The sequence below is a fragment of the Pelecanus crispus genome, chromosome 17, assembly GCF_030463565.1.
Source record: "Pelecanus crispus isolate bPelCri1 chromosome 17, bPelCri1.pri, whole genome shotgun sequence".
In the NCBI taxonomy this organism is placed as follows: Eukaryota; Metazoa; Chordata; class Aves; order Pelecaniformes; family Pelecanidae; genus Pelecanus; species Pelecanus crispus.
The window spans coordinates 3851084-3917296 of NC_134659.1; the positions used below are offsets into that span (position 1 = coordinate 3851084).

Genomic DNA, 66213 nt, shown 5'->3' on the forward strand with positions numbered 1-66213 from the left:
TCCTGGGTACCGTGGGGTGGGGGTGCGGGAGAGACGGGGAGTCCGCGTGCTGGTGGGGTGTGGGGGCTGAAGGGGTGGGGGATGAGGAGGGGGACGAAGGTGTTTGGAGGGGGATGAGGGTGTGACGATGGGGATGAGGAGGGGGACGAAGGTGTTTGGAGAGGATGAGGGTGTGAGGATGGGGATGAGGAGGGGCACGAAGGTGTCTGGAGGGGGATGGGGGTGTGAGGATGGGGATGAGGAGGGGGATGAAGGTGGGGAGACAAGACACGAGGGTGTGCGGAGGACAATGAAGGTGTGTGGAAGGGGACGAAGGTGTGCAGAGGGGGATGAAGGCATGCGGAGGGGGATGAAGGTGAGCACAGGGATGAAGGTGAGCACGGGGGGGATGAAGGTGAGCACAGGGATGAAGGTGAGCACAGTGGGGTGAAGGTGAGCACAAGGGGGATGAAGGTGAGCACAGTGGGGTGAAGGTGAGCACAGGGATGAAGGTGAGCACAGGGGGGTGAGGATGTGCAGAAGGGGGATGAAGGTGAGCACAGTGGGGTTAAGGTGAGCACGGGGGGGGTGAAGGTGAGCACAGGGATGAAGGTGAGCACAGTGGGGTGAAGGTGAGCACAAGGGGGATGAAGGTGAGCACAGTGGGGTGAAGGTGAGCACGGGGGGGGTGAAGGTGAGCACAGGGATGAAGGTGAGCACAGGGGGGTGAGGATGTGCAGAAGGGGATGAAGGTGAGCACGGGGGACCCTGGCTGGCTGGTGATGAGACGGGGCAGCAGCACCCTCATGCCCCGGCCCGGGGCTGCACCCCGGGGCTGCGGGCCGGGGGAGGAAGAGGAGGCGGGTGAGGAAGGCTCCCAGAGGCCGCTCCCAGAGCCCGGGCCGGGCCGAGCCGAGCTCCAGGGCCGCCCTTTCCACAAAAATCCTCCCGGCGGAGCGGGAACCCCGCGGCCCCGCCGCCCGGTGCCCGTCCGGGAGCGCGGCCGGTGCCGCCCCGGGGGCGCGGGCGGGGAGGGAGGCAGGGAGGGAGGGTCGGCGGGAGGGAGGGAGCAGGGAGGGAGGAAGGGCCGGAGGAGGGAGGAGGGCAGCGGGAGGAGGGAGGAGGGTCGGCCCGGCCCCGCCGCCTCCTGATTGACTCCCAACTTTCTGCTCCTCCCTTGCATAAACTTTCCCGTCCCTGCGCCTGGCTCCGTGCGCGGACCCGGGAGCCCGCCGCGCTCCCCGCATTCCTGCCGCCCTCCCCGGCCCGGCCCCGGCCCCGGCCCGGCCCCGGTCCGGTCCCGGTCCCGGTCCCGGTCCCGGCACCCGCGGCCGGCCCAGCCCCTCCGGAGCACGGAGCAGGTAAGTGCCCGCCGGGAAGAGACTCCCAACCCCCCTTCCTCCTCCTCCTCCTCCTCCTCCTCCTCCTCCTCCGGCGCCTCCTTCCTCCCGGCCCGCAGCCCTCCGGCTGCCCCGAGCCCCGGCGGATGGCGGGGGGCGGCGGGGTCGCACCCGCTCCCCACCCCCGGCAGCCCGGTGCGTCCCCCCGGGGCTCCCCCCGCCACGGCCCCCGACGTGTGGGGGCACAGCGGGGGTGTCCCCAGGCTGTCCCACCCCTCCCCCGGCGGGTCCCCAGGCTCCCCCCCACCCCGCCCCGTCGGGGCTGCACTGCCCCCCCCGGCCCCTGCGCTGGGTCCCCCCCGCTGCGGCCGCATCCCCGGGGTGCGCGGCGGGCGCGGGCTATAGGGTTACAAAGGGGCCTTGTGCACGGTATAGCCCATACGTTGGGAGCGCATAGGGCGCGGGCTCCGGGCGTTATATAAAGCCCCTAAAGCCTCCCGGCCGCCTCCCGGCCCCGGCTGAAGCCCCCACCCCCACCCCGGGAAACGGCGCGGGGGGTGGGGGTGTCCCGGGTGGGGTGTGGGGGCCACACGCGTGTCACGTTACATGTGTGTCACACGCATGTAGGGGATGACCATACGCTGACTGTATGCTAAACACTTTGTGCCTCGTCATAGGGGCGCATTGCTAACGAGGCAGCAATTAGATGTATAATTTTCAGCAGTGTGTCATCTTTATTATTATTATTATTTTATTTTTACACCCTCCTTGGGTTTGGGGTGGTTGTTTTGATTTTTTTTTTTCCCCCCTAACCCCCTTGGAAGGAAAATAAGGCCAAGTCCTCGCAGCGCCGCCCGCCTCCGCCCCCCGAAACCGCTCGGGCCCTATGCAACGCGTTTGGCCTGTACCGGCTGAGAAAAAAAAAAACTGTATTTTTGGGAGAAACCAGCTGGAAATGGTACCAGAGGCCCTGCCGGGGTGGTGGGCACCCCGCAGCCCCCCATCGCTGTTGGGTGGTTGGCACAGGGTGGCAGGGGAAACGGCGAGGGCAGAGGTTTTGGGGGTTTTTGGTGCTTTGCAGGGAGCCGGGGCGAGCCAGGCGACCGTCCCACCGGCGAAGCGATAATCTCCGGTGTCAGGCGCGCCGGGGTATTTTGGGCTCCGGCGTCCTCTCTCCCCTCCTATCACTTTACCCCGCGCGGGTACGTGCGCGCCGTGAGTCAGGGCTTTGGCACTGCCCGGCCACCCCGGGGGGCCCTGCCAGTGGGGCTGCGTCCCCCTCCTCCCCGCCGGTTTTGGGGTGCTCGCGATGACGGGTGGAGACTTGGGGGTCTTCCAGGCTGGTGACCTCCCCCCACGCACCCGCTGGCCCTTGGGGGCCTCTACGGCCCCAAAGCCTTTCCCTGCACCCAGCGTTCAGGGTGGGTCGTCGGGGTGGGTCGTTGCCCCGCGGGATGGCAGGAAGAGGGTCCCCAAAGCGGACGGGGGGCGAGGGCTCGCCAAGGTCACCCAACGGCGAAGCTGGGGGAGAAATGGGTGGGGGCGGTGGGGCTGGGACCCCGCTGGCAGGGCAGGTGACAGTCTCCATGGCACTGCCTGAGCGGCGTTCCCGGCACTTCCCCACCAGAGAGGATGGATGCGAGTGTCCCGTTGGGAGAAGGCGCTGGAATTGGCCCTGTTTGGGTTTGCAGGGCCGGCGTTCCCATGGGAAGGGGCTGCGGATGGGCGTGGGGTGGGCAGCCGCCCCCTCCCAGCCGGGTGACACGGGGGGACGTTCCCATCCCCAGGGGACCTGGGGCACCCAGATCCCTCCCTGGGGCGGGCGGGCGGCTGGCACCGCGCTGGCTTTTCTAACAAAAATAACCCTTCGAAAGCGGCGGGCTCCGCGGCGGGCTCCAGCCGCCTTGCGTAAGCGGCACCCGGGTATTTTGAGGACCCTTGTCCCGACTGAGGCGTCGGGGCTCAGCTCAGAGGGGGGGGGATGCTTCGACCGAGGCGTTTTGGGGGGCAAAGGGGCGCAGAGACGAACCCTCCAGCAGCCATCCCACCTCTTAACATCCCCCTCCTGGAAAGCAAAACCCCCTCCAGCCTCCACGTCCGTCAATAAAAGGGACTTGCCTCCATTTCCCATGACATACGGTCGCTATTTATCACGATACCAGAAATATCTCCTTTAAATCACCATTTAATCCCCGTCTTGCCACCACCAAGTCGGGAGGTGAGGCCCGGTGACCCCGGCACTGTGCCGAGGGAAGGAGCCTTTTCCCAGCGATGTGTGAGCAGGTTGTGGCTCTGGGGAGGTGGGGGTGGCAGTGGTAATCAGCTATAATTAATGTATTAAAAACCAAGTAACCGCGCAGCTCCCGTCAAACACACGGCGAGCACGAGGCCGGTGACAGGTGAGCTCGGCAGCGGGAGTGGTGTGGGCACACAGCGGCTGGAAAGGGGGGAAATGGGCAATTTTGGGCTGTTGGCAGGGAAAAAAATGCGTTTTCCTGCCTTAGTACCTCTTCTCCCGTCCGTGGGAGCGGAGGATGGAGGGGAAGAGAGGAGAAGGGGCTGCAAAGCCCTAGCAAAGGGTGCTGCCGGGATTTGCGTGGCAAGAGCCATCCCCGGGGCTCTTTGCGGGGTTGGGATTCCCTCTGTCCGTCAACAGATGGGACAGATGCTGTCCAAAAAATGTCCCATCTCTGGGAGCTTCTCTCTCTTATTAAAGCCTTGACGGCAATTGCAAGGGACTGGCGGGGCTGCCGTGGTGTTCGCGCCACCTTGGGCGCTGCTGGTGGATGGGATATAACCAAATACTTTTTGGGATTTTTGGGAGCTTCCAGCCCTGGGGGATTTGCCGAGTGGCCAGGCCATGCTCTGAGCTGCTCAGCCGTGCATCCGAGGTGTTATTTGGGGTCCGTGCCTGGGCCGGGAGCACAGCGGCTGAGCCCAGGCACCTGCGTGTTGCGGTCGGGGCAGGCACCTGAAGCACGTGGGCGTTCGCTGTTGCCACCGTCACGTGGCGGCTTATGAAATGTTTTTTTGGAGGGAGGGAGGGAGGGAAGGTAATGATGGGGTGAGCCGGCGGGGCCGTGCCCCGCGCCAGCCTGCAGCGGGCACGCGGCAGGAGCGGCCCCCCGCCTCTGTGATAACGTGCGGCCGGATCCTGCTGCGGGTCTGGACACGCTGCTACAACTCCCGGTGCTTCAGTTTTCCCCGCCCGTGAAACGGGAGCGAGGGGCCCCGGCAAAACCTCCTCATGGTGCCGGACGGCCGCTCGCCTGCCCGTGGCGGTGGGGAGCGGGGGGTCGCGCGGTGCCGGGCACCGTTTGGGGCTCCCCGTGCAGCTCCTTGCAGGGTTTCGTGGGGAGCACGCGTGGCTGAGCCCTTCGGGGGTGACAGGCCACGAACCCCGCGGTCTCATCCCTGGGGGTGGCAGCTGGTGGCCCTGTGGGGACAGCGTTCGCGTAGGGCTCTGCGTTGGCACAGCCGATGGGGTCCTGTGGGCAGAGGGTCTGGGGAAATGCGCGTGTCCGGTTGCAAGCACGTCCCGTCCCGGCGGTACAAATCCCGCCGGAGCGTGTCCCCTCACCTGGTCCCGAATGGGTGCAACGCTCCGATGTCCCTTGCGTCCCCCGTTACGTGCCACAACACAGCAGCGGCACCGAAACCCAGCGCGCCCACCGCCGCCTTCCAGCTGGGCGCTGGCTGTGTCACGAGGTGCGCTGGGGCTCAGCTGGCTGAAGCCGACCCGGAGCTCATCCTCGACCTTCCTCTCGGGAGCCAGAGGCACGGAAGGTGACTCCAGCGCACTTCAGGGCTGCGCTTCGCCCTGTAATAAATAACGCCAGGAAATGCTTGCTTGCAGGTGGCTCGCGGCCGGCGAGCGAGGTGCGAGCGATGGAGGAGGCTGGTTTATCCTCTTCCTGCTTGCCGTGCTGGCGACAGCGGCGGAGGGACCCGGTAGGGACCCGGAGCATGGGCTGGGAGAGCTCCCCTGGCTGCGGGGGGGTGGCCGGGGATGGGATGGCAGAGCCGGAGCTAATTTTAGGAGGTGGGCAGAGCCTCGCGGGAAGCGGCCGGCCAGAGAGACGTGTCGCACCGTGGTGCCCGCAAGCATGGAGAGCACGCGGCGGGGGTCCCCGGGTCTGAAGACGCTGCCGTGGGTCGAGGAGGTGGCCCTGCACCGGCAGCCCGGCGTTCCACCGCGGGCAAGAGCTGTGCCACCGCTGATGCCCCGGCTGCTGGAGGGGTGACGGGGCAGGGGACACGTGCAGGGACGATGGCCTGGGTGCCTGGGCTCCCCGTTCGCGTTACCCAGGCCGCGGTTGAGCCCCGCGTTGCTCCACGCCTCAGTTTCCCCGTGGCCGTCTCGCCGGCGCTCCCCCCCGGCGGGGTGCGGTGGAGGCAGGAGGGTTGGCCAGGCTCGGGGATCCTCGCCTGGGAGCGCCAAGCCTTATTATTTCCCCACGACTGTCTCCTCCTCGCTCCTCGTAAAATTAGATCCAGCTGTTCACAATAGCCACTAACTTCTCTCCGGAAGATGTTCAAAGTTTACAGACGCGGAGCGGCGCGGCGTGCGTGGAGGATGGGCTGCCGTTCCCATGCCAGCTCCTCGCCGCCCGCCCTTCCCCCAGAGGCAGCCAGATCCTGCCTCCCCCCCCACCCCGGCTTAGGCAATTCGGGTTTAGGAAAAATACACTCGCACGCGAGCCCCCGACCCGAACGAGCATCGAGGTTTTTTTTATTCGCGGGAAGATCTGGGCGCTTTGTAGTCCAGAAGCAAAGGTCTGGTGCAAGACCCTGCTTTTCCCCTGCCCGGCTTCTTTGCCCGCACGCTTGGCGGGCGAGTCGGCCAGGGCGCTCGCTTGGCGCTCGCTTGATGCTCACCAGCGCCTGTGCTTGTCTGCGGCACGCGTTTGGGCTCCGGCTCTCGCGTGGGGTGGCCCATGTGCCCCGCTTACGGCCTTGCCCGGGCGGCATCGCGGAACGGAGGGTCGGGGTCCGGCTCCGATGTTCGGGCATCAGCACGCCGGGTGGGGGGCTAGCGCCCCGTGCCAGGCTCTCTGGCGCTCTTGGGCCGCGCTTCTTGCTGGAGCTCCTTCTTTTACCAAGAATACCGCCTTCGTGTATTTTTAGCAACTTTCCTCCCCAAGGATTCCAGAGCAATTTTTCAATCTACGGGAGCGGGAGTCGCTGTGCCCGTTTCCAGCTCTCGGTTCAGGCAGCAGCAAGAGGTGCTGGGAGAAGGCGATGCTCGGCCACGGGCACGCGGTGCGCTCCTGGCACGCGCGAAGGCTTGCTCGCCGGGCCCGTCTGGGGTGAGGGCACGCAGTGAAATGGCGCTAAGCTGAAATATCCCTTTCTGGGAATAGATCGCCGACGCGGTTTGTGCGGGGCAGCGCGTACCTGCTCATGCGGCTCCTGCGTTAGACGCAGGACCTCAGCTCGGCGGCTGCCCCGAGCTTCGTGAACTCGTTGCAAGGCGGCAGGGAGCTTGCGTCCTCGCGGGGCTGACGGTGGCCAAGTGACGTTGCCGTGTCACGTTTTGCCCCAGGCTCTGGCAGCCAGGGACACGTCGCCGTGTCTCCGTGCCAGGGCGGTAACACCTGGCAGCGCGCCCCCCCCCCCCGCCTTGTGTCTCGGGTGCCTGGGGGGGATCGGCTCTTGCATCCCCCCCACCCCGCTGGGTTTCTCCTCCGGGTCGCGGCGGTGCTGGCCCTGGGAGCCGGCGGGTGCCGCGGCGCGGGCAGCGGGTGCAGCTGCTCCCCGGGCAGGGTTGGGTTTCGCGGGGGTGGAGGTGGCCGGGGGCGGGTGTGAAATGCATTGCAGCCTTCCTCCTCCTCCTCCTCCTCGCCTGGCAGCCGGCATGCCCTGGAAGACATTTTTCCCTGGCCTTGCTGCAATGGCATAAAATGGGGTCAGCGGCACCCGAAACTCCTCCGTGGAGGCATTTCTCCTCCCGGGAGCGGGTCCGAGGGCTGGCGGGGTAGCCAGGACGCCTGGCCCACCCGGGCGGTGGGACACCGACCCACCCATGGGGCTGCCTGGCCCGGGGCTCCCCCGGGGCTTCCCTGACCCCAGGCACCTTTGGCTTCCCCTTGGGACACGCAGTGCTGAGAGTCTTGGGACACGGTGGCTGCCCTGAACTCATCTACAGTGGGAGACATCCCGGGATGGGCGTATTTCGGCACAAGAGCAAAGCGAAGGCAACGGTCCCCAGCGGGTGCCATGCCCGGCACTGGCTGTGCCATGGGGCCCCCGACCCTGGGGGTGTCACGGGACGGCCGTGGCGGTGGCCCGTCCCTGGCAGGCAACTCCAACCCTGTTGTTTCCATCCAGCTCGTTTCATAACGCAGAGAGCAATTAATGCTGCAAAAGCTTTCTATTTATGCACTGCTGGGTGAAACGCCCCGTCCTGGCTGGGCAGGGCAGCCGTAATTGGGCCAGGGAGGGAAGCCGGGTTACGGTGTCCATCTGTCCCCTGCCCTCAGGTCTCGGGCCTGGAGGCTTGAGCAAAACCGGCTCAGGTCCTCCAGCAGCCGAAACCCAGCTCTTGCCGCCCTGCCGGGGCCAGAGGAAGAGGAGGAGATGGAGGGGTTGGTTTGCACGCAGCGGCTCTGCCGTTAGGAGGGAGCATCTTGGCGAGCGGGGCCGTCGGTGGGGCTCAGGGGGTTTGCGCGGGCCCCTCCGTCCTCCCTGCCCAAATTTTCTCCGGGCAAATCACTCAAGTTCTCCTCTTGTTCGCCCATGGCCCTTCGGGATGCGGGGGCTGAGCATCCCTCGGCCTCGTGCCGCTGGAGTGAGGACCAGCTGCATCCCTGCCGGGCGGGGGCTCGGGGCTTCGCGGGGAGCTGGGGGGACCCTTTGGCTGCGGGGGTCCGGCCGGAGCAGGGGGCACGTGCCCGGGGCAGCCCTGGCAGCGCCACGGACCCCGGTGGGATGCTGCCACGTGGCCTCCTGTGGTTTCCCCGCTCCGATTGCTTCCTGAGCCGCCCGCCAAGCCGGAAGGGACAGGAAGCGATAGAGGGGAGGAAATTAGTCGGGCTGTCTCATGGGGAGCCGGCCTGGCGCACGGGGGGCTCTGCCACCGCCCGGGTCCCCAGCCCACGCCGGGGGTCCCTTCGGGGAGGCGGTGGACGGTCCTCCCTGGCAGGGAGGTGCAAACCTGGGTGGGAGGGAGCAGGGCGGCCGCCCTTCCCGAGCCGGGGAATCCCTCACCGCAGCCCGAGAGCTGTTTGGAAGAGGAGCGTGATGTAAACAAACCTCCTTCCGCCGCCCTCCCTGCCGAGCTGGGTCTCGCTCGGCCGCTGCCGCTCGCCTCGATGGGTGCTGGTTGTCCCCGGGACGGCCGTGTGCCAACCGGGATGGTGTGCCCTGCGGGATCGGGGCAGGACATGGGGCAGGGTGTTCCCGAAGGGTCCTTGGGCGAGCTGCCAGGGATACGGGGTTCATGCGAAAAGCGCTTGGCTATTGCAAAAAAAAAAAAAAAAAAAAAAAAAAAAAAAAAAAAATTGCTGTAGGGTCGTGCTCGGCCAAGCCGAGAGCGTCCGAGCGCTGTGCACGGTGCTGGGGCTGGCAGCGGGCAGGGCGGCATCTTCCCTGGCAGGTTGTGGCCTTGCTGGGGTTCCCCCGGAGCCCCAAGGCTTTCGGGTTTGCTTCGAAGGGCTCTCCGGAGCCGGTGGCTGCGTCGACGGTGCGGGCAGCGTTTCTCCCGGCCGTGTTATGGGGTGGGCGGAGGCGGCAGCAGGGACGCTGCCCCCGGCCAGCGCTTCCCTGCCCGAAACGAGGAGCACGCCAATGACCCCTGCCCGAAACGAGGAGCACGCCAATGACCCCTGCCCGAAACGAGGAGCATGCTAATGACCCCTGCCCGAAATGAGGAGCACGTTAACGAAGGCCTCTGCCTGCCTACAAATTGATGCCTGCTGTCGGACCCCCAGCCACGTTCTCGCTGAGCCCCGATGTGCCGGGGGTGGGTGTGGGGAGGAGCTGAGGTGCCGGGGAAGCCCCAGCTTTGGGGTTTGCTCGCTTGGGGTCTTGCAGAGCCTGCTGCGTGACGGAGCAGCCCCTCTCGGCGTCCCCACGGGAGAGCTGTCCTCACACCTCACCGCGGTGGGGCCAGGGCAGCTTCCCGGCCCCCGTCCCGAGCCGGCCCCGGTGAGGGGCTGCACGCTCAGCACCGGGGAGGATGGGGGCTCCTGTCCCCCATTGCCCCCCGGGGTGTGGGTGCCACCAGCCACGGTGATGGGGAGGGGGTGACGGTGGCCTTGCACGTCCCCGCGCCGGGGCTGGGGCGGGCGGCGGGGCGGCAGCGCTTTGCCTGTGCCGGTGTGAGGCTGAGCGCCGCGCTGTGCCGCGCCTGCCCGGGCTTGTCGGTGAACTTTTATCCTTTTGCCGTGGGGTCTGGGTGCAGGGGGGTGGAGGGAGGAGGGCTGGATCGCCCTAGGTCCCACCGCACGGGAGGGTGGGACGGAGCCGGGATGCAACTGGCCACGTCCCCGCTTTGCAGGGTCTGCTGGCCCCCCCAGTGTCCCCAGCACAGCGGGGGATTGTCCCGTGGGGTCCTGGCGCTGCCCCACCGTGGGTTGGGGGAGCCCTGGGTAAGGAGGGGACCCTCGGGGCTGCTCTGCCCCGCACCTTGTCCCCCCGGATGGTGTCAGCTGGGTGCACGCTGTGCTGCAGCCCCCCTGGCGCAGCCGATGCCGGTGGCCGTGCCCCGCAGCCCGGGCGGTTCAGGAGGCCACTGTGGCAATAGCCACCCCCCCCAAATTTGCACGGGGCGAGAGAGTGGCAGCCCCGGGGGCTGCGCCCGGGGAGGGGTGACACCGCGCCGGCGTGAGCCCAGCCGGGAGGGCAGGGGTGGCCGAGGCGAGCAAGGAGCATGGCGAGAGGCACCGGTCCCCGTGCCGCGACGCTGGCCGAGGCAGGAGTGGGCGGCGTGGCGGGGTGCTCGGCCGGGCGGGTGGCGGGGCATCGCCCCGCTGCTTTGGGCAGATCCAGATCTTGGCTGTGCGCCCCGGTGCAGCCGGGACGCGGGGGTCTGGGGTGGCGCGGGGGCTGCCGGGGCCGTGCCTTGTGGTGCGCGAGGTGGGGCGACGCTTTTGGGGCTGAGCTCGCTGGGAAATAGGAACACACCGTTCCCCCCAGCTTAATGGCGTGGGGCAGGGGTGGGGACAGGGTGCTGCCCCGTGCCTGGGTGCTTCGCGGGGGCGATGGGCGCCTCTGCCCACATCATGGCCCCGCAGACCTGGTCCTGGCAGCACCCTGCTCCTGACCTCAGCACCAACACCCGGCCCCGGCGGGGTGCCCACCGCACTGCTCTGACCACAGCCGCTGCCTCCAAAATGCTTCCTTCCCTCCATCCACCAGAAAACACCCCTCTCCGGAGCACTCCTCCCTCCTTGCAACCCTCCTCTTTGCTTTTGCAGCGTTTGAAGAGCCTTCTCGTTGCTTTTGCAGGCTCTCCAGCCCCACGCGGCTCTCGCTGATGGGGCAGCTGCTTGCGGCCCCGGGTCTCCCTCCTGCCCCCCGCGCCGGCTGCCGGGGCTGAGCTCTGCGAGCCCGTGGGAATGCCGGCCCCGTCTCCTGGCGCAGCCTTGGCCTCGCAGGGAGATAAGAGCGGCCCCGGCGGCGTCCTCCCCTGCCCGCTGCGGGCACCCGTCCCACGCCCGCTGGGGACCTCGCGTGGGTGCACCCCCCGGCCCCCCAGCACCCTCTAAAGCCTTGGGCTGGTGCGTGGCACCTCGCAAGGGCAGGGGGCAGAGGGGCGAGCGAGCTGGGTGCGGGAGCACCCTCCCAGCGCGGGTGCCAAGGAGAATCCGTGCTTTTGGGGGGCCAGCGTCCCCATGGGGGGCGAGCATCCCCACTGCAGACCGGTGGTCCTGGGGTCCCCAAGCCCTGCAGAGATGCCTGTGCCGTGGGAGGGGGTTTTCCCCCCTGGTCCCCGGGGAGCAGCTGGGAGGCAGGAGCGGTGACATGTTTTCCGGCAGGTCCAGTCCCCTCCCTGCCCGGAGCAGGTCTGGCCGGCGGTCCCTCCGCAGGCCGTCCAGCCATGCCGGTTTCCTAATTGCTCCTGTTGTTGGTGTTTTGTAAGGGCTGGGTGGAGCGCGGCGCTCGGCCGTGCCTTGCGTCAGCGCGGTGCCTTGCACCCTCCCTCCAGGAAATCCAATGTCTTGGCCTGGCCAAAAGCAGGTTCGGTGGAGGAGGAGGAGGAGCTGCTTCCTCGCACCTTGGCCGGGGCCCTGGCATCAACCTCCCTCCTCTCCCGGCTTCCCCGAAAAGGCTGGGCTGGGGTTTCCCTGCCGGGGGGCAGTGGGGTGGGAGGGGGCTGGGGGTGCTGGGGGGGGTCCTGGGGAGGGGGGGACACGTGTGCCGCAGGCAGGGTGTGCGGGCAGGCGGTGCGGTGCCCGGCACGGGGACGGTGACACAGGGCAGCGGTCACGCTGCTTGTTCCAGGATCCTGCCTGCAGTGGTGCAGCCAGCCCTATAGATTTGCTCGCAGCCCTATAGCTTCATCCTTGGCCCTATAGCTTTGCCTTTGGCCCTATAGCTTCGTCCTTGGCCCCAAAAGCACCCCTCAGTCAGGGAGGGCAGGGGGTCTGGTGGGTCCCTGCAAAGCCACCCCCCGGCATCAGCTCTTGGGGCTTTCCCCTCTCGGGGTGAGCTGACGGCAGCCCCGTGGTGCCGTGGGGTCCCGGGATGCTGCTGGGTCCCGGGCTGGCACGGGGCTGAGGGGGTCCCAGGCCACTGCGGGGTCTCGAGGCTGGGGGGTCCTGAGCTGCCACGGTGCAGCCGGGGGGGCTTGGGCTGCCGTGGGGCAGCCGTGGGGTCCCGGGCCACTGGGGGTTCTGGGGACACTGCGGGTCTGGGGGCTGCAGGGTCTCAGGCTGCTGTGGTGCAGATGGGGGGTCTCTGGTTCCCCCGCGTCTGGGGGGTCCTGGGCTGCTTTGGGGTCTCTGGTTCCCCCGTGTCTGGGGGGTCCTGGGCTGCTTTGGGGTCTCTGGTTCTCCCGCGTCCGGGGGGTCCTGGGCTGCTTTGGGGTCTCTGGTTCCCCTGCGTCTGGGGGGTCCTGGGCTGCTTTGGGGTCTCTGGTTCCCCCGTGTCTGGGGGGTCCTGGGCTGCTTTGGGGTCTCTGGTTCCCCCGTGTCTGGGGGGTCCTGGGCTGCTTGGGGGTCTCTGGTTGCCTCGTGTCTGGGGGGTCCTGGGCTGCTTTGGGGTCTCTGGTTCCCCCATGTCTGGGGGGTCCTGGGCTGCTGGGGGGTCTTGGGCTGCCACGGTGCAGCCGGGGCTCAGCACCCGTCTGAGGCAGTGGTGTAGCCCATTGTAGGTGCCACGTTGGGACGGGGCCCTGCTGCACTCGCTGGGCTGCAAGGAGAGGAGCAGGGGGGTCCCACCGGGGCTGTCCCCACGTGCCACCCTCGTTGTCCCTGCCCACCACCTTGTCCCGGTGCCCCCCTGCCCTCCCATCCCCAACACCCCGCTCAGTTTGGACAACGCATCCCTCCCGGGGGCTGCCCCATGGGGCACGCCGGCAGCGGGCACAACCGGGATGCTGCGGGACTCGGGGTGCTGTGGGACTCAGGATACCATGGGACTCAGGGTGCTCCGGGACTCGGGGTGCCGTGGGACTCGGAGTGCCGTGGGTCTCGGGATACCATGGGACTCAGGGTGCTGCAGGACTCGGGATACCATGGGACTTGGGGTGCTGCAGGACTCAGGGTGCTGCAGGACTCGGGATACCATGGGACTTGGGGTGCTGCAGGACTCAGGGTGCTGCAGGACTCGGGATACCATGGGACTCGGGGTGCTGTGGGCCTCAGAATGCCGTGGGACTCGGGATACCATGGGACTCGGGGTGCTGCGGGCCTCGGAATGCCGTGGGACTCGGGATACCATGGGACTCGGGGTGCTGCGGGCCTCGGAATGCCGTGGGACTCGGGATACCATGGGACTCGGGGTGCTGCGGGCCTCGGAATGCCGTGGGACTCGGGATACCATGGGACTCGGGGTGCTGCGGGACTCGGAATGCTGTGGGACTCGGGATACCATGGGACTCGGGGTGCTGCAGGCCTCGGGGTGCCGCGGGCTCGTCCGGCACCGCTGCCGCCATCCCTCCCTTGGCCGGCTGGCTCGATCCTACAATCCAGTTCTCCTTATTTGGCCACAGCGCTCGGCAAGAGGGGGAGCGGCGGGCGGGGGGGGGGACGGCGGGCAGGGGCGGGCGGCGGGGACCGGAGGGGCTGACATCACATCACGGCGAGGGAGAGAGATGAGGAGAGAAAGCGGGGCGGGGGGGGAAGTTTCTTTTTTTATAAAAGGAAAAAAAAAAAAAAAAAAAAAAAAAAGGCCTCGCAACACGCTTGAGCCAGCGCGCTGCTGCAGTTCCTTTAAAAGGAGATGTCTGCGCCGGAGACCTTTGTACACTCCCAGCCCGTCCGGGAAGCGCGGCGGCGCAGGAGACACCTCTCCGCTCCCACCGCAGGCAGCTGCCGCCAAACATGTTATTGCAAAACACTGTGCCGGGAGCTGGGCAAAGGGAGGAGGAGGAGGAGGAGGAGGAGGGTTGAAGGCTCCCCGGCATCGCCCGCCGGCTGGGGAGTGCCCAGGGCCCCGGCCGAGCATCCTTGGGGCAGGGGGCCTCTCCCGGTGCCAGGGGTAGGGCTGCCGGAGGGCTCCGGCCACCTGGTTCCCATTAGCGGGGTCTGGCTTGGAGCCGCCCAGCGTCTCCCTTCAAATCCCGGCTCTGCCTTTGCCAGGCGCGGTAGAGCGGGGATTTTTGGGGCTGGGGACGGTTTCGGGGCCTGCTCTCCCGAGGAGGCGGCTGGGTGGTGGCGGGTACTGGTGCGGGGTCGGGGCTCGCAGGCGGCGGGGCTGCTGCCACCCCGTCCCGTGGTGTCACCCGTGGGCACCGCGTGCCCGAGCTCCTCATGTGGATAATGCAGCATCCGGGCTGTTTCCTTCCCAAACTTTATTTGGGTGGGCCCTGGGTGGTCACCTGTGGCTTGGATTTGGGGGTACGCACGGAAATCATGACTCTGCCCCCCGAGGAAAAGCCTGGTTGTGTCTCTGATGCCCCACACCAGGATGCTGCTCCCAGCCCCGGGTGCCACTGGGGACAGGGCCAGCACCGGCGACAGACCTGGGACCACGCTGTCACCGCAGCCCCGTGCCCCCAGCAAGGGTCTCTGGCTCTAACAGGTGTCCCCTGTGTCCCGGCAGGTTGTCGCGTGTCCGTGGGGGCTCGGGGTCGGAGCCCAGAGCAGCCAGCACCATAGCGTCCAACAGCTGGAACGCCAGCGGCAGCCCCGGGGAGGGGCGGGAAGATGGCCAGGACGGCATGGACAAGAGTCTGGACAATGATGCCGAGGGCGTGTGGAGTCCGGACATCGAGCAGAGCTTCCAGGAGGCGCTGGCGATCTACCCCCCCTGCGGCCGGCGGAAAATCATCCTCTCGGATGAGGGCAAGATGTACGGTGAGTGGCGGGGGCTGGACGGAGGCGACGGGCAGGGCACCGCGCTGCCGGCCAGGACGGGGCGGCCGGGGGTGAAGCAAAACCTCCTGCCCCAAACCCACGCCGGGGCATCGCCCTCGAGCGCTCCCCCAACCCCGAAAGCGGCTTTCCCGGGTGCACCCCGGAGCTGGACCGGGGAGGCGGCAGTGACCCGCGTCCCCTCCCTCTGCGCTGGCTCTCCCTCCCGCTCCCTCCCTCTCTCGGCCCTGCCGGACCGACTGGTTTGGTGAAGCCCTCGGGCAGGGAGCGGGTGCGGGCAGGGAGCGGGCGCAGGACTGCGGGGCCAGCGCCAGCCCTCCCGCTCCCGTGCGCCTCCGCATCGCTCCCCAAACCTTCCCCCGCTGGTGGCGGGGAGCGTGGGCCGCCCCGAGCCGCCGGCACCCAGCTTCAGCTTTTGGGGACTTTGTTGGCAGCAGCGGGGCTGGTCGGCCCCACTGGTGCAATGAGTTTTGGGGGGGTCTCAGCCTAGGTTCTGGTGTCTCCTGAAACACCTCTGTCTTGGAATCACAGAATCATAGAATCGTTTAGGTTGGAAAAGACCTTTAAGATCATCCAGTCCAACCATTAACCCACACTACCAAGTCTACTCTAAACCAATCAAGGGTAGACCAGACTGAACCATGTCCCCAAGTGCCACATCTACCTGTTTTTTGAACTTGGCGGCTCTCTGCAACGGGAAGGCAGAGGATGAGGATGGGCGATGCAGGCAGCGGGTGATACCGGCGCGGGGCGCGTGGTGCCACCAAAGAGCAGTGGAAGGTGCCATGGTGTCCCCATCGCTGCTGGGGTAGGGGCTGGTCCCTCCTCCCCTGCACCTCCCATGATGTCACCCCCAGGGCTGGTGACCTCAGAGCCGGGGACCGGTTGCCATGTTACCGTCACCCGGCGGTGACGAAGGGACCAGGGCCGGCACTTCCATCCCCAGCCTCCAAAATACACCCGCCCGGGATGCTGCCGTCACCGGCAATGGCTCACCCGCTGCTGGCGGAGCGGGGCAGAGGGGACGAGTCTTCGCGGCGAGCACCCTGCTGCCGTCCCCTTCCCCCCCACGCCAGCTCCCTGTGCCACCCTGCTTGCCGGGGCCCCCAACCTGGGGCGTCGGGGGCTGGCAGCCGGGTGGGAGCACAGGGCTTCCCAAAGCGGGTGCATTTTTTGGATTTCTCCCGGAATAGCTGAAGTGCCGCCGGGAGCCTGGCCTTGCGCAGCACGCCGAGCCCCGACCGGTTTTTCCAGCCTTTCGGAGACATCTGGCAGCTGCTTAAAGAGGCAGCAGCCCCCGCCGGCCGCCTTTCATCTCCCCCCACCCTCCCCAATATCTCCCCACCGGGATCCCCGGGACCCCTGGCCCGAGGTGCCGAACCTGCCGGGACCCCCAGGGCCACCGGCGGCACAGGCGATGCCGGCGTCCGACGTAAAGGTGTGCCGGTGCCGCTGCTCTCCGCCACCCACATTTTTTAGGGGGGGTCCCATGGGATGCCCATGGCCACGCCAGCCCTTGCCCCGCTGATGCCAGTGGCGCGGGGGGCGGCGACGGGGCCGGGCGAGGGGCGCGTGCCCCGGGAGCAGGTGGGAGCCGGGGGGCCGGGCATGCTGGCCCCCGCTCTCGCTTGCTGCCCGCTGGGTTATTTTTAACCCAGCCGGTCCAACTGGTTGACGTGGTGGTGTCAGGGGAGAGGAATTTGGGGAATGTGGTAATTTGGAGGAGGACATGCCCTCTCAGAGGGAATGGCACTGTCCTGGGTGAATCACGGGGGACAGGGACGGGGCGCAGGGGCGCTGGGACGGCTGCGGGGAGGCTGCGAGGGTGCAGCCCGGGGTGGTGGCGGGGATGTAGGGTGAGGCAGGATGGGTGCGGGAGATGCTCGGTGCTGGGCACTGGGTGCTGGGCACTGGGTGCTGGGCTGGCAACGCCCCACCGGGGTGCATGAAGACCCCTGCATTTATTTCTGTGTTTATTTCCCACATTTATTTCCCACATTTATTTCCCACATTTATTTCCCACATTTATTTCCCACATTTCTTTCTCAAGTGCTGGGGTGGGGAGGGAGAGGATGGGACTTGGGAGCGGGTGCGCAAAGGGCACTTGGTGCAGGTGTACCCCCAAACTGGGGCTCAGCACCGGGGTCCCCTCCGCCCGCACCCCTTGCCAGCACCCTGTTGTGGGCATCATCTCACCCAGACCTAAAGAACACCCTTGGCGACCTGGCCCTCGTTAGGCGCTAACGAGGCTAAGGAGCGGGTGCCGGCTGGGGGTGGCAGGAGGGATGGGAGGCACGCTCGGTGCTTTGGGGTGGCACTGGGGTGCCGCAGCAGCCATGCAAGGGGTGCCCCCATTTCCAGGGGTACAGGGACCCACGGCGGCCCCGGCCGCCCACCCACCAGCTCCTGCCCGGCGCGGGCACCCCGAGGCGCAGCCGTCCCTGCGCGGCACCTGGCCCTGTCTGTCCCCATGTGTCCCCCCCCAGGAGCGCCCAGTTGCTCCAGGGCTGGGAGGGGGCCGGCCAGGGTGGATAATTTTTTTTTTTAAAATAGGGGGGTTTTTTTGTTGTTTTTTTTTTTTTTTTAAAGCCGAAACCCGCTCCAAGGGCATTTCGACAAGTTCCAACCGCGACCATCTGGTCCATTAAAATAAATCTGGCGTGCCTGGCCGCCCCCGTGCACGGGGGGCGCGGCAGCGGGGGGGGGGGGCCGGGGCCGGGAGAAGAAAGCTCCCAGCTGCTCTGACGTTTGAACGTAGATTGGCCACAGCTGGCCCCGAAAATGTGGCGCAAAAGCAACTTCTGCTTCAAATTAGACCCGGGACGTTAGGAAATACTGGTGGAAAGGCCAGCACGGCTTGCAAACGGGAAGCGGGGTGCTGGGGGGGCACCCCAGGACCCCTGTGGGAAGGGCTGCGGGGAGCCCCCGGGGGTGCTCCAGCTGGGGTGGCTTTTGCGGGGGGTCTGTGGTTGCCCGTGTTTGGGGACACTGCTGTGGTGGGGGGTCCCTGGTGGCTGTCACCCCCCCCCCCCCGAGCCCCCTGTGTCTGGGGGCTGCCAAACCCGGTGGGGTAGGGGCCACAGGGTGGGTCCCGCTGGCCTGGCGGGGGGCCTGGCCACCGCCGTGTCCCCTTGGGCCACCCCGATGTCCCCTTGGGCCACCCCGATGTTGCCTCGGGCAGGACACTGTCATGGCAGCGCCATCTCCTGGCAGTGCCTCCCTCATTAAGGACCGGCCTCATTAAGGACCAGCATCATTAAGGACCAGCATCATCAGGCCAGGCTGGGGGCCGGAGGTGCCTTTTGGGGCTGATGCCCCTGCCCCCCCCATTTCCCCGGGGCTGACCCCTTGGCTCTGCCGGCAGGTCGTAACGAACTGATAGCCCGGTACATCAAGCTGCGGACGGGGAAGACACGGACGAGGAAGCAGGTGAGGCCATTGCTCTGTTTTTTCTCTTGGGAGGGCTCGGGGGGGGCAGGAGTGGGGTGCCAGGTAAGCCCGGGGGGGAGTGGGGGTCCGGCTGTGTCACCCGTCCTCTGTGTCCCCTCCTGGAGCCACCGTTGCTGCCAGCAGGACCCTCATCCTCTGCGAGGAGCTTTGTCTGCGAGCGCAAACACCCTCGGGCTGGTCTGTCCCAGCTTGATCTGGGGATGCCCTGAAATTTGGGGGGGGTGCAGGAAGCACCCAGCCCCGCCCCCCCCATCTGGCTGGGGTCACCCTGTGGGTGGCAGGAGCCCTTGAAATCGCCATCCAAGCAGCGTGCGTGTCTGCGTGCATCCCTCTTTGCTGCTCCACTTGGAGTTGGAGACCTTGCCCACCTTGCCGGGCTTTATGCCTCTTGTGCCAGACGCCGCGGTGAAGGCACCCCCAAGCCCCCGGGCTGGGAACAAGCCCCCCCCCCCCCCGTCCCAGGTGGGGACAGGCTGTGTGGTCGCAGCGCTGGTCCCGGGGAGCCCCGAGGTCCCGGGGAGCCCCGAGGTCCCGCAGAGCCCCTGTCCCGACCCCCCTGTCCCGCAAGGTCGGATGCTGGGGCAGGCAGGGATGCCGGCAGGGCAGGGAGCGTGCGGTGGTCCCCCTTTGCCTGCACGGTGTGTGGGCAGGGTCGCATCCATCCCAGCTGCCAGCCCTCGCTGCACCCTCGTGCCAGAGACCAAACCCCTCCAAGGACCGGACTGCCACAGTCCTCCATGGGACACGTCCGTTTGTCACGCGTCCGCCGGCTCTTCCCTCCGCTCCGTGGTGCTGCCTGTCCTGGCAGGCTCAGGGTGCTGGGGAGCGGGTGCATCTCCCGCCGCGGGGGCACAGATGGGTTTGGGGCACTGGGGACGCTTACGTTGGGACTGCCCCGTGCCACGAGTCCCCGCAAGGGAGGGACGCTGGTCCCCAGGCAGTGAGGGGACATCCCTGATGCTGGAGGGAGAGGGACCAGAGCCTGGCTGCCGTCCTTGTTCAGACCAGCACTGAGCGGTGCTTTGCTTCTGGCCCAAAACCTTAACTGGACCCCCGGGGCCCCCCCTCCATGGGGGGAAGGATGCAGCGCTGGGGGAAAGCAATGCTCGGGGGGGGACTTGGAAAAGGCACAGGGGAGAGCGGATGTGGCATTGTCCCCTCTGCGCAGTCGCGTCCTGGACAGCCTGGTGTCCCTTCTTGGACAGCCTGGTGCTGGTGGGAGAAGGATCGTGCCAAAATCAGCCCCGGTGCCCGGTGGGTGCAGGGACCCCCACCCTGCCTGGGGCTCGGGGCAGGCACCTCAAGTCACGCTGCACCTTTCCTGCCTGTACATCAGCCCCTTTTCATAGAATCATAGAATCATAGAATCGTCTAGGTTGGAAAAGACCTTTAAGATCATCCAGTCCAACCATTAACCTACACTACCAAGCCCACCTAAACCAATCAAGGGTAGACTAGACTAAACCATATCCCGAAGTGCCACATCTGCCCGTTTTTTGAACACTTCCAGGGATGGGGACTCCACCACCTCTCTGGGCAGCCTGTTCCAATGCTTGACCACCCTTTCCGTAAAGAAATTTTTCCTAATTTCCAACCTAAACCTCCCCTGGCGCAGCTTGAGCCCATTTCCTCTCGTCCTATCGCTAACTACTTGGGAGAAGAGCCCAACACCCACCTCACTACAACCTCCTGTCAGGGAGTTGTAGAGAGCGAGAAGGTCTCCCCTCAGCCTCCTCTTCTCCAGGCTAAACAACCCCAGTTCCCTCAGCCGCTCCTCATAAGACTTGTTCTCCAGACCCTTCCCCAGCCTTGTTGCCCGTCTCTGAACACGCTCCAGCACCCCAATGTCTTTCTTGCGTTGAGGGGCCCAAAACTGGACACAGGATTCCAGGTGCGGCCTCACCAGCGCCGAGTACGGGGCACAATCACCTCCCTGCTCCCACTGGCCACACTATTCCTGATACAAGCCAGGATGCTGTTGGCCTTCTTGGCCACCTGGGCACACTGCTGGCTCATGTTCAGCCGGCTGTCTACCAATACCCCCAGATCCTTTTCGGCCAGGCAGCTTTCCAGCCACTCCTCCCCAAGCCTGTAGCGTTGCATGGGGTTGTTGTGACCGAAGTGCAGGACCCGGCACTTGGCCTTGTTGAACCTCATACAGTTGGCCACGGCCCATCGATCCAGCCTGTCCAGGTCCCTCTGCAGGGCCATCCTACCTTTCTTTGGATCCTGCTCTTGTAGGGGTCCAGACACACAAAAAAAAACCCCTCTTCTCACCTTTCCTACCTGCAAAATCAGCAGGAGCCCTGGGGGAAGGAGCCGGTCCCCAGGGAGACCCAGGAATCCCACTGCAGCCCCACGTGGGGTGACCCAGGGGCACCCCAAACCAGCCGGGCCGTATCCTCGGCGCTGGGTGCCATCGTTGTGCTCGCAGTGGCCGGGGTGGGGTCTGTCTGTCCGGGAAGCCCCAAGAGATGATAAACACAGACCCCCCCCCCAACTGCAGCAGCTTCACCCCAGCGTGTGTGGGGGGCACAAACCAGCATCAATCAGCGCAGCCGCGGTCATCCCCCCCCTCCCCCCCCCCCCCAGTTTTCCTCCCTCCAGCTCGCGGCGGGCGCAGGACCCTCAGCATCTCCAGGAACATCGCCCCGGAACCCCCTTGCACTCCCCCGCCTTCTCCGCGCTCCCTTCCCCGGGGACAACATCCCACGTTGCGGGGGAAACATATCTTCACGCTCTCTGTATTTTCCTTTCCGAATGGCGTGGCGGGCGCTAGGTGTCCAGCCACATACAGGTTCTAGCTCGGAAGAAGGTGCGGGAGTACCAGGTTGGCATCAAGGTACGTTGGCGCCCTTGCCCAGGTGTCCGCGGCGGTGTCTCTGTGAGCATGGGCAGCCCCTCTTCTTCCTCCTCCTTTCCTCTGGTTGACGGCTCTGCTGTTCCCCCTCTCCTGCTCTCTCTCTGCAGGTCTCTAGCCACTTGCAGGTTCTTGCCCGACGGAAATCTCGGGAGATTCAGTCCAAGCTGAAGGTACGCGTGCCCCCTCCCGCCCTGCCTGGCCCCCCCTGCCCGCTGACGACTAACGCCCTCGGCTCTGCGGTGTGCTGCTTGCTTTCTTTTATACCTCTCTTTTTTGGTGGTTTGTTTTTTCTTCCCCCTCCCTCGGCTCCTGGGACCGGATGGTTTTTAGTGGCGGCGGCGTGGGATGCCCGGAGAGAAGTGCAAGCCGGGGGGGGGGGTCCAGCTCAAAGGCTGGGTGGGCACACCAGAGCCCTTCCCTCTCCCCCAGGAGAGTGAACGTGGGTGCCACGTCCCCTCCTTTCACCCAGGCAAGGACTCCGCCGCGGGGAAATGGGGGTTTAAACCCTCCTCCGGTGATGCATGAGGGCTGCCCCCTCTTTTGGGCCATCAGGGCTTCTCCCAGGAGGGGAAGGACCCCCCAGAGCAGCCAGCAAGGCAAAGTGAGGTTAAAACAAGGGGTGCAAAGGCTCCCCCCCCCGCCCAAGCTGAGACCTGGCCCCGCTCGTGACGGGTGCTGGTGGGATGTGGGCAGAAGCAGGGGGGTCCTGGAGTCCCTGCAGGGATGCACCAGGGTCCCAGTACGGCCCAGGTGGTACCTCAGGGATGTGGGCGGCAGCGGCTCTGGATGGGGCTGTGCTGCCGGGGAGGGGGCACGGGGGTCCTGGGGAGGGGGCACGGCGGTGCCGGGGGGCAGCCCATGGTTCCAGGGGCCAAGGGAGCCAAGTGAGGAAAAACTGGATCATCCTCTCTTCTCTGGTTGGCTTTTCTTTCCTTCCTTCCTCCTAACTGGAGCCCGACTAACCCTTCCGTAACCGTTCCCACCGAGCTTCGCGGTGGCGGTGGGGAGGGTGATGATGGGGAGGGGCGCGGGCAGGGCTGGGAGCATCGTCGAAGGACGGAGCCCAGCTCGGGTTGGACCCACACGGTGCGAGGTGGGGGACAGGGTGGTCCCCACCGCGAGTGCCTGTTGGGGACAGCTGGCTCCCATCTGGGCCACGCAGCCGGGGATGCTCCTGCGTTAATCCCCGCACCGTCACGCCGGGGAGCATCTCCTTGGGCAGAGTCCAGGGGGGACCTGCTGCCTTGCCGAGGGGGTGGGAGCCCAGAAAAAAAAACACCTTTCAGCCTCCTGCCGTGACCTCAAGGTCCCAAAAGCATCGACAGCTCCCCGTGTCCCTGTCCCCTTTGTCCCAGGTGCTGTGTCCAAGTCTCCAGCACTGGGGCTGGCGGCAGGGGCCACCGTCAGAGCTGGCGCTGGCAGTTTGGTCCCCAAAACTTTAGGGAGCTCACGCTGCCCGGGAGCCCACCAAGACATGCCCTCCGCAGCCCTTCAGCAGGGCACCCATGAGCGGGGTGCCAGGAGGGCTCCCACACCCCGGCGGGTTTGGTTTGCTGGGAGAAGCCAGGAGAGGGCACCCAAAACTATTTTGGGAGGCTCCTCTGGGCTTGTACGTCTTAAGCCCAGCTCCCAAGCCGAGGAGGGGCAGCCGGGGAGAGGCGGGCAGCAGGGTCAGCAATAGCAGAAGCCTTTGCATGGGGAAAAAATATTAAAAAAATGAGGCTTTCCTTGCTGCACAGCACAGGGCAAGGGGGAGTCGGAGGCAGGAGTGACCCCAGAGCTGGAGGCCAGTGTCTGTGGCTGCGCTCTCCATCCCCGGCCGTGCTGCCTGCAGGAATCTGGCAGGGAACAGCCAGGCAGGGATCCCCCTAAGCAAGACGCTGTGGATGCAAAACATCCTTTCCTAGCCACCCTTGGAGGCAAAGCCCGGCGCAGGCAGCCCGCTGCCCTCACCCAGCGCTCGTCCTGTCGAATGGAAACTCCCTTCCGTGAGCAATATCTGTATTTTTAAGCTGCAGTCATGTGCGTGTTAGCGCTGCTGGGCGTGTGGCTGCATGCTCGCACTCCTGCTCTGCCTCAGGTGAAAATAAATGAAGTGATTGATCCCTGAGGAAGGTTCAGAAGGAAAACAGAGGGTGTGCGGTGGGACCGGCATGCACGTGTCCCGACGGTGCGGCTGGAGGAGCAGCCCTGCCCTGGGCAAGACCTCGGAGCCCTCCGCTCCTGCCCGCTGGTACTGCGACCTCCAGAGCAAAAGGGAAAAGGAAAAATAATTGGGCTCCTATATAAATGCACACATGGCATTAGGGAGGTTGTGCCCAGGGTCTTCCTTGCGGTGCCTATAGGGGAGTTAGTGCCGAAATCCCGGGGAGCCGGGTGCAGGTGCCCTTTGCCAGGCAGGGCTGGAGCCGGGCGGCTCTTCCTCTCCGTGCCCTGGTTGCAAGTGCTGGAGGCTGCTGAGGAGGTTGTAAAGGATATTAGAGGATGTAAAGGATATTAAAGGATGTAAAGGATATTAAAAAGCCAACAAAGGCGCAGGCCTGGCTCACCACAGTGACCCCCTAAAATAGTGGGGGGCTGTGACATCCCCTTCCTGGTGGGATTAAGCCCGGGCATCAGTGCCCACCGTGCGCGTCTCCCGGTGCCCAGCTGGGTCGCGGGGTTTGCTCCCCAAATCAGGCTGCGGTGATGAGCCGGGGGGGGGATACACAACTCGAGGGGGTGCACACAGTGCCCACAGGCTCCCAGCACGCTCTAACCTTTTTTTTTTCCTTTCTTTTGCGGACAGGCCATGAACTTGGTAAGTTGAGCTTGATTTTGTGATGCCTTTTGATTCCCATTGCCTTTCGCACCCTCCATGTCCCCAGGGGAGTGGGGATGCCTTCCAGACCCCGCAGCTCCTGCCCAGGGGACATTTGCAAACTTAAAGCATTAATTAACATGGGTGCATCGGGGCGGGGGCGGGGGGCATCTACCCACCCTGGTCCCTTGGCCAGGCTGCACGACCAGCTCCGTGCTTTGCAAAATCAGCCGGGCGCATTCAGGTTTTCGGGGGGGGGGTCTCGCTCTGCCCGTGTAACCTCCATCTCCCTCCTGTCCCCCTGTCCCCCCCCCAGGACCAGGTCTCGAAGGACAAGGCTCTGCAGAGCATGGCTTCCATGTCCTCCGCGCAGATCGTGTCGGCCAGCGTCCTGCAGAACAAGCTCAGCCCCCCCCCTCCTCTTCCTCAGGCCGTCTTCTCTGCTGCCCCCAGGGTGAGGACAGCCCCACGCCCCCCCAGCTGGGGACACCCCGGGGGTGGGGGGGACAGGAGTCCCCATGCACGAGCTGCACAGGGGACGGGGCGGGGGATGTTCGACGGCCCCTTGGTCACGGTGGCAATGCAGGGAGGGGGCTTTGGGGGCTCCCTGTGGTTTGCAGCAGGTGGGGAGGGGAATTTGGGGGGGGTGGTCAGAAGCCGCTGACTCTTCCTTGCGCTGTTCCCCCAGTTTTGGAGTGGGCCTATCCCAGGACAGCCTGGACCCTCTCAGGAGTAAGTACGACGTCTCCGCCGTGCCGGGCAGGGCCCCTCTTGGCAAGGGGCTGGGGCGACCCGGGCTTCGTTAACCTAACGATGCTCTTTGTCTTCCAGCATTAAACCGTTTGCACAACCAGCTTACCCCATCCAGCCACCCATGCCTCCATCACTAGCCAGTAAGTGCGGCCCTTGCCCCCTTGCAGGGCACCCTGCACCCCTGCTAGCTCCTATTTGTCCTGGGCCACCCTCCCACCCGCCGTGCCACCCACCTGCCGTCCCCTTCCCAGCTCTTTGGGGGAAAACCTGGGTTTAAACCCAAGTTTAAACCCTACTGCGGGCAGGACCCTGCTGCTCCCGGCTGTGTGTGTCCCCCCGGGCCCTTTCCACCCAGGAGCGGGGACCAGCACATCCCATCTTTTGGCCACCCCGTGGGAATACCCCCATGCTGGGAGGTACGAGAGGGTGGGGGATGCGGTAAGGACAGCGGCGCAGGGGGGGTTCACCGCTGCCCCCCACCAACCCCGTGCCCTCCCCAGGTTACGAGCCCTTGGCTCCGCTCCCGCCAGTCGCCTCGACCGTGCCCGTCTGGCAGGACCGCACCATCGCCTCCACCAAGCTCCGGCTCCTCGAGTACTCCGCCTTCATGGAGGTGCCGCGGGACGCTGAAACGGTAAGGGTCCCCTCCGTGTCCCCACCACCCAGGTGGGATGGTGCCCATCCCCGTGCTTGGTGGCATCTTGCTTTCATCTGACCTCTCGTTCTAATTTCCCCACCCCGGTCCTTACAGTACAGCAAACACCTCTTCGTGCACATCGGCCAGACGAACCCCTCGTACAGCGATCCGCTGTTGGAGGCCGTGGACATCCGCCAGATCTACGACAAGTTCCCCGAGAAGAAAGGTGGCCTCAAGGAGCTCTATGAGCGTGGGCCCCAGAACTCCTTCTTCCTCGTCAAATTTTGGGTACGATGCTGGGAGGTGGAGGATGGAGAGGGTTGTCCTCGAGCCACGGGCTCGTTGCGGGTTGGGCATCCCGCCGGTGAAGCGGGAGCATCCGGAGCAGCTCCATAAGCCCGTGTACCCCGTCCCCATCAAGAGCTGGGTGCGATGGCACCTAACGGGACCCTCTCCCCGCTCTCATCTCTCCAGGCGGATCTGAACAGCACAATCCAGGACGGGCCAGGGACTTTCTATGGTGTCAGCAGCCAGTACAGCAGTACAGAGAACATGACCATCACGGTCTCCACCAAGGTGTGCTCCTTTGGGAAGCAGGTCGTGGAGAAGGTGGAGGTGAGTCCCGTGCCCCGCTGCCTCGGGAAGGGGTGGGAATCGGGACCACCGCAGGTCCCAGGATGGCGAAAGCCCCAGAGCTGGGTGTAGGACACGTTGGGTGCATGCCTGTCCGTGGGTGGAGCGGAGAGGACATCTCCACCATGTCCCAGCTGGCCACCACCCGCCCATGCCCACGTCCCCCGTGGTGATTCGGCTCCCGTGGGACGGCCGCTCACGCTGCTGTCCCCCGCAGACGGAATACGCGCGGCTGGAGAACGGCCGGTTCGTCTACCGCATCCACCGGTCTCCCATGTGCGAGTACATGATCAACTTCATCCACAAACTCAAGCACCTCCCGGAGAAGTACATGATGAACAGCGTCCTGGAGAATTTCACCATCCTGCAGGTACCTCCCCCCCTTTTCCAGGGAGCGTTTCCCACCAGGAGCGTGGAGCCCGCACCTGCGGCGTGCTGCCCAGCCCCGGGGCACCCAGCCTTGGGGGTGCAAATAAAGTGGCTCTGCCTGCGCCCGTGCAACCCCCAAAAAATGGGGAGCAGATTTTTGGTGGTGCAAATAAAGTGGCTGTGCCTGAGCCCGTGCAACCCCCGCCCCCAAAAACCAGCTAGTGGAATTTTGATGGTGCAATTAAAGTCCCTGTGGCTGAGCCTGTGCAACCCCCTGCTCCAAATAATGGGGAGCAAAGTTTTGGTGGTGCAAATAAAGTGGCTGTGCCCAAGCCTGTGCAACCCCAAATAACAGGTAGAAAATTTTTCATGGTGCAATTAAAGCCCCTGTGCCTGAGCCTGTGCAATGCCCCCCAAAAAAATGGGCAGCAATTTTTTGTTTGTGCAGTTAAATTGGCTGTGCCTGAGCCTATGCAACCCCCCCCCAAATAATGGGTAGCAAATTTTTCATGGTTCAGTTAAAGTGGGTGCGCCTGAGCCCGTGCAACCCCCTGAAAAACTGGGCAGCAAATTTTTGGTGGTGCCGATAAAGTGCCTGTGCTTGAGCCCGTGCAGCCCCCTGAATTACGGGGAGCAAATCTTGCCGGTGCAATTAAAGTGGCTGCACCTGAGCCCGTTGCAACCCCCCGCAAAAACCGGGTAGCAAATTTTTCACCGTGCAATTAAAAAGGTCTGCAACTGAAATGTCCGTGCCTGAGCAATCCCTCAAACAACGGCATCTGGGTGGGCTGGATGATCTTAAAGGTCTTTTCCAACCTAGGCGATTCCATGATTTTATGACTCTACGGTCTCCCTACGGGCGCGGCCCCTTCCTAACGCCCTCTCTGCTCTGCCGCAGGTTGTTACGAACAGGGATACCCAGGAAACCTTGCTCTGCATAGCCTTCGTTTTCGAGGTCTCCACCAGCGAGCACGGCGCCCAGCACCACGTGTACAAGTTGGTCAAGGACTAGGGGCCCTCGGGGACGGGCGGGGGCACGAGGGGCGCGCAGGGGAGGGAGGGGGCCGTGCAGAAAAGCCGCCCGTGCCCGTTGCCTCGTGAGAAGTCATTTGAAGAGAGGAGGAGGAGGAGGAGGAGGAGGAAGAAAAACAATAGCCAAAAAGACTGACTTGCGATCGCAGGCGTTTTCTACTTAGGAACAGTTTCTTTTTTTTTTTTTAAATAAATAAAAAAAAAAAAAAGAAGAATGGGAAAGGAAGTGTAGGGAGAATGGAAACCCGCGTCTGGCACTGGATGGGGAGAGACCGGCCCTCGGTGCCGCCGCCGAAGGCCGGGAGCCCGCCGCGCTGCCGTCGGAAGCGGGATGTCGGAGCGGAGGACGCACCCTCCTCTCGCCCCCACCCCTCGCTCGGATGCGGCCCCGGTCCCGAGCGGAGAGGAGCGAGCGCAGGCGGGCTGGAGGACGCGGCGTCGCGCCAGGTCTGGTCTGAAACCGATTGGCACGGCGGCAGCCGCGGCGTCAGCACGGCCCAGCGGAGCCCGGGTGGCGGCAGGGACGTGGGGACGGACGTGGGGACGGACGGACGTGTTGAGGCGGGAGCAGGTAGGAGCAGGGCAGGGCGGCGGAGCGGGATGCTGCCGCATCCCCGGGGACTGGCACCCAGGACGCTGCTTCTCCGTGCCTGGCCAGGGCACCGGGAGCTGGCATCACTGAAGGCGGGAGGGCAAACCATTTTTTTTTTTTAATGGCTCTTTTTTTTTTTTTCCTTCCCTTTTTTTAAATCAAGTGCTTTTTAATACTTTTTAAAAAGACACCATGCTTGTAATCGGGATTATACCCCTCTGCGATGTCTGGGACCCGCTCCCCTGCCACCCCCGCCGTGCTGGTGACCAGAGGAGGTGACACAGCCGAGTTTGCCGGAGCCAGGCAGCAAAAACTGCCGGGCACGGGGAGCCGGCTTGTGTAGGGAGGGCTTGGGGGTCTCTGCATCTCTCTGGGGTCGCTGCAGACTGGAGGCTCATTTTTTACCCGGCAGCGGGATCCCCCGAGCTCTGCGTGTGCTTTCAGGGACTGCACTTGTGGGTGGCCGGGCTAAACGTACCCTCCGTGGTCGCTTGCGAGGAGTAATGAGGAGAGCAGTGAGGTTTGCCTGATGTACTTTGCATATGTACATTTTCCATCTCTTTTTTTTTTTTTTCTTCACCCCCCCCCCCCTTTTTTTTTTTTTTTTTTTTTTTTGTCTTTTTTCTGTGTTGACTATTCCGGTTTCAGCTGCTCCCTGCAGCTGTTCCGGCCGGCTCGCCTGCATCCTGCGGGAAGCAGCCAGGGAAGCAGCTCGTGCGGGAAGCCAGCACGTAGTGCAATGCAGGGCCAGGCTGCGAGCGGGCAGAGTTCAGTACCGAGGGGACAGAGAGGGGACAGAGGACAGGATTGACGCCGGGCCAGGGGACTGGGTCTGCTTGGAGGTATTTTTGTGGTTGCAGCCCAAAATAAGCCAAGGCAGCGTGCCCGGTCCCGAGGCAGTGGCTGCAAGGGCAGAGCCCAGGGAGAGCATCCCCAGGGCACAGGAGGGACGCAGAGGGACAGAGGTCGGGTTTTGGTGGCGGTGGCACGGAGCAGGGTGGCAGGAGGGTGGCAGGGGGACGGGGAGCCCAGGGTGGGCAGGTTTGGCCGGGTGTCTCGTGCCGGCAGGGGAGCGAAGGCAGTGAGAGGGGCAGAGCCAGGTGCTGCGGGAGGGCAGCTGCTTTGGGGGGTGCTGGAGCCTGGGATGGGGGGGACAGAGGGGGTTTAGGCTCGATGCTGCCGGGCACGGAGAAGCAGGAGCAGCCCCAGAGCTCAGGAAAGGGCCTTGGCTGCCATCGCGATGCCACACGTCCCGGGAGGTGCGGGGACTTCGACCTCTCGCTGCTGGGAGAAGCCACCCATCCCCGCAGGACGGGGCAGAGCCGCCCCGCTCCCACACCCGGACAAGGACACGGCGGCGGGGATGGGTGCAGGCGGCCAGTGAGCAGGGGTGGCCGGAACAGGGGGGAAAGAGAGAGGGAAAAATCCAGGGAAACGCCCCAGCATCCCATCCCAGGGCTGTGCCGGGGCCGCCTGGCCGAGTTCTCATATGTAGCATGTTTGTCGTTTCGTGGTTCTTTTTCTTCCTTTTGTTTCACTCACTGATCTAAAACTCTGGGAATGACAACTCAAAACTTCTCCTCTGTAGAACACAGGCGTGCCCCACTCCCGGCCCCGCCGGGGGCTGAAGCTCTTCGTTAACTGGACCCGTTTGTGCCTCCATCCCTCCCTCCACCCCTGCATCCCTGCATCCCGCCTGCCCCGAGCCCCGGGGCGCCCACCCGCACCCCACGCACACGGTGCCCCGACGGCTCCGGCCGGGGTTTAGCCACGATCCCAGAGACACTTTCTCAACCCCCCCCCAAGCCCCTCCGTTCTCCTCCAGTGTATTTATGAATTTCACATGAAGTACTGTTTTATTTTTTTAAAGACTTTGTAAAGCTTACCAGGGTTACGATCACCATTTTTAGAGCTGTGTCAGTCCACAATGTTAAAAATCCATTTTTTTATGTATTATATTTTTTGTGTATTTTTTTTAATCCAGCTGTGATGGGTTGTATCATATATTTGTTGTGTTTACTGTATCTGTCCAACTTCAGAGAGAGGAGACTGTGGAGCTCTGAGAAAACTACGGTCTGCTGAAAAAAAAAAAAAACATTAAAATTATTTGTTCATGGGTTGGCTCAAGTGGTTCTGAAGTTCCTGTTTTTTTATTTCTTGAGGTTTGCTGTGACAGCTGGGGCTATAAGCCCTTGGCCAGGTAACGCTTCTCCCGGGACCCCAGCTCCGGGCTTTCGGATGCCACCTCCAGCACTAATTTCCTGCGGTTTGCAACACCGAGGATGGGTTTGCCTGGGAAAGGCGACTGCTGGGTTAGCCTACCCCATGGCAAACGCTTCCCTGCAGCATCGCTGGGCTCAGGAACACAGATTTTAGGGGTTCGCATCCTCGCCCACGCTGGCATCGGGTGACGGAGGGCTGAGCCTGTCCTAGCAGGGAGAAAAAGCTTTGCTCCCCATCAAAGCTTTGCTCGCTGCGCCTCGGCGATTCAATACAAGCCACCCCGTCCCAGAACAAGGGCACCCAGGTGACACGTTTTAACACCAATCCCATTTCCAGCACTTTTCCCCTTTCTGCAAGCCGAACCATTGCATTTGCGTGCCCATTCCCATCGCCCCGAGGGCAGAGCCTGGTGCCCTGGCCGAACCCCGATGCCATTAGGGCCGATGGCTTTGCACATCCCAAACACCTCTAGACTCGGTTGCTTTAGCACCGATACACAAATCCTCCTGCCGCTGCTAAACACGTTCCAGCCCAGCAAACAGCTCTCCTGCTGCTGTCCCTCCGGACCCGACGTCCCCAAAGGAGGCGGGGGGACCTGCAGCCCCGCTCCTCCTGCTGCCACCCCCCTCCCCTGCTCCGTGGGCTGGGGGTCTTGCATGGCATTAAGGCATCCGAGAGACTTACTTCTTAACCAGGCTCCCCGTGGGGCTAATCCAGCCTGGATCACTGGCTGGGAAAGACAACACAACCCCCATGCAGGATACAAAAAGCGTCCCTGACGGCCCAGCCAGGCACGCTGCCAGCCCGTGGGTACCAGCCCTTGCCGAGGCTGCTCCGGGAACGGGCTGTGGGACGTGTATGCAATGCCGGGCTGTGAAGGAGAAGAGCTGGCCCCAATATTGGGCAGCTGCCGCCCTTTCCAGCCCGGGCCCCCGGCCAGGACCCGCTCCCTCCAGGACAGGCGAAGCAGCGGGAGCAGAGAGGGGGCAATGCCCAGGGTGGCCTCGGGATGCTCCTGAGGTGTCCTGGGACTAATGGCAGAGGATGTCCCGGGAGGAGTGGGATGTCAGGGAAGACCCCGCAGGCCTCCGAGGAGATGGAGGGAGGGGGATCTGTATAGACAGAAGCTGCTGGGGCTGCTTTGGGAAGGTGCAGAGCAGGGCAGGACCCCGCACACCCCCCTGCCACGGGTGTGCGTGGGGGGCACCCCCATCCCCTGGGCGAAGCCACCCTCACCCTGGGATCCCCCCCGTGCACCCCCCCGTGCCCCCCGCCCCGCCTGCCAACGCACTCCATCGCCCCCCCCCCCCCCGCCTTCTCCCCCCGCACCCCGGCCCCGCTCCCCCCGCACCCCGCGCACCGCCCCCCGGGGCCGGCCCGGCCCGCTCCGGCCCCTTCCCTTCCCTTCCCTTCCCTTCCCTTCCCTCCCCTCCCTTCCCCTCCCTTCCCTTCCCTCCCCTTCCCTCCCCTCCCCTCCCCTCCTCCCTTCCTCTTCCCTTCCCCTTCCGCTTCCGCGCCGCTGCGCTGCCTGCCGGGACGCGTAGTCCCGCGGCCCCGCTCCAGGTCCGGCCCCGGCCCCGGCCCCGCTCCAGGTCCGGTCCCGGTCCCGGTCCCCGTCCCGGTCTCGGCCCCGCTCCCGCTCCGCGCCCCGGCCCCGCCCCCGCCGCTCGCTCCGCGCTCCCGGCCCGGCCCCGCCTGTTGCTCCGCTCCTCTGCCCGCTCCGCCTGTTGCTCGTTCGCCCCCGTCCCGGCTCCCCCGGTTGCTCCTCCGCCCCCGTCCCGGCCGCCCCGGTTGCTCCTCCGCCCCCGTCCCGGCTCCCCCGGTTGCTCCTCCGCCCCCGTCCCGGCCGCCCCGGTTGCTCTTTCGCCCCCGTCCCGGCTCCCCCGGTTGCTCCGTTGCTCCCGTCCCGGCTCCCCCGGTTGCTCCTCCGCCCCCGTCCCGGCTCCCCCGGTTGCTCCTCCGCCCCCGTCCCGGCTGCCCCGGTTGCTCCTCCGCCCCCGTCCCGGCTGCGCCGGTTGCTCCTTCGCCCCCGTCCCCGCTCCCCCGGTTGCTCCTTCGCCCCCGTCCCCGCTCCCCCGGTTGCTCCTTCGCCCCCGTTCCCGCTCCCCCGGTTGCTCCGTTGCTCCCGTCCCGGCCGCCCCGGTTGCTCCTCCACTCCCGTCCCGGCCGCCCCGGTTGCTCCTTCGCCCCCGTCCCGGCTGCGCCGGTTGCTCCTTCGCCCCCGTCCCCCGCTCCCCCGGTTGCTCCTTCGCCCCCGTCCCCGCTCCCCCGGTTGCTCCTTTGCCCCCGTCCCGGCTCCCCCGGTTGCTCCGTTGCTCCCGTCCCGGCTTCCCCGGTTGCTCCGCTCCCGTCCCGGTCCCGCGGGGAGCTGGGTGGGGGGGCGTGGGGGGGAAGCGACCCGGGTGGGGCTCAGCCCCGGTAGGAGACACCGGTATCAGCACGGCGCAGGGACGCCAAGAGCCGCTCGATGATCCCACCCCCGGCATCCCATCCCCAGCATTCCGCCCCCGGCATCCCATCCCCAGCATCCCATCCCCAGCATCCCGCCGTCACCTCCTGGAGCCCTGCGTTTGCTCTTTTGCACTTCTAAACCGGACAATTTCCCCGGGAGAGAGCTGCGGGAGAAGCGGGGCTGGCAGAGCCAGCGCTGGGGCTGCTCCGGGAGCTGCTGGGTCCTCCAGGATTTGGGGTCTTCAAAAGTATCCGCGGGCTCCTCAAGAGGGGAAGAAGGAGGGCAGTGGGGTGCCCCATGCCCATGCCTCGCGGCCAGGGTTTAAGTCCATCCGGGAATACGACTCGCTGACGGACAAAGGGTTTGAGCCCTGCACCCCATCCCTGGCCCGCTGGCGTCCCCATCCGCAGGGTGGGGCGGTCACCCGGGTATTTGGGCAGGCGGGTCCCTGTCTGGGGACAAGCTGGGGCTCGGGATGGGTTCGCGGGTGGGAGAGGAGGGGACGGCGTGGGCCACGCTGGAGCACCCCGCGCGCTCCTCTCTCCCGGCCTTCGCCTCGGCCCCTCCGCCGCGGCAGCCTGGCTCCCCGACTCTGCCCCGCGCCAGCTCCCGGGGACTGTCACCCCAGCCCGCTCCCCGCAGGACACCTCTCTGCCCGGCGTTGCCCTCCGGCCCCCGTGAAGCCCCCGTGAGCGATGGAGGGAGACCCTACCCTGCGGCTCCGCATCTTCGACCTCAACTGCTGGTGAGTCCGGAGCTCGCCCGGGCTGCGCGGGTGGGGATGGGGACACCCGCACCGGGAGAGGGGTCCCACTTTGGTGTCACATTCGTGTCCCCTTCTTTTCAGGGTTGCGCCGCTCTCCCAGCTCCCAGGTCACAAGGTGCTCGGCAGAGCGGTGCCAACCCCGTCCCCTCCGTGCCCGCTCCCCCAGAAAAGGGCCCCCGTTTGCACCCCAAACGCTGCCTCAGTTTTACAGGCAGGAAAAGCTGTCCCCACGCAGCCTCCCTGCACTTCCCCTTGTCCCCATGTCCCCGCATCTCCCTTTCCCCATCCCCTCCCATCTCCCCCAGTCTGCATCCTGCCCATACCAGTACCGGGTCCCGGCGCGCCCCAACAGCCCCCATCGCTCCGTCCCCCCCCCAAGCCGTGACCCCTGTGACCCCTTTCCGGCAGGGCCATCCGCTACCTGAGCAAACGGCGGCAGGAGCGCGTCCGGCTCATCGGGGACATGCTGCGCCAGGAGGGCTTCGACCTGGTGCTTCTCCAGGAGGTGAGGGCAGCCTGCGAGCCGAATGCGCCCGTTCTCAGCCTGGGAGCCGTGAGACGAGCGTGCCCGTTCTCAGCCCATGAGCAGTGAGACGAGCGTGCCCGTTCTCAGCCCATGAGCAGTGAGACGAGCGTGCCCGTTCTCAGCCCATGAGCAGTGAGACGAGCGTGCCCGTTCTCAGCCCATGAGCAGTGAGATGAGTGTGCCCGTTCTCAGCCCATGAGCAGTGAGACGAGCGTGCCCGTTCTCAGCCCATGAGCAGTGAGATGAGTGTGCCTGTTCTCAGCCTGGGAGCAGTGAGACGAGCGTGCCCGTTGTCAGCCTGTGAGACGAGTGTGCCCATTCTCAGCCTGTGAGCCATGAGACAAGTGTGCCCGTTCTCAACCCGTGAGATGAGTGTGCCCGTTCTTAGCCTGTCCTGCTGTTCTCCAGGTGTGGAGCGAGCAGGACTACAGCGACCTGAAGGCGAAGCTGGGAGGCTGCTACCCCTTCTCCCATTACTTCCGCAGGTGAGAGGGGCTGGCCAGCCCCCTCTGGGGCCCTGCGTGGGGTGGTTGCAGGGCTGTGCCGCGTCCTCAGTGTTTGCCGCACGGAGAGAGCGGTACGGGTGCTGTCAGTCACCTCTGTCACCGTGGGAGACGCTGTGCCTGGAGAGTGGGATGCTCCTGGGAGCGCGCTGGGACCCAGGCATCCGGGGAGCCCCCTTGGCTTGGGGCTGGGGGGGAGGCAGAGGTGGGGGGACCACGCTTCCTCACTGTGCTTTTCCCCTCCCGCAGTGGGGTGTTCGGCAGCGGCCTCTGCGTCTTCTCCAGATTCCCCATCCTGGACACCCTCCTCTACCAGTACTCACTGAACGGGTACCCCTACATGGTGAGCGGGGCAGGGGGGGCACGCAGCGCCACGGTGCCCGGCCCCACGGAGCCTCGCCAGCCCTGACCCACTCCCCTTCCCCTCTGGCAGCTCCAGCATGGGGACTGGTTCTGCGGTAAATCCGTCGGTCTTGTCGTCATTAAGATCTCCGGGATCGTCTTCAACGTCTACGTCACCCACGTGAGCGCGGACCCGGCGCGAGGGGGACGATGGGGAGGAGGGGGATGAGTGGCTGTACCCCTCCTTCGCTGTCCCCTTGCTTTAACCACTGTTCTGCACCATCTCTCCTGGGACCATGCACCCATTTAATGAAATATTGCTCTGGGGGGGGACAGTGACCCACAACCAGCCTGGGCGGGCATCCCAGGCTGTCCCCAGAGGGGTGGGATGAAGACAGAGGGGTCGGCCAGACCCCAAAGGGACCATTTGGAGGGGCTGGGTGGGTTTGCAGGGAGCCCTGGATTGGGGTGGGTGCTGGCATGGGGGGTCACAACCACTTTGCCCCCCGCTCTTGCCAGCTGCACGCCGAGTACTGCCGGGAGAAGGACGCCTACCTGCCCCACCGCCTGGTGCAGGCCTGGGAGCTGGCGCAGTTCATCCGGTGAGCAGCCGTGGGGTGCCCCACAGGGTCCCCCCCCTGCACGTCCCCAGGGTGCGCACAGTCACCCCCACCCCTGGCGCTTGTGCTGCAGAGAGCTCCCAGGTGCACCAGTCCTAGCCAGGAGTATGACTGGGGAGCACTGGGGGTGGGTCCCAGTAATCCCAGTCCGGCGCGGGGCAGGGCGGGGAAGGGGCTTAGCTGTCCCCATCCCTGCAGGCACACCTCGAAGGCGGCCGACGTGGTGCTGCTGGGAGGGGACCTGAACATGCACCCCAAAGACGTGGGCATCCGGCTGCTGCGCGGCTGGACGGGGCTGCGGGACGCCTTCGCCGAGACCGCGCGCTTTGAGGTGAGCGACGGGGGGTGAGCGGGGTCCCGGGGTGCACCGAGAGCCCCCCACCCACCCAGGCCCTTGCTCTCAGGGCTGCGAGGACGGCTGCACCCTCGTCCCCAACAACTGCTTCACCGTCAAGGCAGAGCTGCTGCCCTTCCCGCTGGGCATCCGCATCGACTACATCCTCTACAAGGTAACGCGGGGCCCTCGGCCACTGCCTGCGGGTGGAAGGGAGGGGAGGCACCGGCCTGACCCCCCCCATCCCCTCGCCCAGGCCGTCTCCAGCTTCACGGTGAAGTGCGAAGAGCTGAAGACCACCACGGGGACAGCCCCGGGTATGGACATCCCCTTTTCAGACCACGAAGCTGTGATGGCAACGCTGCACATCCGGAGGCAGGGACAGGCTGCGGGTGCCAACCTTGGCACAACTGGTAAGGTGGGGGGACGCTGCCGGGGTCCCCCAATGTGGGGGGGGGGGGGCTGGTGGATGGACTGATGGAGTTGTACAAAGATGGAATTTTTGGGGACGTTTCCCCTTGCTTAGGGCATCCCTTGGGGTGCTGCTTGCAGAGGGGTGCACGGTCAGGGCAGGGTGGCAGGGATGGGGAGAAAAAGGGGTGCGGGGGGGGGGGGGTGTCCCCCCGCTGAGCCGCCCCTGTCCCCCCGCAGAGCCCGTGCTGGTGGACGCGGTGACGGAGGCGCGGATGGAGGTGGGCGTGGGGCTGCGGGCAGCGCAGCGGCAGCGCTACTCCACGGGCAGGATGGCCGTGCTGGCCCTGCTGCTGCTGCTGCTGCAGGCAGCGGCCGCGCTGGGCGCGCTGGCGGGGCTGGCGGCCGGGCAGCCCTTCCCCAAGCTCTCCTTCTCCCTGCTGGCCTTCCTCGCCATCGGCATCCTCCTCCTCGCCACCGGCCTCCATCTCTTCCACACCATGGAGGTGAAGATGCTGCAGGGCACTGAGGAGCAGATGCGGATGGCGCTGCGGGCGCTGCGGGAGCGTCCCAGCGACGGCTGAGCCGGGGCCGTGGGTGTCCCTCGACGACCCCTTGGCCCCATCCTGGCCCCTTTTGGTCCCTTTTTCTAGCTGATGTCTGGTTTTTAGGTGAGCAGCGCTGCGGCCGGCTCGGTAGCGCAGGTTCGACAGCCGCCTCGCTGGGTGAAATTAAGATTTTTTGGGGGCAGATTTGTCGCATTCGCCCCCATGGGAATCATGATGGAGGCGGGTTTTAATTGCTGGTTTTTTTAATACACCCTTTCTACCCAGAGGGACCTGCCAGCGTGGGTGGGAGGCTCAAGAGGCTCAGCCTCCCGGGGCAGCCTCGAGGGCTTTTGGTGAAAGCTGGCAACTGCTCCAGCAACCAAATTTGATTTGGATAGGAAATAAAGGTGGTGTTTTAGCCCTTGACGCTGGGTCGGGAAGGCTTTATTCGAAGGGATGGGGGGGGTTGAAGCGGGACAGTAGGGCTGGTACAAATGAAAGGCAGGTGGGAGGGTGGTGGGAGGCACTGAAGGGAGCGGCAGGATGAGGGCTGAGCATGGGGGGGTGTCGCTAATGGAGGAGCCCGCACCCGGGACCCCCGTGCCCGGCCCGGCTGGCCATAAGCACCATTTGGCTGTGGAGGTCACCCCTCAACAACTGGGGACTCCGGAAAGGACGGAGAGGTCTGCGCAAAGGCCACTTGGGCATTGCCAAAGCGGGAGAAGCCCCAAAGGGGCAAGGAGGACACGGCAGCTGGTGGCCCTTGTCCTTGGTGTCACACAGTGCCAGCCCTGGGCACGAGCCTCTCGGGGAGCTGCTGCCCCGGGGCCTCACAGGGAGGTTTCTGACCAGGGACGGCGTGGACGTGGCCCCCAAAAGCAGCGATGCAGAGCAGCGGGATCAGTCCAGTCTGTCGCTGGCCCCACGTGTAGAGCCAGGTGTCCCTGGCTGGGACGGGTGTCCCCAGAAGAGATGGATGTCCCAGGCTAGGATGGATGTCCTGGGTTAGGATGGACGTCCCAGACCGCAGTGGATGTCCTGAGTTAGGATGGCTGTCCTTAGCTGGGATGGACATTGTGGGTTAGGATGGATGTCCCAGGCTGGGAAGGACATCCCAGGCTGCAACGGATATCCCAGGCTGGGAAGGACATCCCAGGCTGCAACAGATATCCCGGGTTAGGATGGATGTTCACAGCTGGGAAGGACATCCCAGGCTGCAACAGATATCCTGGATTAGGATGGATGTTCCCCACTTGGGAAGGGCATCCCAGGCTGCAATGGATGTCCCTGGTTAGGATGGATGGAATGGATGTCCCAGGGTGGCTTCCAGGCGGCTACTCCTGATGCTGCCCCTCCACGTTTGGCATCTCCGCTGTGACTCGCCTGTGGTGGCCACAGTCACGTCCTCGCTGCCCGGAGTGAAGCCCTTTGGTGCTGGGGGCCTGGGGCTGGCTGGGGGGCCGTGAGCCACCGCTCCTGCTGGGAGCCTGGCCTGAGGCAGCCAGCGGGGCAACTCCAGCACGAGGGGTTCTGCCAGACAAAAAAAGCTTTCAGTGCCCTGGCCAAGCCTCTGGGCAATGTCCCCTCGAAGCAGTGACGGCTGTGGGACCTCCTGCGCTGGATGAGACCCCACTTCCCTGCGGGGCATCTTCCTCCTGTAGCAAACGCCTGGCAGAGCCATCGCAGCCCCCCCCGCAAATCCTGTTTTCAAGCAAGCACAAGGCAAAGGCAATCCAGCCAAGCGTGGGGATGCCCTCTCTGCACCCCAAAGCTGGGGTGCTCCTCGGTGTCTCCCCACGTGGGCGTCCGTCAGTGGGTCCGGCCCTTCCACAGCAGGCTTTGGCAAGCGGGGACCTGCATTCGCCGCAGCAGCTGCCTGCGGGCAGCTCAGGCATCACCGCCTTCAGAAGCAGCTCAGGGTGATGCTCAGCTGGGGGGGGGGGGGACCACTCGTCCCTCCCTGGGGAGGAACCGGCAGGTCCGGGGGGGCTGCACGGATCAGGCCTGCAGCTCGTTAAGCCGCTTCTCTTCCTGGATGTGGATGAGGACGTTGCGCTTGTTCACCACCTCCAGCAGCTGCACCAGGATTTCCTGCTCGGCCACACGATCCTCGGGGGTCTTCAGGGATTCTGCGGGAGCAGGCGGCTGGAGCAGGGCTGGGTGGGCCACAGCCCCGGCCCCACTCCCCCCACCATGCCCAGGGACCCCCCCCCAGCGTGTGCTGGCACTCACCGTCCCTGTTCATGTAGCACCGGAGCTTCTGGTCAAGCTGCCACTGCTGCTCCTCCAGCTTCAGCTCCTGCACCCTGCGGGGAGGGAAGGGGGGTGCTGGGTGCTGGGCTGGGGTGAGCCGAGCCCCCGATCCGCCTGGGGAGCATCCCCCCCAAGCCTTACGTGATCATGAGGTCCGACTCCTCGGACATCAGGCTGTTCTTCTTCTGGACCAGGTACAGCAGCTGGTTCATCCACTGTGTCTTCTGGTCGGCCCGGGTGCCTGCAGGGCAGCGGAGGGGGCGTGAGCAGGGCACAGACCCCCCCCGGACATGGGGATCACAGTGCCCTGTCACCCCTGGCCTTACCATCCTCATCCCGGAGTAACTTCTCCAGCTTGATGCCCTTCTGCTCCAGCTCCCGGAATGTCACCTCAATCTCCTCCAGCCGCCGTTGGATGGCCTGCAAGGGAAGGGCAGCGCTCGCCCGAGGGCCGGCACCTCCCGGCACATGGCCACCAGCAGCGGGATGGGGGGGGGGACGGGGGACAGCGCCGGGTTGGGGACCCAGCTCTCCCCCATGGGGCTACCTGTGCTTTGCAAAACCGCTTCATCTGGGCTTCCCTGGCCCGGCGGGTCAGCGTGCGCTTCCAGGTGGGATATTTATCATCATCTCCCAGGCCCAGGCACTGCAAAAGGACAGTGGCATGGGCCGGGGGGGGGGTGGGGGGGTCAGTCCCTGCGCTGGGCACCTCCTGCCCCAGCAGCCAGAGCAGAGCCGGACCCGATGCCTTGGTGAGAGGTGACACCAGCGAGAGCCCCAGCCACCACCCGGGCAGGTGGGGCCACTGCTGCTCGGGGAAAGCGCTCACCAACTCTGCCATGATGCCAAGGCCTGTGTCGTCCTCCTCGGGCTCCTCCTCCTCCTCCTCACTGTCGCTCTCCTCCAAAGCTGCCCCAAGAAAAGAGCCATTTTGGGCAGGTGCCTCAGGAGCAAGACGTGGGGCACAGCAGGGTTACCAGAGGGCCCCGCAGCCCTGCTCAGCCGGAGACTCCAGCTTGCAGCCACCTACCTTCCTCCACGGCCGTTCCCTCCTCCTCCCAGATGCCTTGTCCCTGCCACCCGGCGGGGAGGGCCTCGGGCGCTACTTGGAGCCGCAGACGAGCCGGCTTCGGTGGCGGCTCAGGCTCCGCTTCACTGGTGAGGTTCAGCGTGGCCAGATTGAGCTTCTCCAGGGGTGTGAGGATGATCTTCCTCCTGCCCCCACTCTCCTCGCCCTCCTCTGCCACGCCTTGGGGCTCCGGTCCAGGACCCTCCTCTGCCACCCCTCGGGGCTCCAGTCCGGGACCCTCCTCTGCCACCCCTCGGGGCTCCGGTCCAGGACCCTCCTCCTCCCTCGCATCCCCCCCGGGCTGTGCCGGCAGCTCCTGCTCCTCCACATCACCAGCATCCGCAGCATCCTCCGCTGCCCCAGGCTCTCCCCCCGGCTGTGGGGCTGCTGGTGGGGGCTGCAGGGGACCGGGTGCCTCCTCCTTGGGGGACACATACGGGCTCCCAGCATCCGAGGGCGGGTGGGCAGCAGCAGCATCCTAGGGCAGAGCCAGCGGCGGAGGGGTGATGCAGCACGGGGCTGTGCTCAAGCATCCCCCCTCCACCTTCTGCCTTTCCCCCATCACCTGTGGGGATTTACGGTGACTTACCGCATGGGGCAGCGCCGGGGGCTCGGCCCGGGGCAGGTCCATCCGGGGGGGATTGGGGTAGTGAAGTGAGCAGTAAAAATGACCTGGGAGGGGGCCAAACCCATGTGATGACCTGCAAGGTGGAGAAGCCTTGCCCTGAGCACCCCTTCTCCCCAAAACCCGCCTTACCGTCCTCTTCGTTGAAGGCGTAGTCGCCCAGGCGTAGGGTGGCCCCGCACTGCCGGCACTGGAAGCAGCCGCGGTGGAAGAAGCGTCCCTCGGCGCTGGCTCGCTCCAGGATGTAGACGCGGCGGCCGCAGAAGTAGCAGGCGTCGCTGCTCTCCCCGCGGGCCGGCGGCTGCAAGGGGAGAGGACAGGCTGCGGTGGCACCGGGGTGCTGGCACCCACCCTGCCCCGGGGCTTTGCCGGCAGCCCAGGGATTTCGGGGGGGGGGGGGGGGGGGGGCTTTGCCTCTCTTGCAGAGGTGGGTCTGGGTGCTCGGGACGGGGTTGCTGGCACCAGCGAGGGAGCGGCAGGTCTTGCCTCCAGAAAACCAGTTGGGTCAGGAAACAAGCAGGGAGGAGCCGGGAGCCTGTGGGCGTTCGCTTGCGCAGCCCTGGTCCCAGCCCTTGGCTCGGCCCCACCAGCCGCCGGTGCCCCCCAGGCACCCACCCGGCACTTGACCCCCCCCACCCGGGGGTGACGCGGGGACCGACCTGGCCTGGCTCCGTCACGGTGGTGTGTGGCAGCTTGTGGGCACCGTCCAGAATGTCTCCATCCAGCCCCACGTCCAGCTATGAGCAAGCCGGGAGGAGGATCAGCCCCCCGCTCTCTCCCCGGGATGGCTGCACCCCGGCAGAGCATCCCTCGAGGCGCCCAGGGCAGACCCACCTTGGCTTCCCTGCGGCTCCTCTTGGCCTCAGCATCCTTCTGGGCACTGTCCTGCAAACGCAGAGGGAGCGGCTAGGATGGGGAGGGGGGCATGGTTTTGGGGTGTCACGAGGGTCTGGGTGGGGGTGCCCTCACCTGGGCACGCTTGTGTGTCAGGCTCCGGCTCTTCTGCAGCTTGTTGAGGAAGAGGATGGCCCCTCGCGTGCCCCGGGCAGAGAGTGGCTTCTTGCTGACCTCCTCCACCTCTGCACAGAGAGGACACGGCCATGCTGGTGGCACCCAACCTACAAGTGTGGGCACCCAACCAGCCCCGGTGGGGCTTGGGGTGGGATAAACCCCCCCAGAATCTCACACCTGGAGAGGTCTTGAAAGCTTCATAAAACTGGCTGAGGTAGGTGATGAGCCCCAGGCGGTCAGGCTCTGCCATGCTGGCCATCTCGGCGCTGGAGAGGACAGGCTGGATGCCCAGCTCCTGCTCCGCCATGTCCAGCATCATCTGGTGGGTCCGGATGGGATTCTGGGGGTCCACGGAGTCAAAGTCCCTGGGGGGAGACATGGGTGCCATCAGGGTGGGCTCCACAGGATGGGGGTGTCCTGGGCGGGGGGTCCCAGGCACTCACACCAGGTCAGGTCTGAAGTGGTGGATGAGGGCGCAGAGGGCCAAGCCGCTGGTCCAGGAGGTGGTGAAGTTGGTCACCGCCACGCCGGGGTAACCGGCCGTGCTGGCCTGGCACCAGCTCAGCAGCTCTTCATAGGCGTCTCCAGACACCGCTGGGGAGGCAGCACATGTGTCCCCATCCCAAAGAGGCAGGGACAACACCCCCAGCCCGCTCCCCCCCTCCCTGCAGCAGTGCTTTAGGGGGAGGGGGTCCTACGGGAGTGACATGAGACCCCCCCCGCCATGCAACAACCCACCCAAGGCTCAATAAATGGGTTGATAAAGCATCCGTCAATGTTTCAGCATTGGTGCGGGCAGGAAGGAGGGGGACAGCCTCCCCCCAGAAGGCAGCTGGGGGCTGGGTCCCCACGGGGGCCGTGGGCAGAGGGAACAGAAACCAGCGGTGCCACCGGGATGGAAACGCAGCCGCTGCTGGGAGGAGCGTGGCGGCCAGCTAGACACTGGCCAGGGCTCGAGAAAAGAAGGATGGGGAGGAAAATCAGGGCAGGAGCCGCTCTGGCATGGGCTGCCCGGAGGAATGGGGTGTCCTGGCGCTGCAGGGGCCGGGGCAGGACTGGCTGCTCCTACCAGTGCTGAGCCGGTTGTCTCTCTTCCTCTTGTGGTCCACCTCCACCATGCCCACGAGATAGAGGTCCCGGACCTGCCAATGGGGACATGCCGGTGGCAGGTCACCCCCTGCACAGAGCCAGCGCAGGGAGCTGACCCCAGCAAGGGGACACCCCGGAGCCGCCCCACACCTCCCCAGAACCACCTGCATCTGCAACAGGCAATGCATGAAATGCCCTGGGGACCCACAGCTTCAGCCTCACACCCTTTGGGGACAGGGGACGGTGCAAATCGGTGTCACCCTGACTGCCGGGGAGGCTGGGCTGGATGGCTGCCCCATGGCAGGACCTGGGCCGGGTACCTGGTTGGCTTTGATGGCTTTCAGGTTGATGTTGGGGTAGCGCGTGGCCGGGTCGATGCTGTACTGGCTGATGTTCTTGTTGGTGTTGTCCGGGGAGGTCTGCGAGAGGTGCTGGTAGATGCTTTCCCTGGGTGCAAGGGACAGGGCTGGGCTCGGTGCCACCATCCTTGCCTGGCCCAGGACTAGCCCTGCAGCATGGGGACGCTCACCTCTCAGCCAGCACCTCCAGCGGGGGGGTGCCGGCCGCCCACCGCCGCACCATCCACGCTGCGTCGAAGGCGGCCAGGAAGCCCCTGGCCACGCCGGTGCCCAGCGGCCAGAAGGGCTGCGGAGGGAAACGCAGAGAGAAAGCCAGGGCTGGAGCCGCGCGGCCGGTTGGGGCGGCTGGGAGGAGGCAGGGAGCTGCCGGGCTTGGCCGGGGATGAAAGCAGGGAGCAGCGGCGGGACGCACAGGGAGCGGATGGGTGGCCGTCTCCTCCCCGGCCCCACGGCTGAGCCAGCGCTGCCACCGGTGTGGATGCGTCTGGGGAGGAGCTGGGCTACTCCTCCACCCTGAACCGCTCCCCGATCCCCTTCTCGGGAAAGGGGATAACCCCACCAAAGCATCCTGCTACCGGGACTTGGGGAGCCTGCCCCTGGGCACGGCGTGCACCAGGCAGTTGGGATGAGAAACGCTCAGGGAGGGGGAATATATTGCGAGCAACACGTCTCACAGGGAGAGGGGAAACTGAGGCACGTGGCGGTGCTGCAAGGGGGACCCTCACCTCCACCAAGCAGTCGCCCACCAGCCCGAGGAGCAGCCGGGCCCCATTGTGCTCCCGCACCAGCGCCGCGTTCTCCGAGCGTGTCATGCAGGTGAAGTCGAACATGTCGACGTCCGGCAGGTCCCGGTGATTGCGGGCAAACTCCAGTTCGGGCAGGCGGTAGTTGGTGGAGAAGTTGGCAGCTTCTTTGGCGTAGCTGAGGAGGGCATCCCGGTTGACGTTCTCCGGGGACAGGAGGCTCTCGATGTCCGCTTTGTCCTGAGGGGATGGGGTGAAGCCAGCCGGGACGCGGGAGGTGGCATTTGCCCCCCAGCCTGGGTGCAGCCAGCTCTGGGGTGAAGCCGTGCCACCAGGCTTGGGGCTGTGAGTCCCCCAAAAGGAGATTTTTTTTCCCCCAGCACGGGACACCGGCACAGGCAGCGGCTGCCAAAGCCCGCATCATCCCAGGGGTGCACGGTCAAACCAGCACCCGTGATTTGCATCCCAGCTGGCCATCACTATGGGATGCCGGGGCCAGACCCTGCCCTCCTCACCTGGAGGATGACCCCCTTCTTGAGCAGGCTCTGCTTCTTGGCCGTCATGACGAAATAGTGAGTGTCGTCCTTGTAGTAGACGATGTTTTCCAGGTCAATGCCTGTTGATGGGGAAGGGGCTGAGCTGAGCCTCGGGGCAGAGCCGGGGCCATGGGGAGCCCCCGCACCGGGCTCAGCCCCCAAATGTCCCCTGCGATGGGGCACCGTGTGGGGACACGCATCCCACCACGCAGGGGACGTCCCAGGGCTGAGCCTCCAGTTGCACCGGGGGTTGGGGACCCCCGAGCGCTCCCCACTCCGGGGCCGGGACCACCGACCTGTTTTGTTGTAGAGGTTTTGGAAGAACTTCTGGTTGTAGATTCGGGCCACGCCGCTGATCTCGGCCACCTCCACCTCAGCCTGGCTGTGGCGGTTGATGAAGTTGGTGGTGATGCCAATGGCCAGCTTCCCCCGGGTCTCCTTCCGCTTGAACCCTGCGGGCAGGGAGAGGCGTGAGCCCCCACCCAGCCCCCCGATACCAATCCCGGGGGTGCAGGGACCCGCTGCTGTCACCTTCGGGGACAAATTTGCCACCGCCGGCTGAGATGAGGACGTCGAACTCGTAGTGGCTGAGGGGAGAGGAGCCGGGCTGCAGCACAGCCCGCCAGCCGCCTGTGGGGAGAGGGACGGTCATGAGCGTGCTGGGTCTCAGCTGGGACCTGCTCCAGGTCGAGGAGATGGTTGCATCTCACCCCCCCCCCCCCCCCCCCAAAAAAGGCATGCAGAGGGACAGGGGGGCTCAGAGCGGCCACCCTCAGCCCCGTCCTTGTCCCCAGGGATGCCCCCCACCCCGCAGCGATACCTTACCCTGTCCGCCCGCCTCGCCCGTGGGGGGGACGAGGCCCTTGAATTGCACGTTGATGTGCACCTCCACGCCCAGGAGCAGAGCCACCTTCAGCAGGATCAGCTGGAGCTGCCGGATACCTGGGAGGGCAGAGGGGACACTCAGGGCTGCACCCCCCAGTCCCTGCCCCCCCCCCCCAGTGGGGGAACCCCAGGGGTGCAGAGCTTGGCAAAACTCACTGATGTGGTCCAGCGTGCCAGTGCAGAAGCGGCCATAGAACTTCTTGGCGCCCAGCGCCCGCAGGTCGTGGATGGTGAAGGGCCAGAGGTGCAGGACGTTGTTGCGGGAGAAGGAGTCCCGCTTCTCCAGCAGCACCACGCGGGCGCCCAGCAGCGCCAGCTCGATGGCCGCCCGCAGCCCGCAGGGCCCGGCCCCCACTACCAGGCACTGCGAAGGGGACGGGTGACGTGAAGGGGACGGGCGACGTGAAGGGGACGGGCACCCCCCTCTGAGAGCAGGGCTTTGGGTAAAATCCCCAAGGAGCTCAGCACCGCCACAGGCAGCATCTCCCACCTTCCCCAGGTCAGGATCTGGCCCTCCCCACTTGTCCCCTTTTGCCCCGGGCTGCAAGCACTGCTTCTCCCTGCAAAGTGGGGGGGTCCTGTGGGGTGCCACCCGCCTCCCCGGCTGCCTGAACCTTGCCTTCGCATGGGGCAATGGCAGCAATTAAAGAGCTCGGTGAGATAAGGCATGCACGTCCCCTGCCTGCTGCAGCCCGGAAACGGGGAGATTTTCCCAGCAACAGGCTCAAAACCGGGGCTCGGGTTTGATCTCCTGCCAGCCCCTGCACAGGGCTGGGGGGGACGATGGGGGCACCAGCAGTGGGGACAAAAGCCATCAGCTCCACGACAGGGGGACAGAAATAGGGTCCCCCCAGCCCCAGGGGACATCCTACCCCCGCGCGCTCCTGTCCCCCAGAAAGGGCTCGGCAGGTCCCCTTGCCCCTTTGCAGCTTCCCATGGGATGTCCCCAGTGAGGAGGAAGGACACCAAGGGAGGAGAGCGGTGCTAATTAACACCCTGTCCCGTTAAACCCCATCAACCTCCTGCCCAGCACCATCCCACATCCTCCCGGGCTGGGGGCCAGGGTGCCCCAAGGGATGCTCTCACCCCAGGGACAAGGATGCAGGGCAAGGAGGGACCCAAACGCCACGCCCCGTGGCCCCGGTACCTTGGTGCTGGCACAGGCTGTGCCCTGGTCGTAGTCCTTGTGCCCGGCTTTCTTATCCAGCTTGCTCCACAGGGCCTTGGCACTCCAGTAGTTGAGGGCAGCCTTGAGGCCATGGTAGAGCTGCAGCCCGCTGCCCTGCAGCCCCAGCTGCCGGCACAGCTCCCCAAAGCAGCCCAGCACCTCCCGGCACTCCCCGGCACGCAGGAACCTCTCAAAGATGGCATGGGCCGGGTTGCCTGGCTCATCGGCCGGCACGCTCATCCCGCTTCACCCGGCAGCCTGGTGAGGGACAGTGGCGATAAGTGCGGGGGGGACCCTCCTGGACCCCCATCCGCAAACCCATCCGATACCAGACCTGCTGTCTCGGCGCAAGGTTTCCCAGCTGGGGCTGTTGTTGGGCGACGGTGCCACCAAAATAGGGGTCCTTTCTGGCAGCGGCTGGCGGAACCTCCCCCGGGTGCTGCACCCAGTGAGCCACGGTGTCACCCTGCCGCGGTGACGTCAGGGGAGGGGACGGGGAGGGCTGCGGTGGCAGCAAGCGGCTTCCTCCATATGGCGTGTGCCTGCAGCAGCCGAGAGCAGAGTGAGGTGTTTTGGAGCAAAAATGCTGCTTCCTTCTTCTTCACCCTTGGCCTCGTTGCGGGAGGGATGGAGGGAGGGGGTCCCAGCTGCAGGGACAAACCGCAGCTGCCCCAAAAACCAGCATGACCCAGCCTTCGGGCAGGAGGGAGCAGGATTGGCCCCATCCCACCATCCTGGCTTTTGTAAAGAGAGTAAGGTGGCTTCCCCCCCCCCCCCCGCCCCCCACCTCCGCCTCTGCCACCTCCGGAGCGGGGCGGAAACAGATTAGCACATAGGAAACACCAGTGAGGAAACCAAAAAAAGCTACACCACCACAAACAGCCCCATCACGCCAGGGAACGTGCAGGAGGCGGGGTGCAGCTCATTCTCCTATGGGCACCCCAAAACCCTCCCGCCCCAGCATCTCCCAGGGGACCAGCACTCCTCGCATCTGCCTCCCGCTCCTGACACCGTCCCCCCAGCACCGTCCCAATGCCACCCTCTGCCTTGCCAGCCCGAGCACGAAGCACAAAGCTTTGCCCCTTCCAGCCGTTGTCACCAAGCCCCAGGGCTGGGAAAGCCTCCCCCAGCCCGGCAAAGCAGCTGGTGGAGACGCGGCCAAGGAGGAACCGGTGGGAAGGCTCGGGAAACCGGAGCGCTCCTACCTTTGAACCATCGCTCTTTGCCCTCTCGCCGCTCGGCGTTACCGTCGGGCACGCCGCAGCACCCTGAAGGCGGCAGCCGGCCCCGCAGCAGGACGCCGGAGGGGGACAGACGCTGCGTCCGAGCTAAGCTGCCCTCGGTGGGGCAGGGGAATGGAGGCATTTAAGCCTGGGCTTAAATTTTGGCTGAAAAGCCTGAATTCTAGCTGGGTTTCAAGTTTGGTCTCGCTCCAGCAGCTTCTGACACCAGCACAGCACTTTGCAAGGCCAGCTGGAGCCACAGAGGATGCAAAGCACTTCTGCAGGTCACCTTCCCTCCAGAGCATCGCAGCCAGGAAATCCCAGCATTTTAACCTCTTCCTTCCTGGGCAGACAGAAGGATAAAGCATCCAGCCAGGCCAGAGCGGGAGCAGGCACCCACCAGTCCCCAAAGTGGCAGCACGGGGACAGAGGACACGACTGATGCATTCGTGGCGCGGCTGTGAGACCTGGGGACAGATTTCTGCTCTTCCCCGGAGCGGAGCCAGCCCTCTGGCCCTGCCAGCGGGACAGAATGAGGAGCCTGGGGAAACTGAGGCAGCGCTGCAAACCTCACCGGAGAGTGCAGGCATGCTGACCCACCAGCCACCCTCCCTCCTCCCGGCAGCTGTGCTGGCTGGCCGGGCTCCGGTGCCCTGTGCCGATGGGTTTTCCCCTGGGAGCTCACATTACGGTGCTGGCGCCTGCCAAGGCCACCATGCAGCAGCACCAGGGCAATGGGGCAGAGGCAGCTCCCCGGGCTGGGAGCACCCACTCCAGCATCACCAGCCCCTGACTCCAAAAGGAAAAAAAAACCCCAAAAAACCTCAAGGCCTCGATTCCCACCCGATGTGATGCTGGGGGGAGCATGCCACCCGGGAAAGCTTTCCAGCCCCGGCGCTTTGGCAGGGAGGCTTGGAGGAAGCAGAACAACAAGCCTTGTGTTACACCAAGTTTCCTATGGAAATGATGCTCATGCTGGCACGCCCCCTTTGGCACGCTTGAACCCCCCTGACAATTGCAAGCAAGGAGAGAACCCCCCCACCCCACCCCCCCCGGGTACTCGGTTCCTGCAGGTTTGGTGCAAACAAACAGCTTTCAGCCCACAAAAGCCAGCAAAGAGGGGCACGGTGCTGGGCCAGGCTGCCTCCAGCTCTGCTCTCCCCACAAACGCCTTTTGCATTTCTGCTTTTAAAACTGCTCCCGCCAGCCGGAGGGATGGGGGGGGGGGGGGTTGCAGCCAGCCCTGACTCAGCTCACGATGGCTCTGGTTGGGGTGGCTGCAGCCATGTAGCCTACGAGGACATCACCCGGGATCTGCGCATGCGGAGCATCCCGGGAGCAGGGACACCCCATCCCACTTTGCGGGTTGGGGTCTCCCCCCTGCCCTTGCATGGAGAGAAGCAGCCCTTTGGGAGACGGCGGGGGGAGCCGCCCCGGGGGGGCTGAGCTGCTGGGGAGCTCACGTGTCTCCCAGGCACATGGAAATGGGGTGGGAAAGGACGCAGCTCCATATGGAGCTAATGAAAGCTGGGAGGATTTCCAGCAGCAGCAGATCCCCTTCCAGCTGAGCCTCTCGCCTTGCCACTGCACCGGCTCCCAGCACGGAGCTGGCTGCTCTGGGTTTGGGATCCAGCCTGGAGACCCCTGGGCCGGGCTGGACGCCAGGAAAGTCCTTCCAGCAGCTTCAGGGGTGGCCCCAAGGCCGGCGGGCAGGATGGAGGATTTCTTGTGGCTGTCCAGCAGCTTGGCCAAAGATCCTGCTTTCGATCACTGGCCGAGCCAGGCCGGGGCTGGGAAGGGGCAAAGGCGGTGGGCACCGCTCTTCCCGGCGTTACTGCTCTTCGGAGAAACATCCAGGCCTCTGCCCTGGCAAGTGCCGTCCTTCCCCGGGCGTGGGACCGGGCAGGGAGATCGCCTTGGCCGACCCCATGGAAACCTGCCCTAATTTGGCTGGGTTTTAATCCTTGGAGGGAGGGGAAAAATCCCTGTCGGCTGTTCTGGTTCGAGCCGGCGATGAGGGTGCGTGGGCACCTCCTGGCTGAGCCCACCTTAACAACAACCCCAGCGTGGAGCTGCAGGAGAAGGGCTGAGGAGCGAGGACAAACCTGCCGGCGGCAACCGGGCAGAGGCTGGCAGCTGCAGGGCTGGGGTGTCGCAGTGCGGGGTGAGGGGGGGGTCCCTTTTAAGGGTGCATAACCCCCCCCTGCAAAGCACGTGCCAAAATCCACCCCCCCCCCAGGTGCAGATCCCAGCCTCGGCTCCTGCAGCTGCAGGCAGCAGCAGTGGGCACTTCTCCGGGGCATTTTGGCGTTGCCCTTTGCAGGAGATCCACAAGCCACAGCCCGGCCACATACCAGGGGATCCCCAGGCAGAGACAACACTTGGGGGGGGGGGGGGGGCGGGGAAGCAAACCTGCCCTCCGCTATTTTGGCTGTTCAGCTTTGCCCCCCTGCCCAGCATGGGACCCACGGAGGGAGCCGACTCTTGCAGCCAAATTTTGTTGTGAGGGGAAGTCTGTGCACGGCCAGGCTTCGCATCCCGCATCCTTTTCTTCCTCCTCCTTCTCCTTCGCCCCAGCCCCACTGTCCCTGCGGGGTTGGCAGGAGCCGTGTCTTGGGGTACGGTGGTGAACCCCGGGTTCCATTACCCAAAAGTACCGGGGCCTTCATCCAGCCCAGGCACAGGGGCTGGGGAACGTGTCCCGTGGCCTCAGCCCTGGGATGGGGAACAGCCCCAAACCCCCAGCTGGGGCCCGCTCCCGGGGGCCCATGGAGCATCCCTGCCCCTGCTCCGGGCAGAGGGGTCAGGGTGGGGGGAAAGTGCTTAGCAAAGTGCTGCCCACCCCATCCCACTCGGCACTGGGAGCACTGGTGGTACTGGGAATGCAGTCAAGGAGGAGGAGGGGGGCTGCTCTCTTTTCCCTTTGTCCCGGGGGGGGGAGCAGAGCTCAGGGGCTGGAGGGGAAAAGCAGCGAGGACGGGGCGGGGGGACCCCCCTGCCCCCCGGGGGAGGCTTTGGGGAGCGGGCAGCCGGAGACAAAGCGCTCCCCGCCGCCGAGCATCCCCGCATCCCGGGGACACGCAGGACACGGGCACGGCGGGGCTGAGCGCTCCCCCCTTCCCCCAGCACCCCAGAATCACCCCTCGGTTTTGGCCCCCCCCCCCTCCCCAGCTTGCGCAGCAGGGCGGGCCCGGAGCGATGCCCCCCGCGGGCGGAGGGGACCGGCCGGTGGGACGCTGCCCCCCGCCCTGCCCGCATCCGAGCGTGGAACGCGGGGGTGGGGACAGCGGGACCCTGACACCCCCCAGGGATGCCGTGACCATCCCCACCCCCCCACTCACCTCCAGAGCCTCTCGGAGGGGGAAACTGAGGCACAGCCCGGGGGGTGGGGAGGGGCTCGGGGCTGCTCGCAGCCGGGCGAGCAGGAAACGGGCTCCGGCCCGGCAAGCGGCTGCCGGCTGGTCCTCCCTGCCCTCCTTCCCCTCCCCTCCCCTCCCCTCCTTCGCTTCCCTTCCCCTCCCCTCCCCTCCCCCACGGCCGGGGGGACCCAGGCGTCCCGGCTGCTGGAAGGCGGTGCTGGGAGTGGGGGGCGGGGGGGGAGCGGCCCCCGGCTTTGTGCCGCTGCAAATGTTGCTGCGATCGGGTTTTTGCAGCGCTGGAGGCTGAACGTCCCCCTCCACCCGCCCCCCCCCCCCCCCCCCCCGAGTGGCAGCCCTGCCCTCCCCACGGAGGTTTGGAGCACGGGATGCACGGAGCAACCCTCGGCTGGGTTTGGTTTTTGGCTTTTTTTTTTTTTTTTTTTTTTTAACATTGGGGTGAGAAACCGGCCTTTTCGCAAAGCAAACAAAAAGATTTGGGTGACGAAACAAAACTGCTTCGCTTTCCGCCCCTGCTCTGACTGCTGCACCGTACTTCCCCCCCGCCAGAAACAGAGGCCAGAGGGGAGCTGTGGGTGCGGGGGGACCCGCTCGGTGCTCGCCCTGGCCCCCAACCAGTGTCCCAGACCCCCCCAGCCCTCGTGGAAACTTTTGGGATGATGTTTCCACCTGGGTCCCTCGGGTGGGAACAGTCCCAGCGGGGTGAAGGTACCTTGGGGCAGAGGATGGAGCCGCCGGGGTCACTGAAGATCGCTCCTGGCCAGGTGCTTTTTGGGGTTTTCTGGTGGCGGCATCCTCGGGGCTGCTGCTGGCCGCTTGCCACGTGCCGGCGTCACGGTGAAGGGGGCTCGTGAGCTGGTGACGCACAGGGACAACCTGCCACGAGGCTGGGGACGGTGACTCAAGGACACGGAGCGAGCTGGCATACGGGGCGGGGGTTACGTCGGCCACCCGTGAGTCACCCGTGGCGCTGCCGGCGGCCACGGTGAGCAGGGCCAGCCAGCCCAGCACCTCCATCCCTCCTTCCCACAGCCCCTTGGGCCTCTCCGCGAGGTCCCGGTGCAGAACCCCACCACCACAGCCCCCCTGCAGCTTAGCCGGGGGGTTTCAAGCCCGCCAGCCCCCTGCAAAACTGCTGGGTGTGGGCGCAGCGGAGCCCACCCGTGTTTCGGGGCAGCGAGAGGCCAGGGCGGACGCGGAAACGGGGCGCCTGCGTCAAACCAGGCGATTTTTTCCCAGGCGCCGGAGCGGTCGGAAACAGCTCCCTCTGTTTGTGAGCTCTTTGTGGTGCCATGGGAAAGTCTGAACGCTGACCCGCTCCTTCCAGCCCCAGCTTTGTCCCCTGGGCAGCAGCAAACGAGCATTAGATCTTAATTACAGCTCCCCAGGCAGCACAGACCGAGGATGGGCCACGGTGAAGGGGCCGACACAGCGGGACACGGCTCTAAACAGCGGGACATGGCTCTGAAACAAACCCACGGGCCCTGGGCAGCCCGGTCTCTGTCCCCAGCACAGGGGGACATGCGGTGGCATCCCTGCACCCCTCGGTGTGTGAAAGAACAGGCAAACTCATAGCGTGGGTGACGGCCGCTGCAAGGTGGCTCCAACCAAACCTCAGGTCCTAGCACAGGATGTTGCCCCCTGCTCCAGCGTTAAAATTCCCTCATTTTTCCTCCAATTTTATTATTCTAGGGTTGTGGTGGTTTACAGCATGGGGAAAGAGCAGCGACGGAGAGCGGGTGCCTCCCGGCCGCCTCCCCCTCCCCGCTCTGGCTAGGCCTTGGGCGATGCCACAGGCTGCAGCCGCTGCAGCTCCAGGACACGGACGAGGAGGAGGAAGGCGATGCTCAGGAGAAGCAGCCAGAACAAAACCCAGTAGTGCTGCGGGAGGAAGAGCCACGGCCGCCACAGTTCCGCCGGGGACCCCTTGGACCTGGGGAGAAGGTGACCGGGGACGCTCATCATCCGGGGGGGAGAGCAAATCCCACCTCTGCCCCAGCTGGGGATGAGGAGGGTGTTTAGCTCAACCCCAAACCTCACTGGCCCTTCTGCAAACCCAAATGCAACGAGCTTGGGGAGGGCACGGGTGACCCGCGATGCATGGGGGAAACTGAGGCAGAGCAGGGTCAGGCTGGGGCAGCCAAGCAATGTCCCAGCCTTCCATCACCAAATCCCCCAGCCCATTTCCCACGTGCTGGCCACCGTGGGACCACAGAGAGTCCAGCAGCCACAAAGTGGGGATGCTGGGCACACGCAGGGTGCTGCTCACGTCAGCCCAAGCTGCTCCGGCTCCTCGTCCCCTGCGCTTGAGCCTCTGCCATCTGCCTCGGCCGCCGGCTCCCTGGTCACGGCGCTGCCCTGGCCCTGCGGCTCCAGCTCGCTCCTGGGAAGGGAGAGGATGGGGTGCTGTGCCGTGGCCCGTGGACCAGCGGCAGCCGGTGCTGCGGCCTCCCTGCTACCCAACGCAGTTACCTCTGGGTGCTGGGCCGGCGCTGGGTCCCCTCCCTCTCTGGCTCGCCGGCCGGGGCTGCTCGGCTGTCAGGGCTGGCACCTGGCTGGGCACCGAAGGTGGGAGCATCAGTGGGGACCCCAGTAGCACCGAGTCTGGGGACACATGTCCGACAGTGGCGCACGGCTCCTGTCCGTCCCCCCCCGCACGTGTCCTTACCAAGAGCTGCTTGGGGATGACGGCGATGCTGACTCTGCGGCGGGCAGACCCCTGCAATGGAGGGGCTGGGGGTGAGCGCTGCGCCGGCCGCCTCCCCGTGCTCCCCATCCCCTCCTTCCCCATCGCCTCCCCAGCACAGGCAAGGGACACCCAGGAGGAGAAGGGACACCCAGGAGGAGAAGGGACACTGCCAGCCTCCCACTGGCCCTGGCGCTAAGGGGGGAAGCCGGAGAGCTGGTGAGACGAGGGACGGTCAAAGCCAAGAGGTTTGCGCCTGTCCTTACTGCTTCAAGCTGTGCCGGCGGGGCTACCTAACCCCCTCCCCGAGCGCTCCCCTACCTCTTGAGCTGTAGGGGAATCAGTGCCGAATTCGAGCTGGTGCTAGAGAACAGCCAAGCCTGCGGCTCTCGCGCTATGACCCTGCAATGCAGAGGGACCTGCCTGAGATCTCCTGGACAAGCAACCCCAACCCCGGGCACCCTGTCTCCCCAACCCCGGGCACCCTGTCTCCCGACAGCCCTCCGAGGCTGCCCCTACATTTTGCCTTATCCCCGGCATTTCTAGCAGACCTTGCCCGCAGCAAGCAGCTGGCAGGAGTGGCGTTGCCCGGGGACTAGCGGGTGCGTGGGGACCGCCGGGCAAGGGAGAGCGGCAGGGCATGGGGAGGCGGTGGGTCTAGGGCTGCTGAACTGGGACCAGTTACCTGCTGGAAAGTTCGCATCAGGGGGTGAGGTCTCAGCCGTGGCTCCGCGTCGTCTGGGAGCAAAGAGAAGCAGCCTTACATCATCCCCAAAAATTAAGATGGGGCTGATCCACAGGCGGTTGCAAACCTCCCTCCCATGGAAAGCTGTCCTGGCCACGTGCGCTGTGCTTGGCACAAGTCACAGGGGTGGCCCAGCCTGGGGGACCTTGCTTGGTGATGGCGTGCGTGGGGTTTGGCATCCAGGGACAGAGCGTCCTTTGTGCCCCGTGCCCCCCTGCCCCGCATTCCCAGCTGGGCCGCGGGACGATGGCTCTCCGGCCCCCAGCACCTGCTACCGCGCCGCGTCTGCTGTTACACCGGCCCCTCGCATTTGTCATCGGGCCCCAGCTGTCACCCGCCCCCGGGCCCCAGCTCACACAACCCGCCGGCTCTGTGGCGCAGGGTCACACTGAGCCCCGGGGAGGGGTTTGGGACCAAATCCCGCAGGGTCGCCCCGTGCAAAGCCTGCACGGGCCCCGGCGGCAGGGCCCACCTCACCCTGGGTCTCCGCCAGCTGCCGGTTGCGGGAGTTTTGCTGGATCAGGCGCTTCATCTCCTCCAGCTCCGCGTGCTCCCGCATGTGGTGCCGCTTCAGGTTCTCCACGTGCTGGACCATCACCTCCGCTGCTCGGCTCATCCGGGCCTCCTGTGGCCAGGCAGGATCATAGAATCATAGAATCATCGAATCGTTTAGGTTGGAAAAGACCTTTAGGATCATCCAGTCCAACCATTAGCCTAACATTACCAAGTCCACCACTAAACCGATTAAGGGTAGAGTAGCAATTTTGTGTTTCCTGGCTTGGTGGCTGGATTATTTTTAATGAAAGTAAAAACCAGGAATCAGACCCCCCATCTCCTGGTCCCTAAGGACCCAGGTTTCTGCCAGTCCCTCACCGTGCAGCCCACGGTGCCTCCACCCATGCAGTGCAAATGCCCTCCCGAGGGCAGGCAGATCCCTTGCGCCCCGGTACATACAAACGCAAGGTCAACTCCAGCACCATGAGGAGGAGGAGGGACAAACCCCAGCAAGCCCAGGGATGGGTCCCCCAGCCCAGGCACAGCACCCTCCATCCCTCCTGGCTGCAGCCGGGAGCCCCAGGCGATGCACAGACCTGATGTACGGCCCCCAGCTTCTCCGCGGCGCTGGTTGCCCGCTCGACGGCAGCTGCCAGCACAGCCAGGCTGCGCTGCAGCTGCTCCAGCGTCTCCTTACAGCCCGTGTCGGTGCAGGATGGGGCCAGCCTCTGCGGAGGGAGAGTGGGAGGATGGAGCTGCCAGAGCCAGGACTTTAAGTTGTCCAAACGCCGCTGGGGCTGGAAGCCCCCAGCAGATGCCAGCCCCCCTGCCCTGGCGCCCACCTACCTCCAGGGCAGCACGACATTGCCCCAGCTCCTCCTGGATGTTCTCCTCCGCCGCGTCCCGCGCCCGTTTCTCCACCTGCACCCGTTGCCGCAGGGTGAACACGTCGCAGCGAAAAGCCAGGGCGAGGTGGGCAAAGGCTGCCTGCAGGGTGGGAGGGTGAGAGGTGGGACCCAGGGCAAAGGGGAGGCCACCCGGGCCATGCGCTGCTGTCCCCAAGGCACATGCAGACCCCCCTTAGCATGCCACCAAGCAGGACAGTGCTAAGGATAATTAGCACTTGCACCCATTAGGCTGCTGCATGCTGGGGACAGTCCCCATGAGATGCCAGCCTGATAGAGACAAGTCCCCCAGGCAGCTGATAATGTATGGAAATCCCAAGTCCTCCTGGCAAGAGCACGCGCCGGGCAGACGCCAGCCCTCGCTGCAGGTCCCGGCTGACAGCAGAGCCTGACTCAGCCCTGGCACTCACAGGGAAATTATTTTTATTAGCGTGGCTTCTACCACCTCCCCGGCTAAGGGTGCTCTCGGCGAGCTGCAGAGCACTTTGTGGGATTGCCGGGCACGCAGAGGATGGGCTCATCTTGCCATGGAAATGCAGCTGCCTCGGAATGCCAACAGCATCACCGGGAAAGGGATTTGTAAGGCGGCTGCCAGGGGACTGCGGTGCCTGGAGGGCGGCCAAGAGCAGGGCACAGTCCCAGGACTGTGAGCCAGCAAGGTGTCAGTCCGTCCGCCCCCCTTCCCCAGCCCACCCGCGGCCCCCGGCAGCCCTCACCTCCACATCCTGCTCTGTCAAAGTCACCCTGCAGAAAGAGAAGTGCTGTCAGAGGTGGAAGCACCACGGGGACTGCACACTGGAAACGGCCTTCGTCCGCTCCCAGGGGTGCCAACTACCACCAAAAGTGGGAACCCAAGTGCCCCTCACCTGGAGAGCGGCTCTTGTGCAGTGGGAGAGGAGGAAAGTCCAATCCCTGGATAACACGGTGCCCTGGGACCCCCCTGTCCTGTAGACCCCGGAGGGACGCAGGTGCTCACTGGTCTTACCTGTGCAAGCCCAGCCTCTCCAGCACTGAGAGCTCGCTGGGGAAACTCAGCAGCGGCTCCTCCGGGGCTTCTGCATCTGCAGGGAGGCGGTAACGCCACGGGAGAGACCACGATGAAGGCTTTTCCTTGGCCTTCCCTCCTCCCTCTGCCCTCCTCTCCCAGCGGGGAGCAGGTGCCTGTGGTGTGGGACCGTCCCAATCCTTCCCCCGGCATCAGCGGAGCTTCAGGTCCCCCCAGGCCAGTGTCCCCATGTCCCCACCAAGGGAGCTGACCCCCATCAGACCACGCTGTTCCCATGCTTGTCCCCAGCTACTTCAAGCTTTCCCCTAAGGGGACCCAGCTGGGATGCAGGATGGGGACTCACCCACCTTCCTCGGCCCTGTCACTGTCCCTGGTGCGTGCAGCCAGCTCCTGCCTGTCTGTGCCTGGCACCTGCGGGGCACAAGGGTGCTGTCGGAGCAAACCCCTCCCTGGTGCTGGACGGCATCCCGAAAAGAGCCGCACCGAGAGGCTGGGGGTCCGGCCGAGCCCAAGGGGCTGGGGAGGGAAGGGCCACCCCCCCCAACCTGTTGCTCTCCGCCCCCTCTCACCTCGCCAATGTGCTCCACGCTCTGCTCGCTCCTGGCCAAAACCCGGTCTGGGTGCCCCTGGGGACTGCTCATCCTCCCTGGGGACAGAAAGCGTGGTGGGAGCTGGGCAGCAGCGTCCCCTCCCCAGCCTGACACCCCTTCAGGGGAGACCCCTGAAAATGCCGCTGGCATTTCTGCAGGCTCCCAGGGGGCATGGGCTGGCAGGTGCCCCCCAAAATACCCCTGTGGGGTTTAGGGAGCTGCGGCCAGGCTGGGACGGGGAAGGAGGGCGAGGGGTCTGGTGCAGCGGGTGGGTTACAGCTGGCGAGGTGCATCCCGGGGACAGGGTTGGGGTCCCAGGGATGGAAGGGGTGTGGGGTTGCAGGCCAGGGGACACCCTCCTGCTGGACACGAGCAATGCTGCTCAGGGAGGGAGGGTGCAAAACCCACCCCTTTCCCCCCCATCCCCACCCTGGGCTGCCCTTACCTTCATCTGGAGACGTGGGGAGCCCAGCCAGCTCTGCCTGCTTCTCCCTGCAGAGAGAAGCCTGGGTAAACCCCAAAGAAACTCCGGCAGCAGAGGCAGCATCCCACCCCCCCTCTGCCCTCCCCCAGCCACCACAGCACCCCTCAATGGGATGCTGCTCCGGACCTGGGTCCTTTCCAAGCATCCTCTGCAACCCGCTCCGTCCCCGTCCCCGCTCTCCCTGGCACGGGCGCAGCAGCCCCCTCCGCTCCCGCAGCCGCCGCAGAGCCGCCACCGAGGAGCCCGCTGAAGCCGTTTCCAGCCAGCAATGAGTCACCGGCCCACGGCCGTGCTTCTCCTCAGCACATCTTTTTTTTTTTTTTTTTTTTTTTTTTGCCCTGGCTGCCAAGCGGACCTCACTGCAAGCCAGCCTCTTCGCAGGCACCATAACAAACCCGGGTGCCGGCAGAGCCCGGGTGCCATCTCACGTCACTGCCATGGGGACAGCAGGCTTTGGCACGTGTTTTTACCCCTCTAAAAGTGCACTGGGATGGCTCCGGCACCCCAAAACCCTGTCCTGGGTGCAAGGAAGCCTGGCAGCTCTGTAGCATCCCTGCTCGCTGGGGCTGGGGGTGCTGGAGCACACCGGGGTGGCAGGTTGCCTGTGCATGGAGATGCAGGGGCTGCCGTGCGAACAGCCCTCTGCGGCCTCATGCTGGAGCCCAGCACCCAGCTGGGAAAGGGTTTGAACCCCCAAACTTTGCTCCTGGCTCTGGCAAGGCCCACAGCAGGGCTTTTCCCTCTCCTCCCTGCAAGCCTGGGGGTCATTCCCCGGGAGCGGTGGCTGCAGGAGAAGGAGCCGCTGTGCCGAAACGATGCTCGCTGCCTCGGAGCGGGGTGTAGCTCCAGCAGCATCCCCCCCCTTGCCTGGCACTGTCATCCCTGTCCCATCCTCACCCGGAATGCCGTGGGGAGAGCCCTTCATGCACATACCTGCCAGGCGAGGGGCTGGGCCGGCAGCTCGTCCTCTGCCGCTGCCGCCGTCGGCACCCCTGGGCGAGTCCCTGCACCTCCTCTTCCCCCTCTCCCAGCGAGGTCCCTGCGAGCGGCTTCATTTGCAAAGCGCGGAGGCTCCAGGACCAGCACACCTATCATGAGAGACGCATATTAGCTGCGCGCAGATGGGAGAACGCCTCTAAATGTTATATTTTTAAAGCATTTTCTCACCCAGCAGGAGCTCTAAGCTCCTCTGCTCAGCGTGGAGGCATCTGTGGGAAAAGAGGTGGGGAGGCCCGCTGCAATTCAGGAGGATGCTGCTGGGATTCGGGCAGGCATGGAGTGAGGTGAAGGAGGAATTTATTGCAAGCCCCATCTCTGTGCAGCACTGAGGGTGGACTTTGCTGCTCAGCGCCACGGGGTGACCCTCGCTTGGGGCTCACGACATGGGTTTGTCTTGGGGGGGTGGGAGGGTGAGTTTGCACCCACCTACTGGTGCGAGCACCCGATGCAGAGCGGGAGCAACCTGCTGTACCCCAGGCAGGAGACAGTGCGATCCCTGAGCATCCCCCTGTCAGGCCGGCTCCCAGATAGACAAATATGAGAGATTCCGGAGTCCAAGGGAGCTTGGACATCTCATTTAAGCTGTTTTGCAATGTTTAAAAATCAGAGAAAGCCAGCAGAAAATCCACAGACTCCCTCTCCCAGCCCAGGGTAACGTCACTGGGCAGAAGGGGCTCTCCTGCAGGACATGTGTCCTCGGGAACTGTGCCCATGGACGTGCAGATATGGGGGAAAAGGAGATTTTTTTTTTTTTTTTTTTTTGTTGGGACACGAAATGCAGCAGAGATTTAAGGAGACAGAGAGCAGGGACTGGCTGAAGCCCTGCGTGCCTGTGCAAAGCCTTGGCCAAGCTCAGTCGCCCCAGCACCAAGCAGGGCCATCACCCATCTCATCCCCATGCCGAGTGGGGCCATCACCCACCTCCCAGAGCCTGCTCAGCCCTGATGGAGGTATAAAAACAAGCAGCACTTGACATCTGTCAAAACAAGCCCATTTCCTGCCTATAGACTGGAAATTGTCCCCGTCACCTCTGCCAAGGGGCCCAGGAGCCCCCGGCCACGAGGGATCAGCCAAACTCATCACACCAGCGAGCATCAGAGTCTTCCCAAGGGCTGGTCCCTGCTGCAAAGCACTCGCTCTAACAGCCACGGCAGACCCTACAGCCTGCTGATTTACTACAGCTCAGCCAGCCTTACACTCACTCCTTATCTTTGTTTTACGGACGGAAATACGGCAGCACGCAGCTTGTTTGCCCAGCGTGGCATAAATAACCCCCCGGGAAGCCAGACCGAGTGCTTTCCCTCGGCTCGGCGACTTTACCAAACGCTCCCCGGGTCATTACCTGCCTGAACTTGTCTCAAGCAGCCGAAGGCAGATGCTGGGGCCACCCAGCTCGGACCCAGCGCTCGGTGCTGTCGGGTGCCTGGCAGACTCGGGAGGGGGGTCAGGGGACGTGGCGCGGCCGGCAGACGGTGGGTCGGGGGGTGCCGGGGCCCCACGCGGTGCACGCTGCCGGCAGCGGAGTCTCCCCGGATGGGAGAGCGACGGCATCTGCGGCAGAAGGAGCTGCCAGGGAAGAGCTCGATGCAAGAAGGCCTTTAAAGGACATGCACGAGAGCAGCTGGGAGTTCCCTGCGTGGGCCCAGGGCGGGCTGAGCAGTTTGCAGGTGGCCAGGCCACCTCTGCTTTCAGTGCAGGGCCTGATCCTGCACCCGCTTGTTGGAGGTGACAGCTGTTACCCAGAGCTGGAAGAGACCACAGCTGCTCCCTCCGTGCCCGGTGTCTGCAGAGCGGAGCAGACCTGAGTCTCAGCATCTCCCTGGCAGGAGGCTCAGGACAGGACGGTGGCACCCAGGAGATGGGGGATCCCCTGGTCCTTCATAGTGGGCACAGCACGAGGCTAAACCAGGATGGCTGATGAGGAGCCCCTGTGGCATCATATTTGATGATGCAGGGAAGCCGCTCTGCCCAGGACCCCCATCCCTCCTGCCCCTCTTAGCAGCCCCACTTTCCCCCCAGCCATCACCCCCACTGCCCCTTCCACTGCCCAACTCCTTTGCTCAAATCCGTCACATCCTCTAAAGCCGCTTTCTTCCCCTAATAAGCTTACATGGAGCCAGACTGGATGCTCAGCGCTACGGAGGAGCAGGCTGCAGGCAGGCAGCTGCCATTAGCCCCCCCCATGCCCAGGGACCCTGTTGTACCACGAGGACCAAGGCAGGTCCTTGGGGTCTCCAAATCTCATAAGCCCTCAGAGGTCATCCAGCAAACGGCATCTCCCAGCCCCGGGGCAGGGCTGGCCCAGCCTCACGCCCATCTACCAAGAGCGCAGGAGGCGGCCCCAGGTCCAGGGAGCGGCCAGGGAGTGCTGAGAGCACCCATTTGCAGCTTTGAAGGAGGAGCTGTGCTGTGCCTTTGGAAATGGCCATCAGCAATGGCCCCCACCAGGTCAGGATTTCAAATGTCCTTGAAGCTGCAGGGATCTTGGGACAAGCACCTTCTGCTTGGACCTCACCCAAAAGCAGAGCTGCTGGGAAATCATGAGTCATCCCAGGGGAAGAATAGCCCCAAATTCCCGTGCTGTCTTCCCTGTAACACCCATTCCTAGGAACAAAAGCTGTGATACGCACCATTAGCACCAATTAATGACAATTAACACATCCTATGTTCACACCACCAGCACCAGGAAGACACGGGACATGCTGAAAGGCAGAATGGCACTGTCACCTTCTGCCTTGTATTCTTATATATCCTCTGCCTTTGCTTAAAATATCTTCCCCAGGATTTCCTCTCTTCCTCACCCCTCTGCTGTCCACCTCCAAGAGTTTCCAGGTGCAAGGGTTGACCACTTGTGCTTCTTTTCAGAGAAGGATTCGTTCCCCGGAGCGAGCAGGTCGCCTGGCCCAAGCTGCAAGAGGATGCTCAGGGCCTGCAATGGCGGGGCCGGATCCTTCCCGCAGGTGGGTACGTCCGTGCACATCTGTCCGGAGGCGGCTGAGCCCTGGGTGCTGTGCAGCAGCGATAACCCCGAGCAGCAGAGCTTCCCTCCTGCCCCTCACCCCCAGTGCTTTCCCAGCCGCTCAGCCAGTTTGCTGTCTGGCTGGTATCTCGAAACACAGGGGCATTCTCCAGGCATGAAGCCAGGTTTGCATCAGCATCGCCAGTCTGGCTAACTCGCCCCCGGGCACCCCTTTGTTTCAGAAAAGGGAGACTCGAGCAGCCGGGAGGACCCTTCCTTTAGGCTGAGACTCAGCGGATGGAGCCCAGCACCTGATTACTGCGATGCCATATCCCTCCTCAAGAACCTCCCCCCGCCCGCATTACACGAGGGTCTGCTCGGGCACACGGGTCTAAACTATGCGTTTTGTTGTTGCGTGCTCTTTCTAGCTAAGCACAAGCTCTCTCCTTGACAGAACCTGCAGCCAAGGCTCCTGTAGCAGGGCACGGGAGCAAAAGCACCTTCACAGCACGATGCTGAGCACACAGAGGGTCCAAAAGCAGCTGCCCCTGAGGACGGGCAGTGCGGCGGCAGAGGCTGGCAAGCTCCGGGCACCATTGCGTACACCAGCGCCTTGCCTTCAGCACAGCCTGGTCCTGCTGGCCCTTGTCCCCCCAGAGACCCTGCTTCCGCCCCGAGAGCAGCAGCCTGGCACTGGGCCGGCAGCAGATCGGGCTCCGTAGCCTCTGCTCGAGCATCCCGGCAGGTCCACGGCTGCAGCGAGTTGCTCCATGGAGGACACAGACCTAAAGACACCATCGCGTTGGTTCCCCACACCAGAATAGAGCTTTTCTGCTCAAAACCTCCTCTATTCCCTCCCACGCACACATGCTGAGGGGTTCAGTAAGAGACAATGCCTCTGTTTGCAAACCATCCCAAAGAGCCTCCAAAAGCATTTCCTAAAAGCACCCAGGGATCTTTATGTATTCTCATTTTTAACCTGGGAGCATCGTGATTACAATCTAGGTATCGCAGGGCCTCAAAACAAACAAAAGCAGCCCAGCTCCCCATGCACAGACCTGTTCAGCGGGGATGAACGAGACCCTGCTGGGAGATCTCCAGCCCAGAGAGGTGAGTGGCAGCGAGCTGCCGCAGGCTCCGGCTTTGCCCCTCGCGTCTCCTTCCAGCGAGGTCCCACCGGCGATGCGGCAGCCTACTGCGACGGCATCTTCCCAGGGCTTCTTCTGAGGCTGAGCTGAACTTGCAGCTCAGATCGCAGAGACCGTGGTCATCTGGATTATCCACTTCTCGGCGAAAAGCTGCTCAGACCGACACCGGCTGCTACTGCTGATGTGGCAAACGTGATTTAATAGGTCTGTGCAGGGGGCCCAACCATAAAGCAACACCCCAGCCCTCCAGTAAATTCATCTTCGTGTGGCCCTGGTCTCCCCAGCTGATACCAGCCTACCCAAGGGAGAACATGATTCTCTTATTACGATTAAAAGGTAGTTGGCAAAAAAACAGACAAAAGGGGTTTTGCTGCTTTTGGTTCAGCTTTAAATTCCAGATTCAAAAAAGATGACTGCTGAGCAGTTCAGCCTCACGCCTGGGTGTCACAGCCACCAGATTTCAATGCAAAACTGCAGCAGCATGTTGGGGATTGGATGCATGTGATTAACAGGTTGTCACTGAAACGCAGTTACCTCCGGGGAGAAGCAGGGTGACTTTATCAGCTCCCAGCATTGCTGGCAGGAGGGAACGCAACAACTACCTGGACATGCCTGCAGCTCCTGCTTGGAAAGGGGCAGCCCCTCGGGGGATGGATTCGGATCATTTTCAGGAAAGCAGCCGAGTTTCAGCCCTTTCCACCAAGGTGTTGCATGGACCAGGGTGGTCTGGCTCCTATGTAGCTCTTGATGTCTGGTGTTTAACATCTGTGGATGCAGCGTTTGCACGCCTCTGCCCACCCAAAGGAGGTTCTCTGCGGTCTGATCACGCCACCAAGGTGCCACTTGGGGAATGGAGAGATCATCTTGTCATGAAACTCGTTCAGAAATCACTGTGGGAGGATGAGGAGGCAGAGTGGACAGATAACCCAGGCAACTGCATCATATTCATTTCCTTTAAAAAAACCCCAAACCTATTAAGCCAAAAAAGCAATTCCCCTCTGTACCACAAAGGAGGTAAATCTCTACAAACAGAAAAGGAAGCAGATAAGGAACTACTGTCAAGTATCCCAGGTAAACTGGCTGAAAATTATACACTTCTTTCTACATAGAGCCTAGGAAACATCTAAGACAAAGCTTCAGACCTTTCCCTTCACCAACAGTGCTAATAAATCAGGACAAGGACAAACCCAGCCCTGGCTCTCCCTCCACTCCTGGATAAGGTTCTGCTGACGTATAAAACCTGACCGATGTTTTATGCCATGTCCACTTCTTTGCACTGTTCAAGCTGGATTTTAAACTTCTTGAGAGGGTCAAGAGGAGTCAAAAGTAAAGTTTTCTGTATGGGTGCTACCAACCACCACACAAAAAAGCAGATTTCCCCCAGCACGTCTAGTGTCCCCAGGGTTCGCTTCCAAATCTCCTAACATGACTGTTATCTCGCACGTACATCCCAGAGGAATCCAGGGTACATGATATGCTGCAGCCAAGAGCAAAAACAGGGCTAAGAAGTCTCTTTCCACATGCCAGCGTAACGCTTCCCAGCAGAACAGGACCCCCCGCCTTGCAGTTTGCAAAGCCGATCCCTGCTTGACTACTGTTTCTTGCAAAAACCACGTAGGCTGGTCCAAAACGCAGCTCCCAGTGTCTCCAGATGAGTTGGAAGTGCAAGCTGCATACGGCACGTAGCAGCCAAGAACAGCTTGTCAAAATGAGACTGTTGCCTAAAGAAATGAGTAAGCAGTTACAAAACCAAACATCCATCGGGGAGGAGACGCACACCACGGCCAGGAGATTTCAAACCCTTTATTGCTGCCCAGTCCATGGAGATGCTTGGGCTTCCCCACAGTGCTCTAGGTATACAGAGCACACGCGTTCTTCCAGTTCTTCTTCAGCAAGGACACCAGGAAGCTGACAAGCAGGTGCATTTTGGAGACGAGTTTGTCCTCGGTCATCTTCACGTGACCGCCAGCCACAGCCAGACCAGACCACTGGAGACAACGACACCAAGGTCACTTGGTAGAAGCTTTGCAGGGAAACTGCAAAGACCGCAGCCTGCTACCTAATAAAGCCAGAAGAGCAGGCTCAGACCTTGATAATCAGGGCACAATTTCTATTTATGTCATATTTTGGGCAGCCCTACAATAGCTTCAATATACTCAGCCACTAACTCACTGGTATGCAAACACATCAACAATTTGGCTCCCTGGAGGTTTCATTCCTCCAGCTAACATAGACTTTGAAGCCTCATCCGTCCACTGTCACCTAAAATAGCTTAAGAGATTCTTACTATAAAGAAATCTGTGCTCTCAGCATTAAGAGCATCACTTAATGCTTCAGAGTTTCATTCCTCTGGCTGGATCTAAACATTAATGAGCAAACTTGAAGCAGTACCATGTCACACCTACATGTTTTAATCCCTCTTCTCCCTTTGTAGATGTAAATGTTTATGCATTTTTAAATAGTTCCTGAAGTATGCAATGCTTCAAAAATCTCCATTAAAACTCTAGTGCTACCTCCCCGAGTCCCTCCACCTTCTCCCATCCTTATCTTTCCACTCCCCTGGCCAGAAGGTGCCCAGACAAGGTTTCCAGTGGGTGTTTTCAAGGATGCAGGGTAGAAATCTGGAAATGGTCATGCTATAGAAGCGCTTCTTATTAACGTATCACTGAATACCTTACAATGAGAAGTGCCATCATCACCATGTGGAAAACCAGAAATGTGACACAGAATGGGCCAGCTTGCAGGCCCCAGCAAAACAGGAAAAAAAGGGCAGATTTAAAGCAGAAAATTCAGATTTACCAGTTCTTCATCTAAACCCCACTATTCTGCATCCTGAGATTTATAAATCAGCAGACCAACTAAACAACCCATCAGATCATTGCTGCATCACCCGGAAGGCCAAGGTGCACAAAATGTACCACTTGTGCCTTGGCTCCTTCAAGCCAAGATAAAATCATGATGGTAATTAAGCCTAGTCCAGAATTATCATCTTCAAACAGGCTCAAATCAGTTTATGTCGATTCAGTGATGAGTTAAGGGCATTAAGAACTAAAGGGCCTGTGAACTCCACCATGCAGTATTGCTTGCTCTGGGCCATCACAATGCTAGAAAAACATGTGAAATATGGAGATTTTGGAGACGATGACTCTTTGCCTTGGGTACCAGGCTGCCACTGTGAGCGAGGAGGTTTGCCAGCTTTGTGCA

The 66213-nt window shown here is 64.1% G+C and overlaps 3 protein-coding genes across 11 annotated transcripts; 2 read left to right on the forward strand and 1 right to left on the reverse strand.

Moving 5' to 3' along the window:
• The first annotated feature begins 14586 nt into the window (after positions 1–14586).
• TEAD3 (TEA domain transcription factor 3) lies at positions 14587–27317 on the forward strand. Of its 9 annotated transcripts, none has more exons than XM_075722309.1 (12): positions 14587–14782; positions 18165–18229; positions 21030–21092; positions 23902–23913; positions 24230–24367; positions 24602–24645; positions 24745–24806; positions 25167–25300; positions 25418–25591; positions 25778–25918; positions 26154–26306; positions 27204–27317. In XM_075722309.1, exons 1-12 carry the CDS (start codon positions 14647–14649, stop codon positions 27315–27317), a joined length of 1236 nt encoding a protein of 411 aa, XP_075578424.1. In that variant the 5' UTR covers positions 14587–14646. The 9 variants fall into 9 exon arrangements, with proteins under 9 accessions (XP_075578424.1, XP_075578423.1, XP_075578425.1 ...); XM_075722308.1 differs by lacking the exon at positions 21030–21092 and adding an exon at positions 21221–21283; XM_075722310.1 differs by lacking the exons at positions 21030–21092; positions 23902–23913 and adding an exon at positions 21221–21283.
• A 5982-nt stretch (positions 27318–33299) lies between these two features.
• Positions 33300–37081, forward strand: SMPD2 (sphingomyelin phosphodiesterase 2). Its single transcript, XM_075722405.1, has 10 exons — positions 33300–33349; positions 33779–33875; positions 34305–34381; positions 34649–34742; positions 34833–34922; positions 35261–35343; positions 35560–35692; positions 35766–35870; positions 35952–36108; positions 36347–37081. The coding sequence occupies exons 1-10, from the start codon at positions 33300–33302 to the stop codon at positions 36688–36690; spliced, it is 1230 nt and encodes a 409-aa protein (XP_075578520.1). The 3' UTR covers positions 36691–37081.
• A 1571-nt stretch (positions 37082–38652) lies between these two features.
• On the reverse strand, positions 38653–46632 carry MICAL1 (microtubule associated monooxygenase, calponin and LIM domain containing 1). Its single transcript, XM_075722293.1, has 25 exons — positions 46372–46632; positions 45381–45588; positions 45165–45281; positions 44871–44969; positions 44636–44791; positions 44319–44419; positions 43786–44043; positions 43231–43346; positions 43022–43148; positions 42682–42754; positions 42056–42206; positions 41790–41977; positions 41571–41680; positions 41436–41486; positions 41261–41338; positions 40734–40902; positions 40566–40648; positions 40250–40454; positions 39938–40183; positions 39737–39816; positions 39455–39553; positions 39234–39327; positions 39049–39148; positions 38887–38960; positions 38653–38783 (listed from the first exon to the last, which is right to left on the reverse strand). The coding sequence occupies exons 1-25, from the start codon at positions 46630–46632 to the stop codon at positions 38653–38655; spliced, it is 3375 nt and encodes a 1124-aa protein (XP_075578408.1).
• Between the last annotated feature and the right edge of the window lie 19581 nt (positions 46633–66213).

Excerpts from the sequence above, each read along its gene's own strand:
- TEAD3 (XM_075722309.1), top strand. The coding sequence starts at position 14,647 with ATGGACAAGAGTCTGGACAATGATGCCGAGGGCGTGTGGAGTCCGGAC. Across the intron at positions 24,807-25,166 it reads CATGCCTCCATCACTAGCCA|GTTACGAGCCCTTGGCTCCG; the intron begins GTAAGTGCGGCC and ends TGCCCTCCCCAG. Across the intron at positions 25,592-25,777 it reads TCTTCCTCGTCAAATTTTGG|GCGGATCTGAACAGCACAAT; the intron begins GTACGATGCTGG and ends TCATCTCTCCAG.
- SMPD2 (XM_075722405.1), top strand. The coding sequence starts at position 33,300 with ATGGAGGGAGACCCTACCCTGCGGCTCCGCATCTTCGACCTCAACTGC. Across the intron at positions 34,382-34,648 it reads TTCTCCCATTACTTCCGCAG|TGGGGTGTTCGGCAGCGGCC; the intron begins GTGAGAGGGGCT and ends CCCCTCCCGCAG. Across the intron at positions 35,871-35,951 it reads TCGACTACATCCTCTACAAG|GCCGTCTCCAGCTTCACGGT; the intron begins GTAACGCGGGGC and ends CCCCTCGCCCAG.
- MICAL1 (XM_075722293.1), bottom strand. The coding sequence starts at position 46,632 with ATGAGCGTGCCGGCCGATGAGCCAGGCAACCCGGCCCATGCCATCTTT. Across the intron at positions 41,487-41,570 it reads TGACACACAAGCGTGCCCAG|GACAGTGCCCAGAAGGATGC; the intron begins GTGAGGGCACCC and ends CTGCGTTTGCAG. Across the intron at positions 39,149-39,233 it reads GTTACTCCGGGATGAGGATG|GCACCCGGGCCGACCAGAAG; the intron begins GTAAGGCCAGGG and ends GCTGCCCTGCAG.